A 72,089-nucleotide genomic window follows, 5' to 3' on the forward strand; every position below is an offset into this window, starting at 1 on the left:
AAAACCTCACGTTCCAGAGCAATTTCCTGCTGAGATTATATTCTAGCTGCTGACACAACACGCTGTAGCTGACTGAGACAGAGAAAGCTGTATTCCTGAGAAGTTAATACCTTCACCTGGACACATATAAAAGTTCAAAATCTTATGTATTGTTTTTTTTTTCTCCTTACATTCTTGATGTGAGAAACTCATCACCGTGGTGTTCTGCTTCCACCTCAACCGACCATGTGAATTTTGTCCTTCATCCAAGAGAGATCCTAATGCTCGTGCTTCAGTTCAAAGAAGTCAGGTGTGGAGAAAGCAGCATGCTGGATCTGACAGCAGTGATTGCTGATAGCTGAAACTCTGCAGGGGGTGGGGTGGGGGTTTCAGGTAACAGGCAATACAGTCAGCAAACAGGCAGCATACAAATCTTGATTCTGCACTTTAATTAGAGTTGCCTATATTTCTCTGCTGTGCTTCACACTAATTAGACAGAAGTGGTCTGTCGCGAGATAAACGTTCCCATGTGGCCCGCTCATTTTGACTTTTATCAAAACAACCCACACAAACACACAATGATGGGAAAAAAAACAGCAGCTGTTGTGTGGATCCATGAGTGTGAACACGTGTGAGCAGGACAGACAGCTGCGTACAAGTGTGTACGCAGGAGTAGATGTTAATTATGACGTGCTGCTTTTATAAAAAGCTACAAATGAGAAATAAAATCCACAAGCAGACCTCAATTTCCTGCAGAAGAGGGGATAGTAAAGTGACTTTACAGGTCCTTACAGCAGGGAGGTGTGACACGCCAGGCACATGACGCCAGGCTCGTAAGTCTCACCGCGGCGCTGCCACAGCCGCCAGCCTCAAACCTGTACCTTCCTGCCCACTCCAGCAGCAGCCACAGGACCGCGCCCTGTGCTGCGCCACTGGTTATAGATGGGGAGGTGAGTGGAAAATGTTTCCGTTCTCTCCCCCAATTGTGACTCTCAGCTCGTAAAGCTGTGCGGTGTGGCAAGCGCAACACAGCTCACAGAAATGGAACTGGCACTAAGATTTTATTTGGCCTCAAATTGATGCAAGATGCAAATTCCTCCTTGGTGACAATGCAGATGTGGACTACTGTTGTTCATTAAGAGAGAGTATTAGTTGAGCCCAGAGTGAAGGCACAAAGGATATTAACTTTGGTTTCCTTTTCCGTGGGGTTCTAATCCTCCACCTTCACCCCGTCTTCGCCATTCCATGCAATCTCTTCTCTCTTCTCCTGACCTCTCTGTCTGCCAGCTTCACTTCACTCGACCTCTGCCCCGTCAGGTTTACCAAACCGACCGCAGGGTCCTTGGTGTCAAACGCCGTCTGTGAAAACACTGTTGTTCAGATAAGGTGAGGCCATCACTGGGCCAACACTGAAGACAGGATTCAGATGTAGCAAACCGCAACAGAACTCTAGCAGGGTGCTAATGTGGACGGAGAAAGTGAGATAAGCCCAGTCAAGTGGCAACACTGTGGCTCAACTGATTTAATGTTGGGAAAACACTGCAAGGAGATAAGAGGAAGTACCACACATTACCACTGTGCTTATGTCCGAAGCCACGGATAACAAGATGCTGCTGGTTGGAAGATAAGACGGAGCTTGTTATTGGGCAAACAGGGCTCAAGTCTGTAAATGTAGAACAGCATTCAGAGCAATCAGTGCAACTGTGGGTGGGCCACTTAGGAATCGACATCTTCAGGTTGCGGTTTTAAGATAAGTTTTGACAAATCAACCAATGGGAATATACCAATCAGGTATAACATTATAGGTAAAGAGTGTAACATGGATTATTTCTACCTAATGCCATTTGTTAGTGGGTGGGATATATGGGACAAGATGTTTACATTTTGTGATCAAAGTTTATATTTTTTGAAATAGAAAAACTTAGCAAATATTAAGTAAATTTAAATTGACTCAAGACGACTGCACATTTCTAAAGCTCCTAAACCGGAATAGAGTCAAAGGGAAAGCTGATTTGCTCAGTGAAGATGAAAAAACTGTTACTGACCTTATAGTGTGTCCAATGAATGTTCTGCACATTTTTGCTCCAAACAAACAAGTGGACATCCATAATGCAGCAGTTGTGGCCTGTTTAGGTACAGTAATAGTTGCTGTCTTCTTGTCAAATGGAGTGAATTAAGTGAAAGCTTTACCAGTCATATTCTGGGGTTTGGGGTTGCTCTATTTTTGCTGTGTTTCTATTTACTTTCTTATCTGTGATCAGCCTTGGTGTCTGTCTTTACTTTTGATCAGTCTTTGGTTAATTGTTATTTATTTATTTAGCTTAGATCTGTTGTGTTTAGCTGCTTATTTTATTCCTTCAGATTTCTGTTTCGTCTGTTCCCCAGTTTATTTACTCCTCGTTACTCTTCTTTACCATGTCTCTCTCTCTCTCAGGCCTACCTTTGGCTTTTCCTTTACAGCTGCACCATGTTTGTAATTACCACCAGATCTGCATCTAACAACCAAATTCCAAATATTTAAATACCTCTCTTTCACTCACTCCTAGCTGGTTCCTTTCATTTGCCCCATGTTTCCCGGACTCTATTTTACGGAAGAGGATTAGGGCCACCGAAAATAAAAATAAAAATTCTGAGATTAAAGTCAGAATTCTGAGACTAAAGTCAGAATTCTGAGATTAAAGTCAGAATTCTGAGATTAAAGTCAGAATTCTGAGATTAAAGTCAGAATTCTGAGACTAAAGTCAGAATTCTGAGACTAAAGTCAGAATTCTGAGATTAAAGTCAGAATTCTGAGATTAAAGTCAGAATCCTGAGATTAAAGTCAGAATCCTGAGATTAAAGTCAGAATCCTGAGATTAAAGTCAGAATTCTGAGATTAAAGTCAGAATTCTGAGACTAAAGTCAGAAAAAAACAATTATCACTTTAAAGTCAGAATTCTTTTTTTTTTTTTTAGGTGGCCCTAATCCTCTTCCATACTATTTACTCCATGACTCCCTGGATTTTTTGTAGGTTATTTTACAAAAATGTGTAAATTTATGTACCTTACCTCCTGGATTCCAGCATTGTGCTTCTCCCTCGTACACACAAATCATGATATTACCGCAGTGTTACAATACACCAAAACTGCATTTTTTACAAGGTGTTCAGGTCTCTTGTGATCTCACCTATCAATAGGACCAATGATGAGCTAAAGACAGGGTCATACTGTAGGTCTCCACGGCTCACTGACATATGAAGAGCAAAGGCCAGCCTGTTCCAGGCCAGCAGGCAGACCGCTTACATGAGAGGCTCCATAGATCAGTCATGCTGCAAATTTTAGATGTGTCCCTTTTCCTACACATTTGAATTACATATTGAAACTGCCTCACTAGCATGCAGTCAAGCTCTACAGAGCTATACTAATGAGCTAATAATAGAGCCAGGTGGTCTGAAATAGAGTCACTTAGAGGTTACAGAAGATTTTCCTTTGAGGAATGCACTTGAGGAACACTGACCTGAACATTGTTGCACACCTTCTTCATCCTTTCGTTGAAACCCCATTTCCTGCATTGGGATAATGCACTCTATCAAAATACATAAATAGTTTACGAATTTAGAACCACAATAACAAACACAACAGAATTGAAGTGTTTACATCAAATTCATCTGTGGAACAACTGTAGGACAAACGAGTGCTTTCTATGGAAGCCACCCACACAGCTTACTTAACTGTATTTTTTTTTTTTTTACCAGCGTTCATAAAACAAGGCTGCTCTCCTTATAAAAATAAGCCAATGTGTTGGAAATTCATCTGATGTGGCTTTGCAGGAGTTTCTACTCTTCATAAATATCCATGTTTTCTCTTTGCCTAAATGATCTATTGTGATCTCTCCCTTCTTGACAGGTTGATTATGCTGCAGGACTCTGACAAGCTGCAACAAAATGACAGATATGGAGGCTGAGTGGATAAATATGGAGCATCAAGGGTTGATGGGAGGAAATCCATAAGTCATTTCAAGTTTTGCCCAAAATTATTCCTACCCCTGGCAGATTAAGGTGCATTTTATCTTCTAATTTACCAAAACATGAATCTTCTGACAGAGAGGAAAGTTAACATTTTGGAGCAACCCAGAGAGAATCCTCATTTAAATCTAATAGAGAATTTATGAAGGCAGCTAGAGATTAGAGTGATGGCAAAAAAGGCCTGAGATGATCGATTTCTTGACTTTTAGACAGAAATAGGTTGAATGAAACTTATTTGAAATTTAAACGTTCCAACAGGTAGTTTGGAAATGATGTCAGGAAACTGGCTATTCTGTCCAACCACCACAAACGTAAAGCTGTTTAGTTTGCATAAGCTACTGCATTTTTAACTGGACCTGTGTCTTCATTAATCAGAGGTTGATTTACTAACAACCCAGATGAGTCTGGCATTAAAAAAATAATTGTGTGGTAAAGCAACTTATGACCACAGTGGAGGATGTGTGATACTATGGATTGTTAGTGCACCTTTCCTACATACGTCCCAATTTGCGTGATAGACTGTAGCTGCAAGTGCCACGTGAACCGCCCTGTCTCCACCCATATTTATAAATGCAAATGAATATAAATACAATGTAGGCTTCCACACTTTGTCCCAGTAATCATGGCAAAGGCATAGACATATTGGTGTCTAGGTGGAGGCTAAAAGAAAAATGTAACATTGCAGCCATTCCTCTGGTATTAAGAAATAAAAATAAGTGGCAGAAGGTGGCCTTAACGTGGCAGAATAAAAATTCAGAGCCTTGGCTGACGTCAAGGTGGATGTAAAGAAGAAAGTTGTTGCACACTGACGGAGTGTTTCCGCCACAGGTGGAGGGTTGCCAGAGCTGACTCCACATGAAGAATGAGTTGCTGCTGTAATCAAGGAGACAATGCTCTCTGGCATCCTGCAAGCACAAAGGTGAATTTGACATGCTTGGTATTTAAGATGATATAGACGTTTCAATTAAAATGCTCTAATTACACTATACCTAGACAATTTATTACATTGTGACAGCAGATTGGATACAGAGTTATTTAAGTTGACATTTATTGGCAGAACAAGTGGAAACTAGGGATTGCAGCACCAGAGACACCAAACCTCCTTCTGCACCCAGAAGCCACAGCAGCTGACTATGAGCAACAGGAAGTGCTTGGATCACAGGCAGTGACAGAAACATATCAGTCCAGCCGAGTGCTCACCAATCCTTCCTGCAATCACAGGACAGCAACAAAGATCCATGTTGTGCTAGCTTACACAATGCAACATGCCTTCTGTGTAGTGGGAAGCAGGGTACCACCATTGCTGCTCAGGCAGCGCCATCGGCCTTTGAGCTGCCCCGTGGTGCGTTCAACAACGAACAGGCGTTCAACGAACATCCATATGTAGCAAAACGGAACCCTTAATCCTTGATCAACTGAGGATGATTACATAAAAGGATTGTAATGATACGAATGTGCCTCCCATATTTCTAGTGATGCTATTTCACAAATGAGTTGCACATTTATTGAATAAAATTGCTTTCCATTCAGAAAAGAAAAAATCATTTACAGATGGCTACAAGTGTTTCAACTACTACAAGTGTAATTGAAAAGGTTCGATTACCTTTGGAAATCGGCTCCTTGCTGCAACTTATTATTTGGTGTTTGGAATGAGATTGTCCCAAATGGCTGGCAAGGCACGACTCGGGGATGATTATGAAATACCAGACCCATCAACCAGTTCCTTCTGAACAGCTCCAGTTGCAAGAAACTCCATCATAAAAAGAACTTGAACTGGCTACTCTTCCAACAATGCTGGGGCCAGTTCCGCGCAGAGCTCCAAACGAATTGCCCTGGGCAGTCTAAACCAGCTGATATGCCACTTATCATCATGTATCAGCAGGTCAGTGTGATCTATGAACACACACTCCCTCAAAATTCTTCCAACAGTGCCAAAACTTTCATTGTACTGCAAATGTGCGCAGCTATTCATGTACATGTGGTTGTTTACGCCTTGTCCACTTTAGAAATCACCACACCTGACTTGTTTGGAAACTAATCTGCAGATCTATTGATTTGTCCATGCAGACTCACGTTAAGTCAGAAGTTTGCGTATAATAAACATTTTTGTATATTCTGAACCAACTTGTGTGTGAAACATTGCACCACACAGCGTTTTTCGTGTACATGCTCAGTTTATACATATTCATGGTACCACGACCTCTTTGAAACGCCAAATGTTTTAAGACAAAATTCTAATGACCTCTGATAGACTAATGAAAATAAAGCATAAGTGTTTCTTTTTTTTTATCAGAATAATAATTCAAAACATATGGCCAAATAATACAGACCTAAATCCTATAGAAAACATGTGGAGTGATTATGAGAGACAACATAAAGATTGTGCGAAGAGGAATGTCCCTTTGTCTGGATACTCCAAACTTATGAAAGGCTGCAGAATAATTGCTGTCCTGTTGACAAAAGGGAATTCAACAAAGTATTAACAGCAGGGGTGCCAATAATTAGGGCTCCCTTGAATTTGCAAAAAAATTTCTTAAAGTGAGATTTTTTTTTTCTTCCCAGTTGAACAAATGTACTCAAGTGATTTTTTTCCCCCTTTGAGTTTAAGCTACTCTAACAAAAGAGGAATTTGAAAGGCTTTTAGCACATCTATGTCTGGAGTGGGTCATTAAATGTGGAGTACGGCATAAATTAATCCTCTTTTTTTCACTTATCCAGCAATTTTAATTCCTTTTAGGTAAGTGTTGCCATATTTTACGCCAAAATCAAAGCTGAAGTAGAAATAAATCTTAAAGCTCTGCGTGTATCGACACCATCCACCCCCTCATCCTACCTCCACATGAAGATTTCATTCTAACTAAGTAGCAGTTATCGTATGAATGCTGCTCTAGAATAGGTTATCCTTCAAACTCCCATTACACCAAAAAAAAAAAAAAAGAAATGCAGGAAATGATCTGAGATTCTGGGATGGGCTGAAATGTATTTCTGTATTTATCTACCTAAACTAGCCTCTCTATTCTCAGAAGGAAGACAGGGATTGTCATGGTCCGAGTTTGTCTCTGGTTGTTTCAGTTAATTTAGTCCTTGTGTGTTCTCTCATTTACCTTTATTGTGCCAGCTGTTTCCTGTTCCCTGATTGCCTCCTTGTGTGTATTTCAGTTCACCTGCGCCTCCTATGTGTCGTTAGTTGTTTCTCCCTGGTTGTCTGCTGAGCTTTTCCGAGTTTTTTAGCATGCTGTTTTATAGCTGTAGTTTTGTTCTGACCATTAAAAGGACACATTTTCCAATTCACTTACTTGTCTGCACCATCTTTCTCTCCACCCCAATCCTACCTGACAGGGATGCAAATTCAACACGAGGGTTCAACTTCCTGTTTTAAAAAAGCAAAATGCAGTTTGATATTCACATATGGTGGAATATCAAACATTAAATTATGTTTTGAAATATTTGGAGAAAAAAAAAGCAATCTGAACAAACCTGACCCTGAACCTATTAACTAATTGTCAACTCATACATGCAAAATGTTTCAATTCAGCAAAACAAGGAGCATATTAAAAGAGGAATTTAATCCATGCTTTGACTAGGCCACTCCACAACGTTTATTTAGTTTTTTTAGTCAGTAAGAGAGAAAAAGATAGAAATGTTTTTTTGAGGTTTTAAAAGTTAGAAATGGATTTAAATCATTTTCCACACAGATTGATTTTCACGTGTTCCCGATTTTTTTTTTTTTTTTTAACAATTTGGGACCCAATATGTTGTTTGCATATTTTTAAAATCTACTTCATTGTGTCAGACAGGTTTTAATGAAACTATGTTTTTATTCTACCGGTGACGCAGTCAACTAGCCTGACCCAAAGTTGTGGTACACTAAAGTTAATTCTTTGTTTTCGTGAAACAAAAACGGCTTTTATCGCCATAATAAATGAAAAAAAACTGGGTTGACGATACAAAAGAAACTAAAATAGCAATAAATCTATTAGGTCAAATTGTTTTCACCAAAATGATAAACTTTTTTTTAAACTGATTTATTTAATATTGAAGGCACTCTTTATGAGTTAAAAAAAATCTAACAATTTAGGTTATTTGTCGAACCCTAACCCTCTTTGTGAAAGATTACAGCCCTGACACCATTTCTAACATGATCCTGAATTATTACTCTGTTCCTTCTCTTCTGAAATACTAGCCAAGCTCCTACGCCAACTTGTCTTGAAATTGAAATAAAAATATCCTTCAGAGTTGCCACTGGGGAAAAGAAATAATATCACTGCAAAGAGGAACAAACAGAACGAATCCTGTGTCGTTTTCTCCAGGTTTACAAGCCCATCGTGGCTCCATGCGATCCCCTTTAAAAAGCACAAAAAGAAAAAAAAAGAAAAAGATGTCCCACTCTTTCATTCTGAATAAGGAGGCTCCAACTGGTTTCTGTCACTAGGATGAAAAACCAAAGCCCAGACACTCTGCGCTCTCAAATAGAGAGCCCTTTTAAATCCTCTGACAATGAGCGGGACAGATAAGGGGAGACACGCACAAACAGGAGGAGAGAAGGATAGAAAGGTGCAAAATGTAGAGGATAACGAACGAGTGCGCCACAGAGAGAGAGGGCCTTAATGATGTCGGTGTGATAAGTCTGAAATGAGGGGGAAATTGAAATGAGTGCCGCGACAATGGTGGTCGTCCAGGAGAGCCAATAGGAGCTGCAGCTTTCATTCGCTTGGCTGGAGGAGAGATGAGTAAGAAATGAGGAAGAGAAGAAGTGTGGGAACTTGTAAACAGACCAAATTACTATTAAAAACACACACAGGTGGCAAAGCGGGTGAGGAAGTTTGGAAGTCAAGTTCCACCACTTTAGAGAAAGTAACTGGCTTAAAATTGTGACTTGAAATGACGAGAATCAAAATAGTTTTTATGAGATTTAAAGACTCCTAATTATGAGATCTGAAGTCTAAGGCTGCATTCACACAGCAGGCAAACGCGACCCACATCCAGCTTTTTCACCGCAGTCTGAACGGCCCAATTCGGATCTTTTCACCCACCAAAAAATCCGTTCCGTGCCACTTCCGTATTCAGATACATATCAGAATGTTTTCAAATCATCTGCAGTCTTAACGGTCACGCCGCATTTGATCCAACTTTTATGTCACTGATGTGAGACAGGTGTAACCCAGTGTTTAAAAACACAAGAAAAAAATAATAGATGTTGATTCAATGTCTTATTCTACCAAAATAGCTAAAAGGTAATTACGTAAATCTTCAAAAAATGTGAAATATGCTTTTAGTGTTAGCTTCTATTGACAGATTAGGCAGCCAATGGCTGGCGCGGTCTGGTTTCGTGTCGGCCAATGGGGTTGATCGTCCCGCCCCTTTTTAACAGCTGGCGGTTGTTTCGTTCGGAGCGCGGCAGACAGGCTTGAAAGCTAACAGCTGACGGTTGCTTCGCTCAGAACGCTTGAGAACAGCTGACGGTTGTTTCGCTGCGAACGCTTGAGAGCTAACAGCTGACGGTCGTTTCCGTAAAGAGGTAGAAAGAAATTGACGAATCCGGAAATTGGTAAGGAAAACAATATTAATATAAATTCACTAAATATATAATTCAAAATACTACATTCGGTTTTATTAGATCTCGGAGGGTTTCCCCCGTGAACAGCTGAAGCCCGAAAAATAGCCGTTGACAACTCGGAGCATCGGTGAGTCATCGCACGCACTCGGCAGTTGGTTAAGTAAATTTGGTGAAAATTGGCTAAAATACCTATTAAATTATAAAATTTAATATAAAATAAAATTGATTGTAAGATTTTGTATTGTTATTGTTGTGTATGTTGTATTTGTTTTATGTAATTGCATTTATTTTAAGATTGAATGTATATTATATTCTTTTTTTACCACATATAAGCTAATCTATTTAGTTTTACTAATATGTTGGAAAAATTGTGTTCTGTTAACTTGTTGTTATACAACATGAAAGAAAAAAAAATAAGAAGAACTTGAGAAATGATTAAATAGCATCTTATGTGCTAAAATGTTTTACTTTGGCCTTGTTATAGGTCAGGTTTTTTTTTTGGAGTTTGTACAGTACACTTTTGGCTTGGAGGGCCAAAGATTCCAAGACCCTCTTCTCCTGAAACTGGATGGCGAGCCCCAGCCCAGAGGACCAGGCGCACGGGTAGATAGTGACCTGACTGGTCACCAGCTGAGAGACTTTGAGACTGAAGAATTAATTCATTGGAGACTGAAGTATTCAATTTATTTATTTATTTATTTTTTATAAAAGCGCGCAGTATTTGTTTGTCTGTTTTAAATGTGGATCCACAATTGTTTATTATATTAAATATTTGCTCTTTTCTTGTAGACACTGTGTGTTCTGTTGTTGCTCACACCTGGGTTCCCTAGAATTTAAAATCTTCTGATTAGGCCCAACTTCCTATATATATAGTATAAATTAATTAACCTATTTTTGTGAGTTGCAGGTTACAAAAAATTTGGCGAGCCAGCCAGGAGCCTAGTTGTGTGACAACAGTGGAACAACAATTTGAATTTTATCTGTTAACACATTGGTACTATGGATTTCATTGCAAAATTAGGAATTAAGATACCAAATGCAGTCATTGTCAGCGGTTTAACTGGATCTGAAAAGGATGATGATGTTTTTGACTACTTGCGACAATGTGGTACAATAAGTAGGACACTAACAGTCGATGATAGCTCATCTGAGTTTTACCAGAACTGTGTCGTGGAGTTTAGCTCTGATTTAGCTGTTCAGGAGCTAACACCTGCATTGCCTTACCTGTATCCATCAGCTGAAAATCCAGATGTTAAATACTGTGTCCGCGCCCTAACAGATGTTTACACAAAAACCGTAGGGGGCAGTGTAACTGATACCTACCTCACTGAACTAAAGACCTTAGCTAAGTTAAGTGGGAAGGATTTTGAAGAAGTCTTAAGGGAGGTGATGTCAAAGTTTGAAGAGTCCATGGGATCTGTTGAGGCAGCTGCAAGCCCATGTCCAAATAATGACACAGAGCCTACACAAAGTGTTGGTTTCCCTCCACACCACATTGATAACCCCCACTCTCCTAAGCTTGTTCAGAGCCCTAACCCAAGTTCCTTGAAACTTAATCAGAAACCTCATATATTAAGTCAAACCGATCTAGTCTCACCTGAAGTACAGAGGATTGTGGTTGAACATGTTGTCAAAACTACAGAGAAGACATCTAATGGTCACTCCACCCTTAGGTTGAGAGCTTTTTCTGGAAGAAACCCTAGACCATATCCCGAAGTTGACTATGAAACATGGCGTTCCCATGTTGACTTAATGATGGGAGACACATCTCTTTCTAACTTGGAAAAAACCCGAAAAATTCTTGAAAGCCTTCTCACTCCAGCTTCAGATGTCATTCGGCCTCTTGGGCCTGATGCATCCGTTGATGACTATCTTAGGCTGCTTGAGTCGGCATTTGGCACTGTTGAAGATGGTGAGGAACTGCTTGTGCGATTCATGAACACTTTGCAGGATCCTGGGGAGAAACCATCTGCGTACTTGCATCGCCTACAGGTGGCACTGAGTCTTGCAGTGCGCCGGAGTGGTGTAGACCCCCGAGAAAGAGACAGACAGCTTCTTAAGCAATTTCAAAGAGGCTGTTGGGATGATAACCTGCTGACAGAACTGCAGTTGGAGTTAAAGAAAAATAATCTGCCCACGTTTGCAGAACTATTACTCCTACTCCGTATTGCAGAAAACAGACAAGAAGTTAAAAGCACAAGAATGAGAAAACACTTTAGTGCAACCAAACAAAAAGCAGCGTCACATGAACAAACTGTCACTGAAACAAAAATTGACTTTTCCGAAACAACTTCAAACACTTTAAGTGATCTGAAAAAACAGGTTGCTGATTTAAAAAGCCAATTAGCAGCAGTTATGAAACAAAAGAAACAAACAGTACCTAAGAAGAACCAAACAACAAAACCTGACCATGCAAACCCTGAACCCAACTTACCTTCACACAGCCACCCTAGTTCACGGCCCAAGCCTTGGTACTGCTTTCGCTGTGGGGAGGACGGACATATTGTTGCCAACTGTGAATCTGAGCCAAACCCTGCACTTGTAGAGGCAAAACGTAAAGAACTAAAAGCAAAAAGGCAAATATGGGATAGACAACACAATGGCTCTGCTTCTTTAAACTGAAGTTTGCCTCTGTTGAGGGACAAACAGAGGCTACCACAGAGTCAAACCGTCCCCTTGAACCCAAGCAAAATGTGCCGACTAAAAAACGTGCCATTTTAAAGTCGCATACTAAAACCGGCAGATTCAAACTGCCTCAAGGTTTAATCGGTACTAAAAGTACAGCCCAAGTAAAGATTGACAGCAATACTGTAAACTGCTTACGCGATTCTGGCTCCCAGGTGACCACGGTCCCACAATCATATTATGAACAACATCTGTCCAGTCATCAGATTAAGCCACTTTTTGACCTACTCGAAGTAGAAGGTGCAAACGGCCAATCAGTGCCTTACTTAGGGTATATTGAAATGAACGTCACTTTTCCAAAAGAGTTTCTCGGCATTGAAGCCGATGTGTCAACACTTGCCTTAGTCGTGCCAAACATTCGAGCTGCTTCCCAGTCTTTGGTGTTAATTGGAACTAACACCTTAGATGTGCTTTATGAATTGTATAACGAAGCATGTCCCGGACTGCAGCCTCTCATTTCAGATGGTTATAAGGCAGTGTTAAAAGTGCTAGAGTTAAGACACAAACAGACCAAAGGCAGTAGCCTTGGTCTAGCAACCATGTATAACAAAGGCCCTCAGCTAGTCCCAGCAGGCCAGACAGTTGTCCTGGAAAGCTTGGTAGCAGTGTCAACTAATACCACAGAGAGATCCGTGCTGCTAGAGCACCCATCCTTTTCAACCTTACCTGGGGGTGTCCTAGTAAAGCCAAGTCTCATCAGCTTACCTGAGCGAGCACCCTACCTGATACCAGTTGTTCTCACCAATGAAACTGAACATGATGTGACAATCCCTCAAAAATGTGTGATTGGAGAGATCCACACGTTCCAGAGAGTCCTCTCTCACCAACATTCAGTGGGATCTTCCAAATCTGAAGTCGGTCAAAAACACAATCTGGTTTTTAACTTTGAGTCCTCTCCTATCAGTACTGAGTGGAAAGAGCACATCTTGCATAAGCTCAATAACATGCCAGAGGTTTTTGCACAAAATGACCTTGATTTCGGTCGGACTGATCAAGTCAAGCACAACATTAAACTGTCAGATGAAACTCCATTCAAACACAAAGCACGACCCATACACCCCAATGACCTAGAAGCCGTCCGTAAACATTTACAGGAGCTGCAACAAGCAGGCGTGATTCGAGAATCCACTTCACCGTTCTCTTCGCCCATTGTCGTTGTGCGAAAGAAAAATGGCGACGTCCGTCTCTGCATAGATTACAGAAAACTCAATTTGCAGACTGTAAAAGACGCTTACGCGCTCCCGAACTTGGAGGAAACATTCTCTACATTGACTGGATCTAAATGGTTTTCAGTCCTTGATTTAAAATCTGGCTACTATCAGATTGAAGTAGAGGAAGCTGACAAACCAAAAACTGCGTTTGTATGTCCCAGTGGCTTTTGGGAGTTTAATAGAATGCCTCAAGGCATTACAAATGCTCCCAGCACTTTCCAGCGCCTTATGGAACGATGTATGGGTGACATGAACTTAAAGGAAGTTCTTGTGTTCCTTGACGACATCATTGTCTTTTCCAAGACACTTGAGGAGCATGAAACTCGATTAATGAAGGTTCTAAACCGCCTCAAAGAGTACGGTCTTAAACTGTCTCCTGAAAAATGCAAGTTTTTTCAAACTTCGGTGCGATACCTCGGACACATAGTATCCCACAAAGGGGTGGAGACAGACCCAGAGAAAGTGAAAGCTCTGAGTAGCTGGCCTGTGCCCAGAGACCTTAAACAACTTCGTTCGTTTTTAGGTTTCTCGGGGTACTACAGGCGCTTTATCAAGAACTATTCGAGCCTTGTTAAGCCTCTCACAGATCTAACATCAGGCTATCCACCGCTGCGTAAGAGCACAAAACCCAAAACTAAGCCTGCTGAGTACCATGATCCGAAAAAACCCTTTGGTGAGCGGTGGACTCCCTCTTGTGAGCAAGCTTTCAAAGACATCATTGAGAAGCTCACTTCTGCTCCTATCTTGGCATTTGCAGACCCTAAGCTGCCGTACTCACTTCATACCGACGCCAGCACCACAGGGCTTGGCGCCGCCCTTTATCAGGAACAGAATGGACAAACAAGGGTCATTGCTTATGCCAGCAGGGGGTTATCCAGGAGTGAAGCTCGTTACCCCGCCCACAAGTTAGAGTTTTTGGCCCTAAAGTGGGCTGTAACCGAAAAGTTTGCAGACTATCTTTATGGGAACCAGTTTACTGTCATTACTGACAGTAACCCTCTGACCTATATTCTGACAACAGCTAAGATGGATGCAATGAGCTACCGTTGGTTAGCTTCTCTTTCCACCTTTAACTTTAAGCTCCAATATAGAGCAGGAAAACTCAACTCTGATGCAGACGGTCTTTCAAGGCGACCGCATGGTGAGTTATTAAATGATGCTGTATCACAAAAAGAGCTTGACAGGATACAGCAGTTCACCCAAACTCATTTGGCACAGCAAGACACCAGTTTAAGCCAAGAGGTGGTGTCAGCCATCTGTGAGAGACCCTTATGTTGTAGTTTCTCAGATGAACCTACCCCTCTTGTTCACTCATTAGCCATCTCGGTAAACACCTTACCAGATGACTTTGTCAATGAAGATGATTGTGGTGGTCTTCCAGTAGTGCCTCATCTGTCAGCTGAACAACTCAAACAAGAGCAACGAGCTGACCCTTGCTTGCGCGAGGTCATTATCCAAATTGAGACTGGTAAAAAGGTTCCACCTACAGTCAGAACAGAACTTCCAAATATAAGTCTGTTGCTTCGAGAACTAAATCGTCTTGAGCTGCACAACCAAATATTGTACCGAACACGCCAAGATGATGGCAGTGTCACTCATCAGCTCGTCCTACCCGAGCAGCTCCGTGAGGCAGTTTTTCACAGTCTCCATAATGATATGGGCCATTTAGGTATTGAGCGTACCCTCGATCTCGCCAGAGGAAGGTTTTATTGGCCTCGTATGGCAGCTGACATCGAGAACAGAATCAAAACATGCAACCGCTGTGTGCGGCGAAAGACCCCTCCGGAAAAAGCTGCAGCGCTTGTGAACATAAAGTCTACCAGACCGCTTGAACTGGTTTGCATGGATTTCTTATCCATTGAGCCAGATCAAAGCAACACAAAGGATGTGCTCGTACTAACTGATCACTTCACTAAGTATGCCATAGCCATTCCAACTTCTAACCAAAAAGCCCAAACCGTGGCAAAATGTCTTTGGGATCACTTTATAGTTCCTTATGGCATCCCTGAACGATTACATAGTGATCAAGGGCCAGATTTTGAGTCACACGTAATAAAAGAACTTTGCAAGATCATGGGCATTCACAAGATTCGAACCACTCCTTATCATCCTAGGGGGAATCCTGTGGAACGCTTTAACCGCACCTTGTTAAGTATGCTTGGGACCTTAGAACATAAAGACAAAACGCAGTGGCGCAACTTTGTAAAACCATTGGTCCATGCGTACAATTGTACGAAAAATGACACAACTGGATTTGCACCTTATGAATTAATGTTTGGTCGTCAACCCAGATTACCTGTTGACCTTGCATTCAACCTACCTCTCCAAAACAAAAGTTTTAAGTCCCACTCACAATATGTGGAAAAACTGAGAACAACTCTCCAAGAAAGCTACAAACTAGCAATCCAAAATGCTAACAAAATGGCCGACAGAAATAAAGCCAGATTTGACATGCGTGTAAAACCATCCAAACTAGAACCTGGAGACCGAGTTTTGGTGCGAGCCGTTCGTCTTAGGGGTAAGCATAAACTAGCCGATAGGTGGGAGACAGACATTTATGTTGTGGTAGAACAAGCTGGTGATCTGCCAGTCTACACCATTAAGTCTGAAACTAAAGATGGGTCAGTGCGCACTGTCCATCGTGACCTTCTTCTACCTTGCGGGTTCCTTGCTCCCACAGAAGAAAATCCAACTCCGCCAAATCAGGTCTGCAAACCTAAAACACGGCAGTCCCCTGAGCAAAATGAAGAATTCAATCTTCCTGAACCTGAAAACGAGGAGCTCTATTGGCTTAGAGAACAACCTGTCCCAGAGCCAATCAAATTCACGCGAATTTATGAGATTCCAAAACAGACATGGCCTAAAAACTTACCTGAATGTGACACTGTACCTGGATGTGACAACTTACCTGAATGTGACAACACACCTGAATTCAGCAATGTACCCGATTGTGATGACGTTCCTGGCAGTGACCCGGTAGTTCCTTCTGAAGAGAAGTTTGAAGCAGTAGTAAATACTGAACGGTTGACCCATGGTAGTGATTGTAAAAGTGAACCTAACCTACATAGTGAAGGTGTATGTGACCAAAATGTATCAGAGGACAAACCCAACCACCCAAGTCATGAAACCACAAATCCTGTGAGACGTTCAGAGAGACAAACCACTCAACCAAAGAGGCTCCAGTATAGCCAGTTAGGGAACCCACTCATATCCATTGCCCAGTCCCTATTCCATGGCTTAAGCCTTGCTTTTACTAGTGCCTTGATAGAACCTGAACTTGAAACCACTTTTAAGGGTTCCAGCATTCCTGTCATTTCAAAACAACCCATCCCATGCAAAGGGACTTGCATGTTCCAAGGGGGGACAGTGTAACCCAGTGTTTAAAAACACAAGAAAAAAATAATAGATGTTGATTCAATGTCTTATTCTACCAAAATAGCTAAAAGGTAATTACGTAAATCTTCAAAAAATGTGAAATATGCTTTTAGTGTTAGCTTCTATTGACAGATTAGGCAGCCAATGGCTGGCGCGGTCTGGTTTCGTGTCGGCCAATGGGGTTGATCGTCCCGCCCCTTTTTAACAGCTGACGGTTGTTTCGCTGCGAACGCTTGAGAGCTAACAGCTGACGGTCGTTTCCGTAAAGAGGTAGAAAGAAATTGACGAATCCGGAAATTGGTAAGGAAAACAATATTAATATAAATTCACTAAATATATAATTCAAAATACTACATTCGGTTTTATTAGATCTCGGAGGGTTTCCCCCGTGAACAGCTGAAGCCCGAAAAATAGCCGTTGACAACTCGGAGCATCGGTGAGTCATCGCACGCACTCGGCAGTTGGTTAAGTAAATTTGGTGAAAATTGGCTAAAATACCTATTAAATTATAAAATTTAATATAAAATAAAATTGATTGTAAGATTTTGTATTGTTATTGTTGTGTATGTTGTATTTGTTTTATGTAATTGCATTTATTTTAAGATTGAATGTATATTATATTCTTTTTTTACCACATATAAGCTAATCTATTTAGTTTTACTAATATGTTGGAAAAATTGTGTTCTGTTAACTTGTTGTTATACAACATGAAAGAAAAAAAAATAAGAAGAACTTGAGAAATGATTAAATAGCATCTTATGTGCTAAAATGTTTTACTTTGGCCTTGTTATAGGTCAGGTTTTTTTTTTGGAGTTTGTACAGTACACTTTTGGCTTGGAGGGCCAAAGATTCCAAGACCCTCTTCTCCTGAAACTGGATGGCGAGCCCCAGCCCAGAGGACCAGGCGCACGGGTAGATAGTGACCCGACTGGTCACCAGCTGAGAGACTTTGAGACTGAAGAATTAATTCATTGGAGACTGAAGTATTCAATTTATTTATTTATTTATTTTTTATAAAAGCGCGCAGTATTTGTTTGTCTGTTTTAAATGTGGATCCACAATTGTTTATTATATTAAATATTTGCTCTTTTCTTGTAGACACTGTGTGTTCTGTTGTTGCTCACACCTGGGTTCCCTAGAATTTAAAATCTTCTGATTAGGCCCAACTTCCTATATATATAGTATAAATTAATTAACCTATTTTTGTGAGTTGCAGGTTACACAGGCGTCATAAATCTGCACCAGAAAAAGCCAGACGCGGTAAATCAGGACGGAAACAATGGCTGAAAATGATGATGATGATGATGAACTTATGAAGAAGTCTGTGTCTCTGGAGCGCATCACATCACAAGCCCACAGCCAAACAGACTTCTCTACAGAAGGTGCAGTCAATGCTCCACAAAAGGCCATTGCTATTCAGTTATGATTTCTTTTTACTAGCGTCCATCGTCTTCCTATGATCTTTTGACAATACTGTCAGCTGCAATTGAGGAATATATTTTAAAATCAATCCCATGGATATTTGGGCCGCTTTGGGGATGTTCACACAGAAGTCCCCTGGGGGTTGGGTTTAATTATTAACTGCAATTGTTAATACTAGGAATGTTGTCAATTGCTTTTGATTCAACCTGTATGGTTGGTATGAATTGTCTACATAAATCTAACTGTAAATTTAATGCTCAAGTACCTCAAGGCAGTTGTTGAGAAATAAATCGAGAACAAATTAGTTCAGAATTTCAGGTTTTAAAATTATATTCAAAAACCTGAATATGAATTTGTTTTTCAATATAAAAAATAAACTCATATTTCTATGAGTTTAATTCTATTCACATTTCATGAATAGACTTTCAAAGTCATCATTTTGAGAAGTATCAAATGTGTTTCTAAAAGAAAAACATGATTTTCTCATAATTATTAATTTGGAAGAGCTGAACTTTACCCTGTTGGCTTAATCAATCTGAAACTCGTGTATGACTTTAAATCTCATTCATCTAAATTTGAAAATCACCATTTTAATTTTGAAAGTAAAAATTAAGATTAAAAGTTATAATTATGAGATCTGAAGTCAAACTCATCCTTACATTTATAATCTCTTATTTATGAGATAGAATCAAAATTTAGATTTATTGTCAAAATTAATATTGAAATTCTGATTGCGTTTCAAAGTCATAGTTTTTCATATTCATGATTATTTAAATACATAATTAGGAGATCTATTCTCATAATTGAGTTTTAGATTATATTAATTAGATTCAAAGTGATGACTAAAACATCTAAATTCAAACTTTTGACTTTCAGAATTCTAAATATGAGATTTAAAATCCTACTAACAAGATTTTAATTGATAATAAGGAGATCCAAAGTATTTTTCATTAGTTTCAAAAATAAATCTACATTTCAGATTCAGAATTTTGACTTTCCAAGTTATAAATTTTACATAAGTGAAAATGATGACTTTGAAATTCAGAATTATGTCTCAGGAGAACATAATTAGAATTTAAAACTCAAAATTATGACATTGTGACTTTGTTAAAGTAGAAATTAGGACTATTTATCTTATAATAAGAATATAATAATGTCGACTCATGACTTACAAAGTAAAAGTAATGACATACCAAGTGCCATTTTTAAAGAGGGAAATGGAGCTCTGTATGAAGGAGAGGGAAAAAAGGGGAACGGAAAGAAAAACGGAGACCTTCGGGGCGAGACAAAGGGAGAGCAGGAGCCAAGTTCGAGCCAAAGTCAATTGAACAACTAATGTGAATCGATTTGTTGCCTCTGCTTTTGCTCTTTTGGGAGCGAGTGACATTTTAAAGGCATATTTCACTATTGGGAGGAGGCGGAGCTGTTTGCGGAGCTGTTTGCCTGGCAACCGAGCACGCTGACAGCCTGCTGACAGCCGGACAGAGCCCGCTGAATAGAAGAAATACTGCAAATGGCCTGGATGTGCTCGGGAATCCATTGTGTGTCCGGGCGGGCGAAGTGTGTGCATATGTGCGTCAGATCGCACAAACACGGTGGAAGTTTGGAGGAGTGGACATTTAAAGTCTTGGATAAAGTTCTGTTCTCTAAATGCTGCAAATGACCTTTTGGCCCCCTGCACATGCACATGTAGATTAGATGCAGGATTGGTTTCCAGATGTTTGCTCATTGTGTGTTTGTGCACGGACACGTACGCGAGGGCGAGTAACGGGAATAATTCATGGCAGCAAGTGAGTGAGTGAAATATTGTGGCCATCAACGGCCAGCCTGGAGTTCTGCCAGCATTAATAATTAAAAACTTTTTTACCGGGGAGGATCTTTGCACCTTCCCCTACTAGCTGTTCCCCCTAAAGGAGACATTCGGAACAACACACACTGAAGGTGGTTGTGCTATGGAAAGGTCATCACCGAGCAAGACTGGAAAACATCTATAAAAGTTGTCTTTACGACTTTGTTTCCCCATCCTCGTTTGGTTTATTGGGTAATTTAACTCCTTTATTCTGTCTGTGCAGCAGATCTAAAGTGTTTAGTCTGGTTTCTCCACTGCCAATCATTGTTTCTTTTGGTTTTGGATGATAAAAAGAGAGAAAGCGACGTCTAAAGTATTTAGACTTACTGTAGGACTGAAAGCAGGGTGCCAGGATAAATAATTGAATCAGAGAAGTCTTAAAGGACCTCATCTCTCAGCAGCCTTTGGTCCAAATCCAGAGAGTCTAGTAATCTACTTTTCATGGTATATGTAATCCTTGGAAAAGTCTTTCAAGCGGCGTGCTGTGCAAAGGAGTGGATCAAAACAAACAAAACCAACATAGCTGCTGAGCTGCGTGGCCGTGCTCCAACCCAAAAGAGTCGTCCTTAAGCCCAAATGGCTGGCAAAGTATATCCAGCGGGCCAATCCTTGGTTTATTGGAAACACTGATGACTAGCGAGGGAAATCAGGCCTTAATTGCATCTTACCAGATCTCATCCTCGCACATAATCGTTGTGGCGCATAATGGGTTTGTCATGTTTGGTTTGTGATATGAAGCTAATAAAACCGGGCAACAAAAAAACATATTCATCTTAAAGACATAAATAAACAGCTTTTTTTTTTTTTGTTGTTGTTGCCTTGCTTCTCTGGTTTAGCAAGCTTCCAGACATAAATAAGACGATGGAGTCTGACATAATTCTATCTGGAAATAATGTCAGAGCAGTTTTATTTCTTGGTTTTATTGGTTTGTGCTCACACTTCAATCTCTGCTGTTTATAAAATGTTCTCTAGTTAGCCTTCCTGAAAAATTCATTGAATTATTCATTTATTATAGTGTGCAGGTGCATTTCAGCAAATTGGAATATCATTTAAAAGTTAATTTATTTCAGTAATTCAATTTGAAAAGTAGGCTCATATGTTATATTAGATTATGACTCTCTGTGATATATTTCAAGTGTTTATTTCTGTTTGATGATTATGGCTTACAGCTAATGAAAATCAAAAATCAAGTTTCTAAGAAAATTAGAAAAATACAAGTATTTTTGAAAGGGATCCACATCTAGTTGAGCATGTTGACCAAAATATGTTGTAAGCATAGCATTAACCTAAACGTTATTGTTTGGGATATGTAAAAACTCATAAATACTTTTAAAATATATATATATCTTTATTGTATTTTTCCCCTACGGGGTTCACATTTTTTTCATCTCTGCAATGTATGTTGGGCCATGACACAGGTAAGCTATGATGCACTGGATCCTTTAAAAAAAATATATGAAACATATCAAGGTTGTGAAGGCTGACGAAAGCAGCCCACAAAACATGTATTTTTGGGAAACTGCCTCAAAGGTTTTACGTGCCGCTGAAACGAACAAATGTAATCGGCTGTTTACCAGATTAGCTAGAGCTAATACTATTAGCAGAAGCTAACGCGAGATAAAAACAGATAGGAAGATAATGAAAGGATGTTTAAACTGACTGTGAGTGAAGCAACTTTTAAGTCTTTGGAACACACCATTCTAATCTGAGAAAATGTTTTGATAACGATGCTTACCGTAAACAGCTTGAGTTAGAAACCGTAGCTCTTTGCAGCATACGATGTACTTTCAGGAAGCTGAAGTTGGCTTCCGGTTGTAACTCCCAATATGGGAAGTGGCTATATAATGATTCCATTACATTTTTCACTATGTTGAATATCTATAATGCTCTCTACAATAAAAACTGAAATATTTAGTTACTTAAAGCTTGTTCTAGATCATTCTGCAGTAATTTGCACCTAGATGTAGTGTGTCGTTCTGTTTACCTGTTTTTAACCATTCAGAAGCCAACTTCAGATTTGAGTTAGCATTTCCAAGCAGCAGCTACAGTAAACATGAGCTTTTTGGGTGACTCATTTTCATTTTTGCATTTCCTTCAACACATACTACTGTGACTTTCAGTTTAGCATGAATTAGTTCAGTGACAATGAGCTAAGAATGAGCCCCTTTTTGACAGACACAATAAAAAAAGTAATTCTCAATTGTGGCTTAATATAAACCCAGTTTTCTTGGTGTTTTACCAGTGATTTTTGATAGGGGGAATCGAAGCTGGATACCTGGATTAAGGCTTTTTCTCCCAACAACTACAGCCCAACTCTCACCTTTTACCACAGGATATATTTGTCCATATGTGGTTCCAAACAAAAACCTAGCTGGTTATTCCAGCTAAAAATGACTGAATTAAACTTTGCCTTGGTGATGAGTTCTACCACATAGGGATTTGTATTTGTGGTGAGTCTTTAGGCCCCGTAGAGTAAAAAAAAAAAATAGTCCAAGTGAACAAGAAATCTGAAGTGGACTTCATAATTCTTGATGCTTCAAGGGGTTTTCAACACATCCTTGTGGAAGACAACCCTGGGTCAGGATTGCTTTTCCTTACTGGTCTTGGAATGTGTTGAGATCCCTTGGGACATCCTGGAGAGTGTCCTTGGAGAAAACTGCCTCGGTTTCTCTTTTTGACCTGCTGCTTCTCTGACCCGACCTCAGATAAGAACTTGAAATGAGATTGATGAATCAAATTCCAGCTCTGTTCTTCACCAGGTGGTTGTTTGTATTTTAAATTTGTCTGCCTACATCATTAAGAGATTTTTGAGTTTTTATATAAATTAAGAGAAACATCAAGGAGTCGCTGAAGCTTTATCAACTTTGTGGAGCAAAACAATGTCTAGGAAATTCAGTGGTCAATCCACTATAAAAGAAGATCAATTTATTAGACTTTATTAATGTACATGAGATTTTTTTGTAAGATATTATGATTTACATAAGTTGAAAGTTATCAAAATGTGGAGTTCAGCTTGCTGCCAGCAATGCATGCTTTACCACTCGAACAGACAGAAACATGATTCCCTTCAGATTTTCTTTTTATGTGATCCGACTGTTTATCCAAGAAATACAAATAGTAAATGGAAAAAGAAAGTTTCTATAAATGTCAATGATGTCTGAGAAATAACTAAGTAGACTTCATAATTCTATAATTTGTAGAAGCAAATCTTTAGAGATCATAACTTAGTTTCTGTTTGACTTTATGAGCCCTTCCGACATTTGCTGCCCACTTTGCTTATAGAGATGTTTGCAGACAGTTGTGTTTATGCACAGCATTTTAATCAAGGTGAAATCAGAACTTTGACTGGGCCATTGAATAATTTTCATTCTTTTCTTTTTCAGCTGTTCCATTGTAGGTTCACTGTGGTTTCTGGGATCATTGGCATGTTGATGACCAACTTTAGCCAAAATTCAGCTGTCAGACCGATGACCTCACATTTGATGCTACAATAATTTGGTTTACAAAGGATTTTAAGATCGACTCAATGGATGGATGCAAGACTCCTAAGTGCTGTGGCTCCAAAGGAAGCCCAGATCACCTCACTATCACTTTGCCTAAAGGTTGGTAGATTTTCTTTTGCTTTGTTTCCTCCAAACATGACACTATATCTTATGTATAAGGTATTTGGTTTCATGAATTTCAATTTTATTGTTCTAGGTGTTTTGTTGACCACAACCTTGTTGGGTTTTCCACTGGATCGCCTTTTAACCTTCTATAGTTTTGTGTTGTCATGACCCCTTAGCCTGCTAGCTTAAAGAGTCTGAGTTGGAACTCTCAGGTTTTTTGCAATTTCTCAGCCCTTATAAACTTTTGAGTAAAATTTCTGGGACGTGGAGTCCTGGAAGGCTGGCATTTGTCATGAATGTTTTCCATCTGTCTGACTATGGACTATGAACTCCAAAATATTTGTATAATAGTATTAATCTATTCCAATTGTGTTGACACAACAAATCATCTTAAAATGTCCCAACTTAGATTAATGTGTGCTTATAAATGCATGATAATTATTGGCTTAAAAGCCCTGAGATGGTATAAAATTTATTGACCGCTCATTCTTTCAGCAATTATGTCCAATTATTGGCTCTATGCTTTATGCTGTCTGTCTTGCTTTGGCAGGTGGCTAATGCAAACTGTGCCAAAAATGACTCAGAACTTAAACTGCATGAAACTGATTACTGACTTATTTGTTATATAGCAGCATCTAATACAGCAGGTCATTTCAACAAACCAGTCATAAGTCAGAAAGAATATTAATCCTTTTTAGATCATATGGTAAAATCTCAACTTTGAGTATTCAAATAAATATATTTTAAGGGAACTGTCATTTTGAGAGTTATTTTTATTTACATTTTATACAACAAAAATACTAACTACAATTATATCGCGATACAAACCATCAGGTGTTTCAGATTTAAGTTATTATTAACTTAAAATTGATTAAATTAAAAATGATGAAGTCATCAATATAAATAGTAAAGCTGGATTAATATTTAAACTGTATATAATTGTTTTAGCAAGTTGTACGTTTCATTTGTGTTTAGTCTTGTAACTCAATAGTTTTATTCATATTTACTCAATGTGAATAAAATAAATGTTTGAAAGAAATATCAAAGGAAAGCTGAGTAGAAGGCAGCTAAAAAAATCAGCTCAAAAGTTGGTAATGTTAGATTTTTAATAACAAACTATGGGATAACACAATGCCCACCCAAGGCAACATTAGTAGTCACAAAACTCCACATCTTTTAGTTCATAATGTGAAGGTTTATATGGTAATTTGTTCAGTAAGGAGGATGAAAAAGACATGAGAAATATTGAGACATGAGAGCAGCGACCTAAGGCCTTAAAAACAGGAACCGTACCCAAGAATTTAAGAGGGTTCTTTTGTGAGCGGAGTCTGTTTGCAATTCACCACAGCGGTAAAGGATAGCTTTCAATAAAAACTTCAACTCAAAACTTGGCAGGTTTGGCAGGATTCAGAAGAAAAGTTTCTACTGCTCCAGCTCTGACCAGCCTTGTTACTCTGATGTGCACAGACATGTGTTATCACATTCCAGCCAACATCTGTATCACCAGAATACTCTGCTTTATATCAGCGAGCCATGGAGCGGTTGTGCAAGTCTCACTTTGCTCCACAGAACCAGTCCAAGTCTTACTCAGAAGGTTGTTAATTGTCCAAAAGTTGCTGTCAAACTGGTATTCAGAGGACACTGTCTGTCACACTTCATACGCCATTAAATCTGTTGACAGTTTTCTCACAACAGCATGTATCTTGGCCTTAATTGTAACTTCAAGCTAAAGCTAAACATGTGCCAGACGTAGGCTAAATTAAAATACTGGTATTTAGTTAAAAAATATTGTGTCTGAACATGGATGATGGGCATTTGAAGAGTTAACACGATCAGCAGAGATCAGCCATCATTTTATACTGGCAAAGGAAACAAAAACTAAAAACAGCTCAAGACAACAAAACATTTGACATATTTCAGTCAGAAAAAGTATTTTATGAACAATTAAACAGTCCTATTTGCAACATTACTTAATAATCAGATGCTAGTCATCGTCCTTATATGGTCCTCATTTCCTACTTTTAAGAGTGATGCTTTCAAATGCTTTTTTTGTTGCCATCAAGTACTTTCGAAGTGATTTATCTGCTACGGAAAACGACAGAAAGGCAGAGTACAATTTGTTCCTGCTTTATATTTTTAGTATTTTATGCCTCTAAAATTTGACGATATTTTCCCTTCAATTCTCTGAAGATATGAGTTTTTTTTTATTTGTTCTTCACATGGATGTAAAACTGTAGATCAACTTCTTATTTGGCTGCAGATTCTGAAGCTATTTAACTTTTTTGTTTAAAGCTATTCAGGCAGTAAAGAGCCTCTGTGTCAGTACCAGGAAGGAACACACGATGAAACAGTAAGCAGGAGTTCTGTACTGAGGTTCAGGAAAATTTCTCTCAAACATGACCTCAGGGGGTTCAGCAGAAAAAGTCAGAAATAATGTTGGACGTCGCAGTTTTCTTACCAACCAGCCTCATTTGCACAAATATGCTTCTGTGTCTGGGAGATAAAATATAAAAAAAGACTTAGATGGAGAGCAGAAATTGACTTTAGTTTTCTCTGTTTTTATGCAGTCAACACAAGGCCTGATTAAGCTGTTACAGCTTTATAGTCGGTAACAGTTGTGGACATTACATACTTAAGTGAGGTGGACGGTTTTAAGGTTTAGTCATTAAAATTATTTGATGCTTGCTGGGTGTTCATTTCAGGCTTGGCACGGAACCATCACCTCTGTCACAGAGAAGACATGTTTCCGCTCTCGGCTCAGCAGGTTACAGCCCTTCAACTGAGTGGATGTGTTTACATTTCTATACAGCCCGCGTCGATTGTTTTAAAGAGAATGTTTGCTTTCTTCTTTCCCATGCTGCCCACACTGTTCTTAGCAATTGTGATCTGAAAATTGCTAAGAACCACCTCTGTTTCTATTTCATACATTGAAAGTTGAAACAGCATTGTGCAAATGAAGGAATATCTTATTTCATCTCATTCAGTGTTGTTCAAATCTTCTGTAATCTTCTGAAAATCATCAATGATTTGATGATTTTCACCAAATCATCATCAGGGTGAAAGAACCTGCATGCCAAAAAGTTGGATTAAATCAAATATATTGTTGTCCTGAAAGATATAAAAGAAAACAAGTATCCATTAGATTGATGTGCATCTTTCCTGACGTTGTGTACTAGGGCTGCACAAAAACATTTAGAGGGCTGCAAATGTTCCCCAAGCCACACTTTGACACATTAACCGACCTACTTTGACGTCAGAGCTAAAAGAAATTGTTTAGTCGAGGTGAATTGATTTTAATTATGTACAGTGCATAAAAGCAATTTATTATAAATAAGCATCCCAGACAGGTTACTTTCTGTCCAGTTGTATAGAATCTGAGTTGGTTAATTTTCTTTCAGTTCAGTCCAGTTTATTCCCATGCTATTCCATATAACTCAGTTGACATTTGATTAGACATGACCAATAAGCAAAAACTCGCCAGTGCAATCAGAACCCTCGATTTAATTTAAAAATAAAAACATGGCTCTTGTACTGCTTCATTCTGATCAGACCTTGGACCACTTTGGAGTGAGATGTGTTGACTAACGGCTCATTTAAGGCTCATTAAATTTACTTGACTCTGGAGTGTTCCTACAGGTTTAAATTACAGTGAATCACCAAAAAATACCGTTTCCTTTACCTTCCATGTTACCTTGTTAGCTGCTCCACTTGACATGCTGTTAAGGTCTTTGAGGTGAAATGTAGGACATGTATTTAGGGTCAAATTGACTGGCAGTAATCGACGCATCAATAAACCATACTAACATTGTACTGACACCAACATCAGGGCTCCATGTAATGACTGTCAATGTTTCTGGAATGTATCTGTTCAATAAAAGGCTCAGATGTTTGTCAAATGTGGATCTCAGGGAAAGAAAAATAACTGTAACAAATATGCAAACACGTCAGTGTTCAGGAGAATGTGATTTAAAAAAAAAAAAAAGAAAGCTTGAAAATGAATCCCTACCGTTTTTCAAACACACACATATGTAAAACTAAAACCCCACCCACATCCATTACCCGCCGCCCAAGCCTCCCTCCCCCTGTTCTCGTGGGTGTCGGAGTGAGAAATTAAATTTTTCTGATGAGAAACTTTTTCCTGCCCCCACTCCTCTCCTCCCATTTTCTCCTCCCATCAGTTTTTTTTTTAATTTATTTGCTTATTTATGAACTATTAATATATTCAGTCTGAGAGAAACAGCTGTGCAGTGAAGTGTTCAGGTTGCTGCCGCGCTCACAATAGATGATCATCACGGACAGACTGATATGAGTAGCAGAAAGGCAAGAGAGGTGATGCATATCAATTGGCACTGAAATAACTGTCCATCAGGTCTGTGACAGAGACAATAAACTTCAATTTGGCGTTAATTGTTACTTTCAGTCGTGAGCGCGGTCTGAGAACAAGAGGTGTGAGGAGTATTTAGTGTGAGGAATATTAAGTAAATTAACTGCCTCTTCATGGATCTGTTCAATTCTGCTGACAGTTCTCTCACTAACGCCACTCCTTGCAGGGGAGTGAAACGGAAACCAGTCTGCCAACATTTGGGGATTTAGAAAACATTGAGAGTTGAGTTTACTGGGGTTTTAAATTCAAGCTTTCAGACTTTGTTGTTATTTTTCAAAGCAGTCTTGTCTTGTTTTCTGAGGCTTTTTATGAGGACTTAGGGAGCTTTGCTGCTTATTGTCTATCAAGTCCCTGCATCTACCCATGAAGGCATCACAGAAAAGGAGGAAATGTGAGAACAAATAAAAGACAAAAGAATGAGTCAAAACTATTGAAACTGAGATTCTGAAAGTTAAATCTTTAAACAAATATGGGAACAATCCATTGAAGACCTGAAAGCTGCAACATCCTTAAGTTTTTCAGCAACTTTAGCACAACACTGTTTCATTCCATTTGAGTCTGTGAGGTCTTATAGGGTGGAGATAAGTAGTTTAACAAACAACTGCCCTGAAAATGAGTGAGAAAGCAGTCAAAGTCCAAAGAAATTGTAAAGATAATCAGAAACCCTAAAAATCTGCTTACTATACTTTAAAACAATGATCCTCAAATTGTCATCAATTTGTTACTTTACCCTACTACTCTCCGGTTATGCTTTATCTTCAGTTGGTGCAATTAACTTTATGCTCTCTCCGTTTCTTTCTCTTCATAGAAGTAACATCTGGCCTGGTGTAGGGGCAGGAATATCTTTAAACATCTCTAACCTCTGTGTGAGAGAATAACCCCGCCCCCAGACAATTTTTTTTGAAACGTTCCACCAAAGTGGGCGGAGCCAAAAGACACTGAGGTTTGTGGGCAAGTGTGGGGATGTTTGGAAGGAGTTAAATGGGCTGTAGTCAGGATGAGAAAAGCACTGTTTGCAGTAATTGTCCTGACTAAGAGCCCCTTCTGCATCCTAATCACCGCAGGAAGTCTCAGACACTCGAGCACATTGTAGACGAATCGTACAGTGAAAGCTGAGAAACGCCATCGATCATTACTCGCCATGGTCACTGTTCCAGCTCCTGACTTGCCTCGGGGTCGTGTGTCTGAGTGATATGCTTTTATACCCAAATGCACGACGTCAACCAAGCTGTATCGTTTTAACCAATAGGAAAATTCGACTGCAGTATCCGACGTTCAACCCACAGAGGGCAGCACTAAGACGGTTTTACACCACATATTGCAGAATTTAAAAAAAATTAAATGCGAGCTATATAAACAAACTGAACTGAAGTTGAATTAGAAACACTGGGTTTAATTTTGTGCACCTTTCCCTGCTGGGATGAATAAAGTAATTCTTCTTCTTCTTCTTCTTCTTCTTTAGGTAATAATTGCTGATAAGATTCAGTTGTTTTCAATGATTATAAATGTTCACTACTAAACTAACAAGAGTAAAAAAAAATCAACATTTTGCATTTAACAGTTACATGCTGGCAGGTATTTAAAAAAATTACACATATACTGTTAATATACATAGCAGTGCATTTTGCTTTGACTGCTGCCAGATTTGTTTCCTGTTGCAGGAATCTCAGGAACACATGAATAGGTGTCTAAATTCATCACAATGTTCCGTACAATAGAGAGACCTATAAACACATTCAAATATTTTTGTTTTTACGTTCTCCGGCCAAGTCTTTCACACCTATAGCACCGTCCGTTCCTTCACAGCCTGTAATCACATTTCACTTAAAGATCCCACGCAGTCCCAGCAGGCGACATGTTCATCCAGTCAATCATCTGGTCTGTAATGCAGTCAGTCAGTCTCTTAGGTGGAGCAGTCCATCAGGCTGTCTGCGTGGGCAGCAAGAACCAACACATGAACCAATTGGACCTTTTTTTCTGAAAGAGAGCAGGGAACAAGAGAGCAGAACCTGATTTAACCCCCGGCAGCCTTATTAGCAGGTTAACTGGCACAAGTAGGCGGGCGATTATTGTGTTTCTGTGCGCGTGGGAGGAAAGAGCTGATGGGCGGAGCTCTGGGAGGGTGACAGCGGCGTGGGCGGCGGGCTGTGTCCCTGAGCGCCCCAAGGGAAGGTGACAATGCTGGTTTAGGCACGTGTTACTGGTGTAAAGTGGAGTGTGGGGGGGGGTCACTGCAGCTGTCGAGGTGTCTACAAGGTTGTCGGCAAAAACAAAATCTGCTGGTGGGTGGACAGGCTGTTTGTCGAACACTCTGTTTCTATTTGGCTCATACAAGTAAACGAGGCAGGGAGTGGAAATGGCTGTTAGGAATGACTGACCCCTCTGTGACACACTCCAGCCCGAGGTCAGCTTCTGATTTGAAGAACCGCCATCTTTCACTCGGCTTTTAGAGGCTGTGGATGTGACAGAGCTGGGATTGACTTAGTTGAAATAATCTGGAAAATAACACAGTACTAGTTTCTAGATTTCTTAATAGTTATGTCTGAAGACCTTCCATTAGATTTAGTCAAACGTGTTTATCCTCTGCAAACTTTGATTATTTCATGTGACAGACTAACATAAAGCAGCACAGTTGTTAAGTGCAAGTAAATTTACAATTACATTTTTTTTAAAGATGAAAATGCTAAAATATGAGGCATGCATTTGCAGTTCATTGGGGTCAACTATTTTTCATTGCAATTCCAGCTGCAAGTCTCCTGTGGTGTGCCTGTACCAGCTTTGCACGTCTAAACATCACCTGTTTTCTCCATCCATCTTTGAACAAAAGCTCAAGCTGAGTTAGACAAGAATTAGAAAAACATCTGAAAAAGAGTCAACATCACTTTCTGAATTGAATCTGATTTGGATTTGTGTGGGCTTTGCTTGGACCATTTAAACTGAAAAATGTGCTTTGATCAAATCCATTCCATTGCAACTCTGGGTGTGAGTTTACTGTTGCCATTCTGGTATCTGAACGTTGTCTTTTCCTTCCACAATCCAGAACATGACTGTTAGGTTAACTGGTTTCCCCAAGTTGTTCTTAGGTGTGTGTGTGGGCGTGGGCGTGTGTTTGTATGGTTGTTTCTACTGTGTGTCTCTGTGTTGCCCTGTGATGGACTGGCAACCTGTACAGGGTGGAACCCTCCACTCACCCAATGACAGCTGGAGATAGGAACCAGACCCCCAATAGCTAGATGGAAAAAAATTGTATCTCAGCCAAAAAAGTAAATTGTTGGTGTTGTCTACCCAGAGCAACTTCTTCCACATGTTTGCTATGTCCTCTTTAAGCTAATGGAAAATGCAAACATGACTTTTTCTGTCCATTATAGGCTCTCCCATACTTTAAACCGAAGCCAAATAGATGATGTGCAATCACATGGTTGCACATACCATGTGGACAATATGCACAATGACTTTCTGTTCAAGTAATGCAGCAAACTTCTGACCATCCACACAGCACTTTGCACAGAGCTTTGTGTGACCCAGGCCAGATGTAGAGAAAGGGAGGTCGAAACTTTACTGCAATGTCATGTGACCACATCAATCAGAGCCGATTTCAGATGGACGCTTTGGATGGGATGAGAGCCTTAAGGCTTTCTGTTCCTGAAAGAAAAACATAAAGAGAACACTATTAACAGTCAACAGAGATTTTTGAAGGCAATTTGTTGCTTAGGGTTTTATTAAAACAACATTTTTTGAGAGTACTTTAAATGAAAGAAACAAGAGATGACTCAAAACTTTTGCACACCTATATGACAAACTTAGTTTTGAATAGCTGTTATTACTATATTTTGTTAGACTAACTTTTAACCCCACATATAACTTGTGAGGCTGTTAAAGCACCAGCCTTCGTTGTATTTATTTAAACATGCGCTGCATAAAAAGCTTGTCCTTTCTGCACATTATAAAGCTGCAGGTGGTTGCACTAATGGTTCTTTTGTTCCAGCCGCTCCAATTACTGGACCACATGGGAAAATTTGGATGATAAAATGCTTCCCTTCCTTGCTAATGTCAGCATGCCCTTCAGCACGGCGGTTAACCTAATATTCAGCAGTGCGGGTTTATGGTTGTATGAGTAGTGACATTGTCCAGCATGAGACTATTTGCGATGATTGACCTACAAGTAAAATATGCTTGTTTTCTTGTGGCCAGTGCCAAAAAGTCTGATTTAGGGGTTATTGATGGTGATACAGCAGGCCATATTGGAGTTATTGGCAGGGATAATGGAGAACATGAACTAATTGATCCTCGTACGCATCACAGATGGACGGGGCAGACAAGCAATACCTCATCCTCACAAAAGTAACGCAAAAGCTTAACCCCCCCTCTTTGCATCTCGGAGTCGTTTGTCCAGACTGTCTGTGGTGTGATGATTGACGGCTTGGTCTAAATGAACTGCAGCAGAGCTTGGAGCATGATGGAGGTTTTTTTCTTGGTGTGTGGAGAGCTGAACGGTTGGGGGAGCTCCCAACATCAGCTATTGATCTACAGAGTCCCCTTAAGGCAACTAATCAAATGAGGAGGACACTGAGGGGACACATGAGGCACTTGAAAGTTTCTCAAGTTTCACAGGCAGACGCACACACACAATCTGTCAATCGGTTGTTCAGTTTGCCTCTTTGTGGGGGCGTGTGTGTGTGTGTGAGTGCATGCATGTCTCCTAAGAATCCCTCACTCTGTCTGGAGCGATCCATCACCCGCAAAGAGACTGCTGGAGTTCACTTCTGCAGGTCCAGATCCACAGATGGACTTTTCTCTGCCACTGAAACCCAGAGGGAGTGTTGGTCAGTGGGCACGGCCCCTCAAAGAGGCTGGGAGTCTGGACAGATGCCCTGGAGCTCAGGGGACGACGATGGGAATAAATTATAAACTAATCATTTTTAGGCAAGTAGAAATGTTTATTTTAAATTTGTTTTCAATATTAGTTTGTCTGTGTGTGTGTCCATCTGTCAGATCCATCTATTCACCCATCCATTGACCTTGAGATCCATCATTCCATTGACCAGTTGATCAATCCCTTCATCCACCCATCCATTTACCAATAGTAGAGTTTGCAGCAACTTAAGAGAAACAATATTTTTTTTCCAGAGGAGCATCATTACAATCAGTGAACTAGATTTATGCAAGCTCTAAAATTAGCCAAGTTTCTAAATGTTGCTAATTACGATAATGCATGGCAGTTTAGTCAGGATGTAAGTACAGAAGAATGGCTGGATTGGCAATAAAAGAGCCAAACAAAGAGCCAGAAAGAGCCGGAGGGGAAAAAGAAAACTGAGGGAGGGAACTATGGACTCTGGGGGGTCATGACATTCTCCAGACAATTTCTGCTTTCAAAAGCATCAGTCCCTAATTACTAATGGATGAATAAATGAGCCACGACATCAGCTAAAAGACAGCTCTAGTAAATTCAAAGTAATGGCTCAGTTTCATTTTATTTCTCCAAACCTCTCAGCTAAAGAATAAAAAAATAGAGATTTGCAATAATCTCCAGATAGAATAGCAAATTGCACCCATTTAGAAAAGACTACCCAGTGTGTTGCAAGATGCCAAAGTGCAGGCCTTACAATACGGCCCAATCACTCCTCCCCCATCTGTTGCCCGGGTTAATCAATGACTATACAGTGGTGGCGAATAGGCTGCTGATTCCATATGCCCGGAAAAGAATAGACAATCATTGACTAATCAGAATTTTTTTACAGGAGGCACATAGGATGACGACCAGCTGCTGTGCCCAGTGAGCTAAACTGTAATTACATTATATTATTGATCCTCTAAATCGAGGATTAGAGGTTCTTGTTTTTCCACCGAGAGTGAGAACATTGAACAACGTCATTGGTTTAAGATAATTACAGTCTTTGGCCTGTGTAGCTACCTTTTAGAAGAAGTGCTTTATGTCCATAACCATTATATAACAACCACAAACTTTCAATGTATTTTATTTGGATTTTATGTAGACCAAACACAAAGGAGGTTATAACTTTGAAGTCGAAAGAAAATAATACATGGATCGCCTTCGTATGTACAAATAAAAATCAATGATGTGAGATTAATTTGTTTTCTGAGCCACTGAGTACATGGAAACGCCTGCTGCAATTACGTGTGCAAGTCTTTTGAGCGACACCTGTAGGTTTTTTTTTTATCCATTCTTATTTTAAAAAATAAACTAAGCTCAAGAAAGTTGGTAAGAAATAATCTGTGAACATGAATTTTCAAGTATTTCCACAGATTTACAATTAGATTTAAACTTTTCTAACATAGAAATGTTTTAAACCATTTGACAGTCGTATGATTGGGGTTGCTGTTCTGCTGAACGGTGAAGCTCTTCTTCAGACTAAAATTTTTTGCAACCTCTAATAGGTTGTCTTCCAGAATTGTCTGAGTCCAGATTTAAACTCTTCCAGAGGGATGGATGCATCAGGAAGAGAGGCAGATCAGGTGACTACAGTACAGGATTGTCAGGGCCAGATTCAGCAACATTATGAAGTCAGCTGACTTCCTGAATACACGGAATGACCAGGTTCATTGGTCTCATATAGTGAACGAGAGGTCCAAGGAGCACGAGGCATCGTTTTCACAAATGAATCGGCCACCAAAGAGTCCAGAGCCCATTGAGAATCTTTATGATGTGATGGAGAAAGCTTTGCTCGATGGATGAAAATAGTCTAGTGACACCGGAGAAGATCGTCAAACTCTTGACACACTATAATTTATACTTGTGTAAAAATTTAAAAATCAAGTAGCATTTTCATTCCAGTTTCCAATTACACAACACTTTGTGTTTTTAAATCCATACTTTTATTGGAAAAAAAAAAGATGAACAACAAAGTTAGCGTCGAACGCACACAAAGTTTGCTCTAGGATTTTCGTGCTGCTGCTTCAGGCAGCAGTTGCAAACTGTCCGCGCTGCACTGCGGAGATATTGATGTCTTAATACAATAAAAAGCAAAATAAACATTATTATCCTGATCGTTATAATTATCTTCAGCCCAGAGGCTCAAACTGAATTATTCATAGAGCGCCTAATTAAATGGGTAGACCAGGCTGTGTGTGTAGATACGTGCGCTTGGCAGTATGTGAATCTGCCGCCTGTCGTCTTTTGGACAGTAGCATTAAATGAGAGTAAATATTCAATCAGTGCGAGACTCAAAGAGGAAGAGATGATGCTATGACAGAAACAGACGGGGAGAGGGAGAGCGGATTACGCACGCTTCTCCGTTTGCCCTTCACTGTGGGTCCCTGTCAAAGAGAAGAAAGACAGGCAGCTGTTTAGTGTTGCAGAACCACCGCTTTTTTTTTTTTTTTTTACTGCACGCTTCTTACATTTAACAGCTGGCATAATGGGCAACTAGTCACTGCACTTCACAGAGCATCTCATAAGAACCTACAGCAAGATACACACACACACTATCACACAGAAGACACAAGTGCTTATTACGAAGCAGAGCGTAATAAATCTAACAAAGTCGGTAGCGAAGTCAAGGCTGCTGTAGTTAAGCGATGCCAAGGCTGACAGATATTACTTCTCGCTCACTGTGATCACTGCATCAATGACTGAACTGAATGGAAGCACTCCTTTTGCTTTTTGCCACTGATATGAGAATAAACTGTAGATAAACTCGCAGTAAAAATACCCACATTCATAGGTAAACAGGAGTCAGTTGCGTTTTGAATCCTGCCATTAAAAGCTTGTCGACGCAACGGCTAGCCTAACCTAGCGGCCTCGCAGCATGATATCGGGTACTGGAAGAACCAGGAAAGGCCTCTGCATGGGCTTTGAATGTTCTCAATCTGATTGCGAGGATTCTTCATCCTACTGATAAAAATATGCATTTTAGGTTTTTCTAAATTGCCCTGCCCTGATGGACCTGCGACCTGACATTATCTCCAGTTTCTTTGAACTGGAGATAATGTTAACGTTTTGTAGCAGCTCAGCCAGACCTGAGTTGAATCTGATGGAGAATCTGTGGTTAGAGCTGCATAATACCAGTGGAAATATTATGTTTCTTACCTATTTATAGATACTCGTCTCATTTTCTATCAGAAACAAACTTCTTGGTTGAATAAAAGTAAATTTCACATCTAAATCTGTCAGGGTTATGAATAATTTTTGATTTAATTTATTTAAATCATATCCCTTTAATCACCCCAAAGGGGCAATAATATCTGATTAGATAACATTTATGTTATCTCATTTATTTAATCAACTCGGTTAAAAAAATTTTAATTATCTAGCTCAATGTCAGGACAGCAGAGATGATAGTTCACAATAACATGTTTTGGATGACACCATCAGCTGTTAGCAACACTGCTAATCCACCACGTTTGCTTTTGCCGCTTCTCATTAAATCTACGTCTTATCATTCGGTTAGAAAGCCAAGCAGAGAGGGACGTTGGAGTCGAGGATATGACTCTCGTCCATTATGATCGACGGAAGCGATGGTATTTGCTCTATTTTCTAGTTATTTGTTGTTTCAGTTATGATTGTGTAATTTACAGAGGGATACATTAAAGTTTTAATCATTGCTAACAATGTACAAACAAGGATTGAGCCGGAGAAGCTGGAACATGTACATTCCTATTCCGGTCACACACACAGTAACGTAACTACAACCACCGGGGTCTGTACCTATTTTCAACATCCTCCTCAGTGTTTCTTTTCTTTCTCCCTTCATGTTGGCAAACTGTCCACTCTGCGTCTGCTCCAGTCATCTATTTTCCTCCAACATTTGATGAAGAGCCGCATATGTTCTCTGACCAGCGAAGTGCCGACATGCCAACAGGCGTAGTCTGCATACTGTGGTAATGTAACGGCCTATTTGCTTTATTATGCATTAGTAGCAGGACTGCTTTTTCATTATGTTCTAATGACATTTGGTAGGGTCCACTAATCAGCCTCAGGGGACCCCTGCTGACTCACCGAACCTATTACACAGACACAAACACACACTGCTCATTCGGGAATATTTATGTATTGCTTCCCAGACAAATATGGATTTCAATGTGGGCTGCTGGGATAAAAACACATTTTTATGCAAATAAATACAAAGCAGAATGAAGTATATTTAATGTGAAATGTAAATATTCTCTAAAGAAAAGTGTAGAGTTCCTGTAGAGGCTGTGCTTACATTGGACTTGATTCAAATTTAGCACCTTCTATTTAATAACTTTTCCTTATGAGAAATATGATTCAAATGCCACTAAAGGTTTGACGTAAGCAGAGCGTCTGAGCAGACCTCAGCAGCCAGACGGAAGAATGTAAAACAGCGAGCGACGAACAAAGAGGAAGAGATTGCATAAGACTGACTGTTATGTAGCACATAACAACAATGCACATGATTAATTGATCCCTCTGCAGAGTCTGACGAACTCACACAGCATCTGACAGTAAACAGCAGTCCTTCAAGCACGCCGGCTCGCAGATGAAAAGACAAAGCAACGGAGCAAAGAGTGTGTGGAATCAGAATAATAAACTCCTCAGAAGATGATCCCAAGTCTCCTGACTGCCACGGTATATGAAGGCAGCATAACATGGCCCAGATATGCGATAATTCAGATTACGTTGAAAAAAGGAAAGGAAGTCCTTATTGATTTATGCCGTTGATGTGGTGAGAACTGCTTTTATCTGTCATATCCCTTGTATATCCTTCTTATTCTCAGCTTTTTATTCCTATAATGCTACCCGCGTTCTGCTGTAATGTTTCCTTTCATCCCCAATGATGATGACTGCCAGTTACATCATTCAGTGACACCTGCAACATTGATCTTCATGCTCATTTTTCCTCTCCGCTTGTCTTTATATCGCACCGCAAACCTGGATGAGGTTCATTGGCTGGAAAGTGAATTTACAAACCCCCATCGCCTTGAATAATATTTTACTTCAGTCTTTGAAGAATTATACTAATTTTGTTTTTTAATGCACTGCATTACAAATTGATTTAAGAAAATGTCAGTACTTTGCACCACTATTTCTCTTGCTGTCTTCAAGTTCACACAGTTTCTTGTTCATTTAATCGAAAGGCAGTTGTGCTGTAATAGGAAATCTATTTTTCAGAAACCAGCCTTTCTTTTAAATTAGACTTTGATACATGGCGCATTGAGCTGTACTGTAGTTGGTTGGTTGGTAGGACTGTTGCAGCAACAGTGTTCTGAGGTCAAATCCTGACCTGGGGTCTTTCTGCACAGTGGGACCATGAATGCACCAGGCATGTGGGATCTCTACGATGCTAGAAATATACGTAGAGTTGTTTACTCTGAGGGTACTTCTCCGTTCACTCAATGATTGGTGCAGATGAATGGATGGATCTGGGATGGGCAGGCTGGATCTAGAACAAAAAGGGAAAAGCCTCAAATAATTTAAGACAACTAAGAACAAAAATAAAAGAGAAAACTAAATACAAAGGAATGATTACATATGGCAAGACCTTTAAAGCAATACTAGTAAAACTAAGTGTGGCAAGACCACACTTAGTGGTCTTGCTAAGTGAGAACTTGAGCATAAACAACAATGAAGTGATCAAAGCACAAATGCAAATGAAACTCGAAACTAAAACACTCTTGGGTCATGACACATTGTTTTACTTTAGCATAGAAATGGAGCAACTATTCTTAGTGTAATATAATAATGTTAGACTAAAACTAAATGCAGTTTTAATTTTGAATTATATTGAAAATAAAGTTATTTAAATGAAAAAAAAACTTTGTCATTCTTGTTAAAGTTTTTTTTGGGGGGTTAAATTTTACATGACAAAAAATACCCAGTAATGAATACAGCTTACTTTATAGAACTACATATATAGATCAGAAGAACCTGTCTGATAACATGGAATAGGAAGAAAGATCTCAAACAGCAAAACACCTATCAGTGTTGAAAGTGCTACTAAACGTTTTCCAGGATTTTAACGAACCAAATGGAGAAAACTTTGGAGAACCTTACAAAGAGCAGCCGACCAAAACTATTCCAAGAGCGCAGTGACGACAAACGTATCCAGTGCAACATCTAATTCAATAATAGCAGTGATTTGGTCTGGAGCGGCATCGCTGCTCCAGGATCTGGTCAGCTGCCCTTAATGTATCAAACAATGGATTCTGCTCTCTACTGGACAATGCTGAAGGAGAATATCAGTGATGCAGAACAATGAGCCAAAACTCATCAGCTATTACGCCTCTGAATGGCTAAAATTCAACAAATTACAGCGTTTCAGAGAGACCGAGTCAAAGTCTGGCTCTAGATCAATTTACGATGACCATAAACAGATCATTTGTGCTAAATTAAATCAATTTTGCAAATTTGAGTGGTTGACATAAAAGACTCAATAGGGCCGGTTCACTTGTCTGTATTAAAATTTTAACATCATCCAAGACTTATTTCCGTTTTTAACTTTTACACCATTTCAAAATTCCTTTTCATAATTTCAGTATATTACAAGAAATATCAGGTCAGAAATTTGAGTTAGTGGCTTGTAAAATGGAAAAAAAACACCCATAATGAAGACAAAAAGGAGGACGTCAAAATAAATTACTAAGGCAAAAACTGTCGGGAGCCTTATAACACAAAAAGCATGAAAAGGCCTTTTATTTTTAGGTCACTGTGGAAGGGCTTTGAAAAATGAGCTGCAATAAGATAAATCTTTCTGACTTATTATCATTATTATCCTGATCAAATTCAAACTTTACAGCCCATTATGTGATCCACTCATTCGTAATTTTTTTTTTCTCATTGAATCATAATGGGTAAGAATGACCACAGAGTAATTATTTTTACATTTGAATATATTCCATCCTCGTTTCTGCTGCATCCTGCGGCAGCTTTTATCAAAAGAAGAGGCACGTTCATTATTTTAACACTTTAGCAGTTTACTTTGTGGCTGCTGCACAAATCTTCACAAAAGAGTGGGAGATTGGAAAAAACAAAAAACAAAAACACATGCACAGCCACAGCATACGCAGAGACAGAAGGAAAAGAGAATCTGCTTGTATACAAACATCCCCACAAACACCCCCGAGGTAGAACGGTGTGGAGAAATTAGGCTGCTTGAATGCAGAAGCGTTGAATCCACAGAGACCCTGTGATTAGGTTTACAGTTTCAACCTTGGGGCGAAGGAAGGTGTGGAGCGGAGCGGTGAAAGTTTGCGTGGGGCGCCCGAGGCCACCGGCTTTATTGTTCCAGGGCCGGGTGTATTGTTTCGACCTCTGAGTGTTCCCGAACACAGCGATCCAGTGACCCCTACGTGAATGCTCGAGAAAATTGTTTCCATAGTAGAAGCTTTGGTGCATCGTTCTGTTTTCACTTAGAGAGAAAATGTCATTGTGAGGACAGTTTCAGACACGGAGCAGCAAGGACACCGCGTTTATTCAACTTTTTCAAGGTTTCATTTGTTCTATGATTATTAAGTTTATTCCTAAAACTCATTGGAAGAGTGACACTGTAATTTGGTCTGCATTTGGCAACGTGTTATGCATTTGTTAATCCAATATTAATATGAATTATACCTAGTATTGATTTGTGAGATGGATAGATGTTCAAAAAATTACTATACCATGTCAGAATCCTCCTCATCAGGCTCCAAGCTGAAGCACTAAAGTTAAATATCACAGTCATGAGTAAATTTATTGTATCTGCTAGGATTATTCTCAGCAGATGAAGTTCCCTCTTTTATATGCCCAGCATAGACCTACATATAGAAAAATTAGCATATTGTTTTTATTTTTCACCATTCATCTGTTGCTTCCCTCAAGCCATAAGTGAATATTCGTCAGAATATACAAACCACGGATTTACCATTTTCTGTTCTGCTATTTACAATCAACTGATTCTTTGTATAGTGTGTGATGGTGTGCTTCATTCCAAATTATGCGCAATCAACTGAATTTATCACAACCGGACTCTAAGCAAGTTGAAGAAACGTCTTCAGGATTATGAACGGAAATCAGCAGTGAAGGTTTTCTTTTTTTCTTAGAAAAGGGCCAAAGGGCAGTTGCCCAGGGTGTCATCAGAAGGATGCACCGACTAAAAAAAAACATTTAAAATGACAGTTTTCTATTGCTTTAATCCATAACCAGTCAATGGGAAGTTGGTAAAAATGTTCTGATGAGAACAGGAGACTATTTTGCATTCTCTGTGTGCTGCATTTTGTTAAACCCTAAAAATGTGATTGTCTCATTGATTACATGTTGTCGTATTGACTTAAAGAAAACTCTCTAAAATCTACTTCTTAACATGCCTGTATAATGTAGAAAAAAATGGAGGAAAGTGAGAACTTTCTGATGTTTTTATTCAAGTTAATACCTGTTCAGTCAGTAAGGGTTTGCTGGTGTAGTTTTAGATTGGATTTTAAACTTCTTTGAAACATTATCCTTATACTATCATAAGTAAGTTCTGCATTTCATACTGCAGATTAGAGTCCTTGTTTCACATCTGGAGCATTGTGTGGACATTAAAAGCGCAGCTCTGGCCTGGTTTCAATCTTATCTGCAAGACATCTGGTATAGGTGATTTCATGCTTTACTCGGTACGATTTTTTATGGCATGGCCTCTTTTATTTTCATCCTTTGAGCTTAACTCATAGGAAACATTGGATTTCCATTAAAACCTATTTAGATGACTGACGGTATTTATCTTTAATGGGGAATACATCTTACGAATGTTGTATATTATGGAACTTCTGAAGCATTTGCAAAAAGAAAACTGGGCATCCCGTTGGTATGACAGGAAGGACTTTCATTCTTGCAAAAAACAAGCTGGAAATGGTTGTTTGAAGTTGCTACACCCATACCATAAAAAACCTGCTGCTAGATATTGTAGAGTCTACGATTTATACTTTTACTGTATATTTATTTTAAAATCTCTTTGTTTTCAGCCACTGTGGGATCCTTGGTATTACTTATATGCAAGTAACCATAATTCAATTCAATTCAGATTTATTTACATAGCGCCAATTCACAACAAATGTTGTCTGGAGGCACTTTTACAAAAAACATACAAAGAACAGTGCATCATTCAGTAAACCACCTAAGCCCCTCTTAATTTCATTTTTCTTAACCCAGAGCATTTCCTGCCCACTTCACAGATCATTGGTTGTCTAAGTCATGATTTAAATGTTTCATCTCAGCACGTACATTGAGTATAATGGTAGGTATGATGAAAAAGAAGCAAATAAATATACATTATAACAGCTGCAGTAAATTATCAGAGTGAGTTTATGGCTAAAGATGTTTTGCCAAAAAGCACCAGGGATATTGTAGGTCCAGTGTGATTTTATGATCATAAACTTTAATTTTTTGCACAGCAATTCGCCTTATTTTTTAGTAAATTCACCTCTCTTAATGCCCTTTTTTTAACATTTCAGAACAAAGTATAAACTTGGGCTTTGGATCCAAATAAGGGTCTGGAAAGTCAAGAAAATCTCTCCTTTATCCACTCCAAAATGACCCTTTTTTTTGCTCACAAAGTCATACAGAGCTAATCTAATATTAGTTCTGCTCAATGGAGGTAGATGACCTTTGAGTCAAGGTACTTTTAAATGTGCCACGGCCTGAACAACTAATCGTGTGTGTGAGGTCTAAGCAGTGGGCTCAGAGAGCCTCATTGGCTACTTAATGGGGGCTGTTTTATTGAATTTGCTCCCCACTCGCTTAATTCCTTTTTGTCAAGAAGAAGAATCTCCACATGCGCACTAGATAACATGGAGTCAGAGCACGTTTGGGAGGTCTAAAAAGAGGTGAAAAGACAATGGTGTTTGCTCCTGGCTTGCTCACCAACACAAACATGCTGTATGCACCGCGAGGGGCGAGAGAAAAGACTCCCCAGCTGGGAGCCGGTGACAGGACTCGCCAATGCCCAGGTGGTGCAGGAAACCCTGGAGCTGCGCCCAGACTGGCACTGTAGAGAAGGTGCGCCTGCACAACTTTAAAAAAACCCCGTTTAGATCCGCACGTATAGAAACGCATTCATCGGCGGAGATTTGCACACACCTTTCAGAGCTCATGTTCCCACAGACCGACACGCTTGCACAAAAGGCACGCTCGCTCTCACTCCCCACCTTCTCACAATTAACACTGCTCCCATTGCTGCAGGCGCAGAGGAAATGAGGTTTTTTTGGGGGGGGAGTTTTTTGTAACCATGTGAATGTGTGAGGGAGGCAAAGAGAGTTGTAAGAGGGATTAAGAAGGAGGTGGGTGGAAGGTTATGGTTGGTGGAAGAAATATAATGTGTGGCATGGAGCTGTGTACTCAGGGCAACGGTGTAATGGCTGCACATAGATATGTGCGCATCCTATCCCTTTTCCCTCTCCGAGTATCATGTTTGGAGGCTGCAGTTCATTCCTGTCTGTCTGATTGTGTTGTTGTGCAGTCATGGCTAATTACCCTGATAGTCTGTTGACAGCACTGAGACAATTAAACAGCCAAATGGAAAACAGGAGGGGGAACTTGTCTGAAATGTCCTCTTCGAGAGTCGAACGAAGGGAACGATTCATCTCCAACATGTGTTTGTAATAGGAAATCATTTGCAGGCGAAAGGGATGGAGTTTGTTTAGCTAATCGTAAGATGCCTGCTCTGATGTTGGCCGTGGAGTTTGAAGCAATTAGGAGGTTTTGTTTGTTTTTTTGCCATTAAGACATCTCCATGTATACACATTAGGAGGGAAAGAGAGACAATAATGACAACATAATGGTGAACCTCTGGAAGGTCTACTTCTGGAGACTGCGGCCAAGATTCATCGACTCCAACCTTTTAAACACAACAACAGTCAGAAAACAGAATAATTGATTCTGTGGATGTAAAAAAAAAAAAACAGGAGGAGTTCCAACAAACAAATTTGATTATTTGGCTGCGTTTGTGTTGAACATCATAGCAAAAATGTGGAATAATTTGAAAAATATATTGTTTTACTGCATTAGCATCATCTCACACCATTTTTTCCTGCCACACATTTCACAAGGTTAGAACAGAAGGAGAATTGGATTGAAATATTTCTATGTGAACATGGCCAGATGTTTGGATCATTATCGTGCAGACACAGTGACATCCAATTCTACCAGACTTGGATGTTTTCCCCACTCTCGCAAGATTTCTCCAGCTCTCAGAATAAAAACAACCCCACAAGATGAGTTTCGTTGCCATTTTTAAAACTTGAAAGAGCTGGTAGAGTCATTTATGTGATTTTTTTTTAAATGCAAAAAGCCACCAGCAAGGTTTATAGGACCACTAAAAATACTGGGTGAATACTCAGTATTCGTATTCACCCATTCTTACCATCAGTGTACATATCAATCTGTACGTTAAGGCTAAGTGCCTTTCCATTAACATGTGACAAGACAAGAGATGTAATCAAACGTGAAAACTTTTCAGTAGCAGGACAACTACTCTACCATTGTGCCACAGTCACAGTTGCTGATATCTAAGACTGATAATAATGTAATTTAAACTCAGTGGTCTTAGAACTGGGGCTATGATTCTGAAACTCGATTTCACTTTAGTTACATTTTGGAAAAGCAGACCAATTTTTGAGTTTGGATGCTAATAATTTATTTTTGAAATATTGCAATTTTTTTTAAGGAGACTTGCGTTACTGTGAGTAATTTACTTCACAACCAAATATCCATTTTTATCAACCTCATTTATATTTTATGCTACAGCTAATTGGTAAATCCTGCTACGGTAGCATGCTGTCACATACAGAACATTAGTTTTTGAAGGTCTTAAATTAGCTTCAACAAAACTGAAACAAGGTCCTATGGGTTATAAGCAGTGCAGTAGAATTATAATAATAGAAACACATTTTCCTATATTTATGCAATTATTTTAAAAATGCCCAAGATAAACTTTGTTTTTAATAGCTTTAGGTCAATGGTGAAACGGGCCAACTTCAAACCAAGTCACTGAGCAAGGCTCCCAAACCCCAAGTTCTCAAAATGCAATTTGTATTTGACTGAAGAGAAACAAAAGTGCTGCACTTTGTGGAAAGAGTGAATGAGAAACAGCTGAAAGTAGATTGTAGATCCTTAACAAGATTTATATACACTATATGTCTGTGGATAATATACTGTATATCTTTTCTGTAGTATTTTTTATTTCCAAGATGCTTTCTAAATATAAATAACCCCCCAGGTTACAGAGCATCTCCTCCGTAATCACATTTAGAAGCCTAATATTTCTGAAATAACACAAAAACTAAAATCACATTTCTTACATCTGCAGCTTGCATATATAATCTTTCTAAGCTTGTTCTGCTCTAGAGAATCCTGCATAAATATATGGCCTGTCCCACAGATGATAGCATCATCCATTATGTACCCATGCTACATACAAATGAAATTAGCATAAACATGATTAGGGCATTAAAAGGGTTGGGGGTTACTGTTATTTGTGGGCGGTGAGGTTAAGCTGGGAAGAAGTAGGTTTTTGCTGATGAATTATGGGATTCTAAACAAGGAAATTTTAAAGTATGATTATAACAGATACACAGCACACAAAACTAAAGATGGCAGGCAGCAGCTGTAAGCAGTGTGTACTGTCTGCCTAAACATTATTTCACCCTTGAGAGTGAATAAATTGCTGGTATTCACACAAAAGAGCTTATGCTTTCTCATGAAAAACAATCTCTTCACAGCCCACTCCTCCGAGCAGTACACAGAATCCAGACTGATTTAGCGCCAGTGTTTCAGATGAATACAAATATTCTCAAATAACTCAACAGTTTCAAAATGTACTAAACCCTCCCTGTGATGTGCTCTCGGTCGATCCTTAAGGGTTGGGACTGTGGACGGACTACAGAGCAGGACTTTAGGGGGGTTTGGTAGAGGGTTGGGTTGTGACATGGTGGATGTAAAGTTGGCAGAGTGGTTCGGTACCTCAAGGCCAGGCTGGAGGGTGGATGCTGGCAGAACCCCAGTCTGACACCACCAGCAGGTCTCCTCTGGATATCCTTCACAACACCATCCTTGTTTCTTCCCTGAAGACAGCTGCTCTTCTGACCCAATGTCCCCTACGTCCTTTCCTTCTCTTTCTAACCCAACATTTCTCAAATTATGCATTATCTCTTTTTGTAATACAACACTCGCTATGCACTCCTGGTGGACAATGTTGCTATTACACATACTCCATTACAGTCACATTCATGAAAATTCAACCTTTTCTCACAATTATCTGTGCCATGATTACTTATCCACCTGCAGTTAATGTTTTATAAAACACCTTGTTGCTAATAAGACGTCTGTAACATTTCAAAAGTTTGAAGTAAAGAAGAAAAGATCTTTGAATGTTGCTCTTTGCGTAGCTTTTCTGATCATCCAAAATACATTTCTTTGTTTAATTTGACAAGATGTTTAGGATTACAATGGGCCCCCGAGGTTTGTGGGTGTTTTGTGGCCCCCAGATATTTATTTGAAATGATCTGATATGTAGCCTAGCAATGTTCTCTCTGCCTTTGGAAGAGAAATAGGCCCACAGCATAACAGATCCTCCACTGTACCTCAATGTGATTGTTTTTCACTTTTCATCGATTGTTTCACTGCAAACCCACCTGGAGCATCAGATAATAAAAATCTTTAGTTTACACCTCATTAATACCATTTCTGTCTGCACACCCTGATGATGATGCTTAAGCCAATAGTGCAAATCCCCTTTTTTTTTTATTCTCCATGTGTTGTGAAAGAGGTGCTCACAACAAGAACAGCAGAAGAAAAGGAATGATGTTACAAAAACTAAAAATAAAACCTATAAGTAAGACTCTCTTCTGGTAGCGTTGTATATTAGCTTTATGTGTTTTACTGCTACTGTCCCCTGTTGAATATAGGAAGGTTTTCTCTGCAGCAATGTCTACTGTTTAAAATGATTTGTGCAATAACTGACATGTGCCTTGAGAGAAGGGAGAGACTTCAAAGGGGACATTTTGATGTCAGATTTCTCTCAACTCATCTTTCAAGCTGAGGTATACTCAGCCCTTTAATCCCATCTGACCAAAGTACAGAGCTTAGAAGATAACTTGGTTCTCCATCAGCCTGGTTTGTCACAGTTCCAGCTGTTTTAAACTTTTCGGTTATTGCTCTAACTGCAGCTTTGGGCAAGTTCAGGAAAGCAGCAGTTCTTTTAATACCATTTCTTAACTACAAAAGATTTAATTGCATTTCCCTTTATTTATCTTAAAAGAAAACAAAATGTTACAACTCATATCTACGTAACTTCAAGGAGTCATTGTGGATGGTGATGCTGTGGGTAGGAAGGATCTCCGATAGCAGTCAGTCTTGCAAAGAATCTGTAGAGGCCTCTGACTGAAGACTGTTGCTACAATACAGTATAATGACTGTCATGAAATGTTAACAGCTCCATATCCAGACAGCAGAGACGATATTCCACAGTAACATGTCCTGGATGACAGCATCAGTTGAAGGCAAGCACTGCTAATCCACCTCATTTGCTTTTGCCACTCCTCTTTAAATCTCTGTCTGGCTGTACTGAAAGCCTTCATTGCGAATATACTGAAACAGTACAACAACATTTGGAGTGCAGCTCACTGGTACGAGGCAAGACGTTAAAATGAATTGAAAGCTACATAATTAAAACTCACACCAGATAAAATACATTTACTCAAGATAAAATGACCAAGTAAATCAATGGTTATTTACTACAGATATGGCAAATGGAAAAAAGCTCAGAGGATCAAGAAGTCCTAGATTTGATGATGCCTGCCAAAAGGTGTCAGTACAGTCAGGAAACAGCCAGGATGGGTAATATCCTTGATGATGTTTGAGGCGCCTCTTGGCAATATTTTGCAGGAAAAGGAGGGGACACCAATGATTTTTTTCTGCCGTCTCGTCTGCAGCCATGCATCCAGCATACCGCATAAATACAGTGTGCCATAATACCCCCAACTGTCAAACTATAAATGGAAATCAGCAGTCTTTGACTAAGTTGATTTTTCCTCAGGATTTTTAAAAAGTGGAATGAACAAAGTGGATAGGAAGCAGGTCAGAGAGACACTGGAGCCATGGTGATCGATGGGAAAGATGGTTTGAATTTCTTCTCTCTGCATCCATGAAGCCTCCGTTTCAACTCCTTTGAGATTTGGGATCGTACTTCAGGTATCATTTCAGCTTTGGGGACGTTAATCAACTGCTCCCAGTTGTAAACTCGACACCTCGTTGCTATGACTACGCATCATAAGTGTCCGAAAGTAAAATAAGTAAGAGTAAAAATCCATATTTGGACGAATAGTTGTCCAAATATGTAATACCTCAACCCAAACAAATATGAATAAAGTTAAGTGTAAGTTAGAAATGTTCTTCAGTTACATGAAATTCAGAGGAAATGTTTTCAGGACCGTAATAAACGCTGCACTAGTGATTTTTGTATGAGACAAAAATCCTCCACTGAATAAATTGAATTAAGTTAGAGGTTGGACTGAGGTTCAGTGTGAGATTATGCTACTGTAATAAAAGTTGAAGTTATTTGAATTATTTCTACACATCTTTGCCATGGGCTGCCAGTAGGTGTGAAGGGTGTTTATGTATGTATGAATTTTGAAAGCCCAGTCTTCATATCCAGAGCCCAGCGATGTCACTTGTCAATATCCTGTGTGGTTCTGGCTCGCATTTGAAACCACAACAATAATCCACAAATAAACTATAACTGAGCTGTAAAATTATGAAACACAGCCGGCGCATAAAATAAAACTTCACTGCAAAATTTACAGGCTGTTTTCACGCAGCTGCGGTTTGAGAGGAACAGCCAATATATTGGCAGCTTATGACAATATATAATAAAAAAATGCAATAATGTCACCACAGATCATATATGTTCCTAAATATAACCAGATATTGGCAACATGTGTATCTTGTTTGTGGTGGTTTCTGTTTGCCTGCATGCAAAGTTTCTATGAAAACTCGACTGATTTAATTACAACTGTAATAGTTTCTTAAATGGCTCTGTGAGCATTCTCTTCTGGAAGTACAGAATTATTTGAAATACCATTGAACATGTTTTTTTAAACTGTTTTGTCTTCATTTCTAAAGCATTGCAAATTTACAGCTACACTACAGTTTCTAGAAAACTGTGCAGTTATTACATACATTTTATTACAACTGTGAATATGCACTGCGGTGGAAAAACATGTTTCAGATCATCAAACAAATTGCAAGATCAGACAAAGATAACTTACAAAGGCAGATTACTAAATTATTATTTTTTTCATAAGGAAAAAAAAATACTTTCCACCTATACTTTTTATCCTAATTGATTATTACATTATAATCAATTAGGGTATAATGGGAGCTTTAACTCCCATCTCCGGCAAAACTTCGAACACGTCCCGGGGGAGGTGGGGGACATGGAGTCTGAGTGGACCGTGTTCCGTGCCTCCATTGTCGAGGCGGCCGATCGGAGCTGTGGCCGCAAGGTTGTCGGTGCCTGTCGCGGCGGCAACCCTCGAACCCGTTGGTGGACACCTTCGGTGAGGGATGCCGTCAGGCTGAAGAAGGAGTCCTATCGAGCCTTTTTGGCCTGTGGGACTCCGGAAGCAGCTGATGGGTACCGGCGGGCGAAGCGGCATGCGGCTCGGGCGGTTGCTGAGGCAAAAACTCGGGTGTGGGAGGAGTTTGGAGAGGCCATGGAGAAAGACTTCCGCACGGCTTCGAGGCGATTCTGGTCCACCATCCGGCGTCTCAGGGGGGGGAAGCGGTGCAGCACCAACACTGTTTATAGTGGGGATGGTGTGCTGCTGACCTCTACTCGGGACGTTGTGGGCCGGTGGGCAGAGTACTTCGAAGACCTCCTCAATCCCACCAACATGCCTTCCACTGAGGAAGCGGAGCCTGGGGACTCTGGGTTGGGCTCTCCAATCTCTGGGGGCGAGGTCGCCGAGGTGGTTAAAAAGCTCCTCGGTGGCAAGGCCCCGGGGGTGGATGAGATCCGCCCGGAGTTCCTTAAGGCTCTGGATGTTGTAGGGTTGTGTTGGTTGACGCGACTCTGCAATATCGCATGGACATCGGGGGCAGTTCCCCTGGATTGGCAGACTGGGGTGGTGGTCCCCCTGTTCAAAAAGGGGGACCGGAGGGTGTGCTCCAATTATAGAGGGGTCACACTCTTAAGCCTCCCTGGCAAGGTCTATTCAGGGGTCCTGGAGAGGAGGGTCCGTCGGATAGTCGAACCTCGGATTCAGGAAGAGCAGTGTGGTTTTCGTCCTGGTCGTGGAACACTGGACCAGCTCTACACCCTCAGCAGGGTCCTGGAGGGTGCATGGGAGTTCGCCCAACCAGTCTACATGTGTTTTGTGGACTTGGAGAAGGCGTTCGACCGTGTCCCTCGGGGAGCCCTGTGGGGGGTTCTCCGGGAGTATGGGGTACCGGGCCCTTTGATACGGGCTGTCAGGTCCCTGTATGACCGGTGTCAGAGTCTGGTCCGCATTGCCGGCAGTAAGTCGGGCTCGTTTCCGGTGAGAGTTGGACTCCGCCAGGGCTGCCCTTTGTCACCGATTCTGTTCATCACTTTCATGGACAGAATTTCTAGGCGCAGCCAAGGTGTTGAGGGGATCCGATTTGGTGGCCTCAGGATCTCATCTCTGCTTTTCGCAGACGATGTGGTCCTTTTGGCTTCATCAGATCGTGATCTGCAGCTCTCGCTGGATCGGTTCGCAGCCGAGTGTGAAGCGGCCGGGATGGGGATCAGTGCCTCCAAATCCGAGGCCATGGTCTTGAGCCGGAAAAGGGTAGAGTGCCTTCTCCGGGTCAGGGGGGGTGTCCTGCCCCAAGTGGAGGAGTTTAAGTATCTCGGGATCTTGTTCACGAATGGGGGAAGAAGGGAGCGGGAGATCGACAGGCGGATTGGCGCAGCGTCTGCTGTCAAGCGGGCGCTATACCGGTCCGTCGTGGTGAAGAGAGAGCTGAGCCAAAAAGCGAAGCTCTCGATTTACCGGTCGATCTACGTTCCCACCCTCATCTATGGTCATGAGCTTTGGGTCATGACCGAAAGAACGAGATCGCGGATACAAGCGGCCGAAATGGGTTTTCTCCGTAGGGTGGCTGGGCTCTCCCTTAGAGATAGGGTGAGAAGCTCAGTCATCCGGGAGGGACTCAGAGTAGAGCCGCTGCTCCTTCACATCGAGAGGAGCCAGTTGAGGTGGCTTGGGCATCTGGTCAGGATGCCTCCTGGACGCCTCCCTGGTGAGGTGTTCCGGGCACGTCCCACCGGGAGGAGGCCCCGGGGAAGACCCAGGACACGCTGGAGGGACTATGTCTCTCGGCTGGCCTGGGAACGCCTCGGGATTCCCCCGGAGGAGCTGGAAGAAGTGGCTGGGGAGAGGGAAGTCTGGGCCTCCCTTCTGAAGCTGCTACCCCCGCGACCCGACCTCGGATAAGCGGAAGAAGATGGATGGATGGATGGATGGATTATTACATTTATTTCCTTTGGCACCTTATGCTTTGCTTTCTGCTATCTTTTGGTCTACTTTATGTTGTCACACAGGTTATTAGGTGATTTTTTATTTTCTTTTTTTATCTACAGATGCCACTCTGACAAGAAGAAATATTTTACAAAGTGTCAAAATAGATGTCATCAGTAGAAGAAGGTATGTTTCAGTGTGAAGATATTTTCTGTGCCCACATATTTACTTGTCTTGAATAGAGTGGCTTGGAGGAAAGTTTTATGTAATGTTTATAAATCAAGGTAACAAAAGTTTAAAAATTATATATAGAATAAACTGTTAACAAATTTCTCATGAATATGTTTGAAGGTAAACCATGTTTTCCCTTTGGGAAATTAAAAACAGAAAGTTGAGAAGTAGAAAAGCACTGTCTGTTGAGTTTCTCATGTCTTGCGTTTCCAGACAGTATGTCCTATATACGCCCAGCCTCTCCAACTGAATGCTTTTTTCCCCCTGCCTCTGGGAGGTGTGAGTTTCTGTTGTAATGCTAAAGGGGAAAAAAACGGGCATTAGACAGAGGAAGAATAGAAGAGAGAGCTTTAAAAGCCAGTAAAAGCTTCTCCAGCTCCACATCTGTAAGTAAAAAATTTACCGTGAAGACACGTTCTTTTCTTTCGCTCTGTTTTCTCCCAGGTTGCTGCTGTGCGCTCCAACCCCTCCTCCCCCGTCTTTATTCACTCATGTATGAGCCCCTGAAAATCCAGCCTCTCCCTCTGCTCCGTCGCCTCCCTCTGCGCCTCTCTGTGGCAGATGGGCACTGTGTGTGACAGCAGGGTCATTGGGTCACATCCACATGGGGTAGGGGTCTCCTTTTGTCTGCTGGTGTGTTGAAGAGTGTAATTTGACCTCTTGCACACAGACACATTTATTTGAGCTGTTGTCTTACTGTTTGCAGAGTATTTGCATTTTGTGTACAGGTAAACATGCTTCTTGTGCGTCCGCTTGTTTACGCGCTCTGATAAAGGAGCAAATTGTCCTGCATGCCTGCGTCTCTGCATCGAGTGTGTTTATGCATTAAAAAAAAACTTACACCACAATAAGTCAGGTGGAAAAAGAGGGAAATGGTTTGTAACCTTTAGCATCTCCGTTTAGCCTTATCCACCCACACACACACATATACATATATATGTGGGCACACACACTTCCCCCTGCTGTGCCTCTAGTCTCAGACATGACATGCATGACCGTGTCTGTGAGGCAGTCACGCATGTTTCCAGGAGTGTCTGAGCTTGTGTACGTCTGAGAGTGCGCGTGTGGGGTGTGTGTGTGTTGGGGGTCGGCGGGAAGAGAGAAACGATTGCAAAGGATGAGAGTATTTATTTGCGTGATGGTGTGTGACGCAGATTCTGTATGGGTGTGTGTGTGTGTGTGTGAAACAGAAGCCTCAGGCCATGCTCATCAGCAGAGAGACCGAGATTTGCATAATGAAATCCTCTCTATCGCACCGCCGCAGAGGACAAAATAAAACAAGACCCTTAACCAACTCTTCAGAATCACAGGTGAACAAAACAAAGAACAGACCCACTCTGTTATCCTGCAGTCTTCCATTGTTGGGCTTTTTCAGGGTTAGAAGAACTGGGTGGCTCTGATGTGTGTGTATATATATATATATATATATATATATATATATATAGGTTTACTTTATTGCTGCTGTACATGAATGATGTGTTCTTGTTGCAATGTGGTCGTCAGTCATTGCAGCCAAGTAACTAGCTGTATTTCCATTGGCCAAATAATTGCGCATTTTGAATTTCGAAAATAAATTTGCTTAAAGGAAATGTGCCAATTTGAAAAAACAGTTTGTTTGTTTTTTTTAATAAAAAGTTTTGGATAGATCAAAATTGCTTTATTTCGCACAACTGCAATAGAAACTTTTTTTCACATCACAACAACCGGATGTTGCTACTGTCGAAAAAAAGGTAGTGGTACAGGAAGTGGTAGGAGGTTTATTCTTATTTTTATTGATTTTTAATTGTGTTTCTTATTTAATGGAAACACTGCAATTGTGAAATTGTATTTTTTCGACATTAGTGGAATATTGACATAGTTTAGTGTACATTTGTAATGGAAACGCAGCTACTGATACTGATGGGGATGTGACATGCATACACAACACAAGAACCAGCTAACATATTAACAATGTTTTAACATGGCTAACAGTTCCTTTTTTGTTCTACTTTCATAAATTCATCTTATCTGATCTAATTCATCAAAATTAATTCAGTTCTGCAGTGCTTTCAAATCTGCTTTTCCCAAATAGAAGAAATATTCAGCGTAGCTTAAACACTGTTTGAAAGAAACTGTTATAAAATAAAATTGTTCAAGTCTGAGCAATAAGAGAATCTGGGCTACGATAAAAAACAGTGTCAAATAAAACCTTAGTTTTAATAAACCGTTGTTCCGTGTCGAATCATCCACTCTGAGTATTCTGGATTTTAAACTTCAAGTATCAAATTCAGTCTGAGTTAAAAAAAAATCGTTTTTGTACTTTAGCGCCTGATCACTAGGAGCTGTACACACTTTGCCAGGTCATATGGCAGTGAACATCCCTTGTCAAATTCAGTCACAAATTCCCTATGGGATTTAAGTCTGGGCTTTGACTAGGCCACTCCAGTCAAAACAATCGCAACAAGATGCACTTGTTGTCTTCAGACCCTTTCTGTGTAGCTTTAGCTGGATGTTGGATGAACCTCTGTTTTATTAGATCATTAGGTCATTATGCACTTATTCAATGTTTTTATTTAATTATCATTCTGTTGAAATTTGAGTCTGGGAAAGTATGGAATAGATACTGAAAATATTTAGTCTGCTGTTGATTAACCCAATCATAGCAGTTATCAATTTAGTTGCAGGTTACAGAGAAGCCCAGTTTTGCATATCATAGTCGGATCCATGTACCTGTCAGATGAGGTGAAAGGAGGCGCATTCAGATTTGCATGACTGCCAGACAAGAAATCCACCACCTCTGCTGTTATCTGGCTGAGTAAAACGTGCTGCACATTTCAGCAGCAGAAGAGAGGAGTCAGCAGCAATGACAGGGGGATGTGGGGGTGGATGTTAACTGGCCGCTATAGGAGGCTTGAAGAGGGGACAGAAGTGGTGAAATTCAGACAGAACTACAGAGAGGGAGAGATCAGTTGTTCTTGAAGTGCATCATTTTTCTTTGGAAAGAGACCAGCAGCTGTTGTGCGTAATTAGGTTGGAGGGTAGGAGGATAAGGTGTACAGAAAGAGATTTTATTGAAGTATTGGGGAAGAAAAACCTCCTGTAGGTGAGCTTGTGACGAGTGGATATAAGTGCACGTGTGTTTAGGTTGTGCACAGACACCACCTGTTTCATCACAGGGAAAAAACAACCCAAGAAAAAAATCCTGAGGATGTCGACAAACAAGGGCAGAAGCAGCGGAGGATTTCACAGGTCTTAAGGATGTTTCTCCTCTGTGTGCTTCTAGGACTCATGCTGACAGCAGGTCGGCTCCACGAAGCCTTTCCATATGCACTCATTTGGCATTCTCCAGCTTCTAAAGCGGCTCTTCAGCAGCATAATCTCCACATGGGAATGGTTTACGGTGCCGTGTGGGTGATGGAAACAAAGCTTTTTTCTGACACTGATTAGGTACTTCTGTGTAGCAGCTGTGCTAAGGTGTCTGTCGGCTGCGATTGTCTCCGTGATTGCTGATTTTGTGTATCGAGAAAAGACAATCACAAGGTTTCTGCGCAAGAACACGGAAACCACCATCAGTACGTCTTCAAAACATACAAGCAAGAAACGTACAACCCACTTATTTATTTGAACAAGCGTGAGTGCAATCATCTGTAGGGAGGGGGGAAAAAAGAGAAAAACAGATGCTACCTAGACGAGCAAATAAAAAGAAAACTCCTGCAGCTCAAATAGATGGCAGCTAAAGTATTACAGATTTCGGTGGCTCACCAGGTAATTATATGCACAACAAACAAGAATGAAACGTCTCAATTTGGAAACCGTGCCAGAAAAAATATGACAATTTCGTTAACTTAATAAGAGGAAGTTTCAAAATCTGACAAATTTTAAAGCAAAAAAAAAAAAAGGATTTAAAAAAAGCTACACCAAACTGTTAACTAACCAGGATTTGAGGGTAATATGGTATTAAAGCATACAAAAATATCCAACAACATCATTAAAACTGTCGATATATTTGCTGTCATTTGCCCAGAGAATTGTTTAAGTTGTTTATGGTGTTTTTTGTGTCTTCCTTTAAAAATAAAACAGGTAAGTCAAGTTTATTTGAGTGGCACATTTTGGCAACGAACAATTCAAAGTGCTTTACATGATTAAAATACTTTAAAAATAGGAGGGCCTCCAAAGTTGAACCTTGGGGTTCAACTCTGTTGTTGCGCAACACCCCCCCCCTCCTTTCTGTCTCTACTCTCTCACTCTCGTACTTCCTCTTCTGAGAGGGGAGATGTGCTACCAGCTCTCCGTCTAACGGGTACGTTGAGTTTCCTAAATCTGCTGGGATTTACCCTGTCCAGAACTGAAGTAAACTCTGTTTAAGCTGGTTTCGAGAAACGATTCGCCTGGTTATCTGACGGCCTCCATCCAGGTGTCCCACCCTTCTTCCCCCTGTGAATTAGCCAGACTGAGCAGCCTACAGCCAACTAGTTTCACAGAGCACACCTGTTAACGGTCGCTCGTTCTCTATTTTACAACTTGCATTTGTTATTGAACCAGGTAGGTTTTAGTGACTCGGTCGAGTCCCAAGGATGAGGTTTTAAATATGGGCTACCAGCAACCTAAAAACATTTTCCACCTCTTCCTCTCCAGAATCAAACATCACAGCTATTTTACAACCATCAAAGAACTTTAAGGGGACTCATTAACTGAATGTCCACAACATCTTTTAGATTTTCTTTATGCTAAATATTTTATTAGTAAGGCATTTTTGCAAGGGTCAGTACAGCTTAATTCAGTAGCAGAAATAATCAAATAAGTAAAATCAATCATCTAGTCTCTTTCCCTACTGCTGATACTGAGTACTAAAAAAGGAACCTTAGAGCGAGACGGACGGAGTTTGGCGTTTCGAACCCCAGACCTGGCTTGATGATGAAGAAGGTGTGGCAGCAGGAGGAAGATGTTGATCGGCGAAGGCCAGGATCTCCGCAGGTCCGATGAGCTTCTTCTCCGCATGGATGCTGAGGTCACACAGGACTTGGTGCTGGCAGGAAAAAAGGCACCAGTTCTTCTTCCTTGTCTTTGTCTTCATCTTTGTCTTTGGGGTCTGAACCCAGCCGATGAGAGAAGTGCGATTCGAAGCCACAGATTGTGGGCCAGACGGGTTGGTCTCCATGTGCAGGACAGTCTCCGGCTCCGTGGCCCCGGCTCTTCTTCAGCTGCAGAGTTCTTTGTCCATCTCGAGCTTGGCTCGAAGCTGCCCGGAGGATCCAACAAAAGGTTCCTCTTTTGCACCCACCTTATATAGGGTTTATCTGTCTGCTTAGACAGATGATCTCATATCCGTCACTGTCTTAAGAGACATCATGTCATGATGTCTGTGCCAATGTCTCAGGGCTGCTCAACCTCCTGTTTCCATATAAGGTGCTGATCATCTCTGCTCTCCTGTTAGTTCCCCTTTTTCCCTTCCTGTCACCTTTCACCTACCATCTACCTCCAACATATCAGTGATGTTTAATTGCAGTTTTACAACCTTTTACACCATTTCAAGTTCAATGTCAAAATCACATTTATATCACATTTATTTTCTTTAGCTTCTCTGATTTAGCATTCATTTATAATTTTATAACTATAACTTATTAATTATATTTATTATAATCTTAATGTGAGTTATTACAGATGTTTTTCTGAAAAGAAACCAAGAATAATCCATGATTCTAATTATATAATACCAAAGTTACAGTTACTTGTTTTTCTTGTAAGTGTTCTCACAAATGTAAGTGTAAGTATTATTACAATTAAACCAATATTAATATAAGTATTTTACTTTGAATCTTATCCAATTACTAATAATGTTTAGATTTCATTCTTTAAAACTTTACCTTTAAACTAAGGAATAGTCTCAGCTATTTTTATAAATCTGCAGGCTGGAAACTTCCTCTTTTTCCAGGAAACCTGCTTTTCCTGTTTAATGACTCTCTCTGACTGACTATGATTTCTTATGATTAGATAGAAAAAAGTAGAATTAAAGCAAAGTTTGCATGAGACAAAAACAACACACACAACTAGATTTATTTTATTGACACTTAAGTCTAATGTTGGGCCTTGATGTCACTTGAGTGATTCATTTTAAAGATAACTTTATTTATTATTACTGTTAAACTAACTTTATTGACACTTAAGTCTACTGCTGGGCCTTGATGTCACTTGAGTGATTCATTTTAAAGATAACTTTATTTATTATTACTGTTAAACTAAAATCTCCAGCATGGGGAAGTGGGATGAGCTCGGATTTTCTTGACACTAGTCAGAGTTAACCTCTGCTTTACCAAACTGAAAATGTTGATCGATTTATCTCCTGCAGGTAATATTTTGATGCCTTATATTCTCCTAACATAATCCCAGCTCTAGAAAAATCTAATTTATCCGGTTAAATGACAGACTTCAGACTTTTTGCTTCAGATAAAACTAAACAGTGATCTAAGTCCAGTTGAATGTTCTAATTTTAAGTTGAAAGAAGCCAGAAAGGTGCAGAAAAACTGGTCTTCCTCAGATGACCTCCTCAGGCTACAGGTAGTAATTGCTGATGAATTCCTTGAACATTGGAAAAGCAGGATGGAGCCAAATCTACATTGGAGTTGAGCTTTGGCCAGTTTTTTATAGACAAAAAAAAGCTGATAAACTAGAAGCTGATAAGAAAATATAGCACTTCTTATAATAGATTTTCACACCACAGCAACATGTCCTCTTGAAGAGGTAAAAGGTAAAAGTACCATGTGCTGAAATATTTTTATTCAAATATGAACCCACACTTGTAGAGATAAACAGTTTATTTCTTCTGCAGTCTTGGCTGATTTTGCACCAGGCATGCCATGTTGGACTGTGAGATTGGTGTGTTGGTGAGAAATCAGACTTGCAAAGCAAAGTAAAGTTGCTTGACAGCAGTTTATTTACACCAGAAATCTATGTTAAAGCAAATTCGACATTTTTAAATGGCATTTAAAAAGGCGCTCTATAGACTAATGGGTGACGGGAAAACCTGTGATTTATATTCACTTAAAAGCACATGTCGATATCTTGGTAATTGTTTTTTTTTGTTGTTGTTTTTTTCCAGGAATGGTGCTGGATTATTACTTGATACCTTCTGAGCATATCTGTTCACCTCAGACTACGTCTTTCACTATCAAGTCTTCAGACACAGAACTGTCTACATGCAGCATTTACAGACAAATTTGCATAATTCTGTGAGCACTTAAGTAACTGTGTAATGTGTTCATGTTTCTGCATAATGTATTTTATAGCATAACAGCATAATGTTCCATTACTTCTGGGAAGCAGTTCACGTGTGGATTTTCACTTAAACGTGTCTGGATCATCAAATTGTACTTTTATGTGTTTCTCTTGCTTCAGTATAGGAACTGTGTGGAAGCTTGTGTGTCTAAATGAGCATGTTTCTGCGTGTTGGTGCACAATATGGTAGGTAGCTCAAAAAGGTTATGTCATACGTAAACCACAAACTCAGCTACAGTAAGACCGATTCAGTAAAAATATTTATAGTCACTGGAGGTACGCTGCAAAACTCTGACGTGTATAAATCTACTGCAAGTGTTGGTTTCAAATTCTTTGTTGAGAAGAAGAAAGAATTGGTTTGTCTTCTGCCTGAATGCAGTAATTTTGCTTATTTTTATTTATTTTTTTACTCTATTTGTATTTTGTTCCTTAAAATATTAGAATTTGAGCATAACTTTAGATTTTTATCTACATCACTTGCATTGAACGGTTGCAGCAAGAAGGTCCTGCGTTTATATTCCTCCTGTGTGGAGTTTGCATGTTCTACTCATGCTAGGCTTTCTCTGGTTACTCCAGCTTCCTCCCACAGTCCAAAAACAAAACTGTTAGGTTAGATGAATAATCTAAAGGTGTAAGTGAGTGTGTGGATCGGAGTTTGTCCTGTGCATCACAAAGCATTACATAAAAAATATATGTTACTTATAACTCAGATGAACAGTTAAGCAAATTTTCAATTCCTTTTAAAATTATGCAATCAGTGGGCAGCCAGTTCAGAATAGTCTTAGGTTATGTGCTTTGTATTTTATTCCGTATCAGAATCTCAGATGAGGCACTAAATTTCCATCCCATCTGACTGAGCTAGAGTGGTTTTGCAAAAATCTGCTTCTGGATGTGCATAGTACATCCAGAAGCCATGCTACTATGTTCCCATAGCAGCAACATACCTCAAAAGGCTTGCAGCTGTGATTGCTAATTTCGATTAGTAAATTTAATTCCAAAAACGTCCATCCACTTCAATACTATGCTCTGTTTTATGCTGGTCTGTCACATAAAAATCCTTTCAAAATACATTTAAATTAGAGATTACTTGATGACAAAATGGGCTATGGTGCTGTATTCCTCCCAAAATGTCAAGCATTTTATATTTTGAGTGACAAAAAAGTCACACAGAGAAGTAATTTGTTTGTTTGTGTAAGAAAATGGGCCTTTGTAGATGGTTTTTGTTAGTGGTTTTAGTCATTTTCACACCTCTCTTTCCCATTAGAGCCACTGGAGTGTTTTTTGACCTCCATCCATCTCGTCTCATCAAACCTAACCCCAAACCAGAGATAAAAAGTCTATCCAGCAGCCAAACTTCTTAACCTGCACCACTTCACAACACTCTCCTCCCGCTATTACCAACCACTTACCACACCTCACACACCAGTTAGAAAATCAATACGTTTACCATCCCTGAGTGGGTGTTCGTGTGTGTGTGAGAGAGAGAGAGGCCCCAGCTCCTAGCTTTCAAAGCAAAACTCCCCACTCCCTGCTCACCACTCATGAACCCTGTGCCGTCCCGCAGCTTCTCAAGCCCGCATGTTTGAAACAAAGTCCGGGGCGCACCTTTGTCTGCAGCCAGCTGCAGCGTGAATGCATTCACGGTGACACAGTCACACAGATAAACCTAATGAAGGTTTGCTGAATGTGAAGCCCTAACCCTTACTGATGGTAGTGGTACAGTGTGGAGCACCCCCCGTTCTCCCTTTGGTATGCTGACCACACACACACACATACACACCCGCATGTCCCGATTCTGGGCCTTGTTTTCTGTTTCCTTTAGCAACGGAAGTTCAGCATTTCAGAAAGCTGCTAGACAAAACAAATATCCGTCCAAACTCCTCTGCCTCCCTTAATTCTCTCTTTTACTCTCAAACCTTCTCTCCTGCATGTCTTTCTTTCCCATCACCCTCTTTAGTTCTCTCATCAAATTTCAATCTGAGTCATTTGTCTTTTGCTCTTTTCTTTTCTTCCTTTCTGTTGGCTACCTCTCCCCCCTTCCGTATGCCCGCTCAGGGCCCGGTTCGCACACTAACACGGCTCAGTGCCTCCCTGAACACACACCATTCTCCATGCTTTATTGTTCACCCTGACAGCTTTTGTACTTCGGGAGAAAAAGCAACCTCTAGCCTCCTCACTCCTCCCTCCCTTCATCCATCCAAACTCACCGACTCCCCCGTCCTCTTCTCCCTGCCTTCACACTTGTACTCCCCCTTACCATCAGCCCTCATGACCAGTGGTCCACACACACACGCACGCCGACAGACACACACATTCCACGTTCATAAAGGTCAAAGGGTGCAGCTGCCTCAATAAAGAGATTGGGTGTGTAAGGGGGAGAGGAGGCGGGTGACTCATTCACTTTCTTCTCTTTCTGCAGAATAAAAACTTGGAGCATTAAGGGGTCTGGGTTGGATATTTTGAAGGTTTAGTCGAGGTGCTGTTGGGAAGCCTGGGGGTTTACCTCTGTCTCCAACTCTGTTTACTCTCTTTTGGCTGCAGCCAATGTAAACAGGAACAGTTGGTTACCGCTGTTTACCAGAGAGGATCCTTGGCGTTGTTGCCGTCTTTGTGCCGATGATGACCAACAAGCCGGGTCTTCTGTTTGCTAACAAAGAAAGCTCTCCACTGCTGGTCTGATACAGTTTTATTGGCCAGTCGTCTGATACTAACAGGATAAAGATTTCTACCTGACTGCAACAGTTTAAAGTATAAAGTTCTGCTCTTGTATTCTCGAAGATTCTCAGAGTGTTCCCATCTTAGCCTAAAAATCTCTGCCAGGGGGCGTGCTGTGGTGGCGCAGGGGGTTAGGACGCCCCACGTTTGGAGGCCTTAGTCCTCGACGCGGACGTCGCGGGACGTCTTCCCCCCTCTCCCCGCCCTCTTTCCTGTCTGCCTACTGTCAGAAAAAAATACGAGCCACTAGCGCCATAAAAACTCTTCAGAGAAAAAAATGGAAAAAAATAAAAAATCTCTGCCAAGGAGAAGTGATTCAGTCAGCTGATGAGAGTGACTGAGCGAGGAGATGACAGAAATTCCCATCTTAGTGAGGAGGTTTGGTTGACCCCGTTGCTAGGGGTGATGCTATCTTCTTGGGACTGTGATTGGCTCTTTTTTGTCTTTCACTTCTTGTTTAATTGCGGTTGCCAAACAACTTAATGGAGCATTACAACCACCAACTGATACGTACTAAATGTGAACTAAATGTCACCAAGATAAAAAACAAACTCTTATCCTATCACAGAAAGTACACAACCTGGTAGCTTTTACTTCATGATTCTTTTTGGAGAAAAAAAAAATCAATAAGGTACAGCTTAGTCTGTGATTGTAGGTAAATTAAACAGAAGAAGACACAAAAACAGAAAATGTGCCCACGGGAGTCAGTTGATAGATATTAACCAATCACTGAATCTAGACTGGATTAGGAAATTAAATTATTTGCCACATAGCATCAACATGTTTGATTGCACCTTACGTACATCATCATTATTTTGATTCGTCATGGTTTTTCACCATGCTGGTCATTTTACTTCATCGTCTATTTGATAGTTTGGATGTTCAGCTGTCTGCAATTCACTTCATTAACTACTGGCATAAAGTTGTATACAAGTGGTTCTTCCTCCATCTTCCCTGATTAAGAAACTCTTATTCTCACTAAAGGTCCTCACTACTAACATTTTGTCACATTACAAGCTCTCTGAAGGTTTAAGATGCTATGTGAATAACTGTCATCTTATCAAGGAAAAATTCAAAGAAAAATGTTAGAGTTCCAGAAACAATTTTAACAATTTTCCTAAGTTGAGATCACAAGGAGCTACTTTCAGTATTCTTTGAGAATAAGGACCCAGAAGCTTTCAGACACTGACGGTTCTTATCCTGATAAGATGGTAGCTCTCCACCTTCAGCGTGTGAATGTGTGTGTGAATGACTGAATGTAGTGTGAAGCACTTTAGGGTCCAATGAACTTGATAAAGCACTGTAAAAGTGCAGGCCATTTAAAATTCAAAGGCCAATGTTATACATAAAAGCTAAAATATATGCATACAAGGACATAAACCCTTAAAAAAAACTGGTGGTATTTAAAATTGTTTAACTTCACAAGGCCAAGACCTATTTGCTTTTTTATGATTATGATTGATTAAAGTTTGTAGATTTTCTTTGGTTGCATGGAAAGTATTTGTTTTGACAGTAATCATTTGAATGACCAATACTAGGAGCAACAGGAAAGTTCAACAAACTTGAATTACACAACTTGCAAAAGTATTTTGAAGCTCTTTGTAAACAACTGTAGATCCCAAGTGTATCAAGTTATTCATAACTGTTCCCACTCTGTGAGATCTAAATGACGGAAAGGTCAGGATGTTCTCAATCAGCTGCAGCAATTGCTCAAACCTGAGCTAAATGCCTTACCGTCAGACAATACAAACATCACAAGATGAGCACAAGGAGACAGACCCGTAACGACAGAACGATCTGACGAGCTGAGAAATATTTAAGCTGGATATTTGATTATTGAACAATGAGCAGGTGTTTGATTAGAAACCTGGTGCAGCTGTGAAGGAAGGCAAGAAACTGAAGTTAAACTGAAGAAATGGGTGAAAATGGATGACAGAACAGAGGAAACAAAGAAACAGAAGATGAATTCCAAAACGAAGCACACCAAACAAAAAGGTCCCAAAGATCATGACAAATGAAACCATGGAGCAGATCTGAATATCATGGAACCACAATGGAATCATAATGGAGCTACAACGGAACCAAAATGAAACCCTGGAAGAAATATAATTTAATATTAGAACCATAGTGGAACCAGAATGGAGCCATGATGGAAATACAAATGAACTATGATTGAACCACGATGTAAATTATGATGGAAGATGGACGAAAACGCAATGAAACCACAAGGAAACATGGTGAACCTGAGATGAAAACATAATGGAGTCACATTAGAACCTCAATGCAACTGGAATTATGGAAAACATTCTGTGTGGGAATCAAATGGAAACAGACTGAAATCTTCTTGGAAGCACAATGGAACCGAGATGGAAAGATAATGAACGATAATGGAAACTTAATGGAACCACAAAAGCATCATGTACATAAAACGGACACTCATTTAGTGTGTATCCATTTGGGTCGCATGGTGGCACAGTTAGAAGCACCATTGCCATGCAGCCAGATGGTCCTTGGTTTGAATCCCAGCCTGGGGTCTCTGCATGAATTGTGCATGTTCTCCGTATACATGTGTGAGTTCTCTCTGGGTACTCTGGCTTCCTCCCACAGTCCAAACACACAACTGGGTTAGGAAAACATCATAAACATATTAGAAACCTTTGGAAATTGGTTTACTTTATAAAAATAATTTTTGCTTCATGATGACGATGTTTGAATAAACTTCACTGGACTTTCATCAGGTCTACTGCACTCTCTGTTTCCCAGTTTCATCGCCTTTAATCTTTCTTTGCAGTGAAACTCAGACTTCTTGTGTGGTTTCCTCTCAACAGCAGCAGCAGCACTTTCTTTCACCTCCTTCAAATCCCCTGAATTTGTTCAGTGCACCTTTGATGAAACAAAAACAGGAAAGTGTTCTTTCTCGCTAATACCTCTGTCTGCTGAGTATCATTTAGAATCGTTTTAATTATTCCCAACATCTCGCAAGGATCATTTTTATTCACTTAAAAGTGCTGTATCATTTCTAAAAAAGGGACACAGAGTGCCCCGGGTCATCTGGAAAGGACGTATTAACCTCTGTAAAAGTGCCACAAACTGTCACAAAATGATTTATCACTTTAATATCACAACACAGTGGGACGTTACAGAAGGTAAAAGATGTTAGATTTAATATCCTGCAATAACACCTGTCCTCTGGAAGGTCTAAAATCGGAGAACAAGCCAGAGGTCTGCGAGATGTGGAGCTTTGACTCACATCAGCTTCCACCTCCAAAAGCTACCGGAGAGCGACTGGTGTGAAATCCTTCTTGATGGGCTGAAAAGTGTCTTTAAGGATACCAAGGCTCTCCTTCTCAAGTATGTCAGAGGGTGTAGCGCTAACCAGGATGACTTTGGCATGATCACACTTAGACTCGGCTGAGGGAAATTTAAATCAGATTCCCCTTTGAACGGGATTTGCTTTGAACTCTGCCTGGGCATCGTTTATATAAAAAAAGAAAAAAAGGAGGGGTCTCATGACACAATTTAATTGTGGAAATATGTGCAGGTGGTAATCCACCTCCCTTTGGTATTTCCTAAACTTTGAACTTGACATTAGAAACTTCCCAGCTTTTTTCATCCCTGCCTTTTTGTTATGAACACGCTTCCTCCCGGTGGTGGTGATGCATTAAATGTTTGAAAAAGGTGTGACACGCACAAATTGGCATGATGAAAACCCTGCTGTGTCTTGCGTGTTGCGCTCTCTCCGCTTTGCAAAAACAGAACGTGTCTTTCATTGTTAATTAGTGTGGCTGCGCGGCACAAAAAGATCCAGGACATTCCTATCAAATTCCAGGGATGCTTGCGCTGAAATAAAGTTGAAGATACATCAGCCTAGAGGCAAAGGAAGGTTTGGATTCCGTGTTTGTTACAAACACGACAGTAAAGAGTTAGAAGCTCGTCTTGCTGTCTAATAACAATCTTCAGCAGCGTGCGGTTTAGTGGTAGAGGCTCCTAGTCTTTGACACAACCGTCTGGGGTTCAATTCTCGACTCGGAGACGTTTATTGTATGTCTCCCCCCGTCCCTCTCTGCCATTTTCCTGTTCCAAATACTCTAAAATAAAGGCAACTAGTGCAAACTTTAAAAACCTTTAAAAAATGAATGCATTTGGTTGCAATAGAGCACAGTTGTGAAGAAGGAAAATTATATAGTTTTGTTTTCTCAAATTCAAATCTGAAAATTGTGCATTTGTATTCAGCCACCTGAAGACAACTCTAAAACCAAGACATGGCCGTCCATCTAAACCAGGGGTGTCAAATATATTTTTGTTTTGGGCCAAATCAATATCATGAAAGCTCTTAAAGGGCTGGTTGAGGGCCAGACACCTCACACATCTGGCATTTACGGAAAAATATCAGGAAAAAGTGCTATACTTTCTAGACTAAAAGTTATACTGTTAGTTTGGCTGTTCCTGTGACTTATAGCTAAGTGTTAGTTCAATGTATATAATCTTCTTTATGCCATATTTTTTCATTTATAGTCGAGAATATACCTCATTGTATTGTAAGGACTATAAGAAGTCTACTTTCCCACAAGGCATGTAGGAAACATGTAGAAGAAGGTCTTCTGGTCAGGTGAGGCAAAACTCGACTCACATGCATAACTGCATGCATTATGAAAGTTAACACACTAAAAATGTAATAGAAAACACAGTGGTGGCAGTATCCTGAAGGCTGCAAGAGACATGAGACTGGGACGGACTCTCCAATCACCCCAAACATTCAACCAGAACGACAACGGAATGGTTTTCATCAAAACGTATTCACAAGTTAAAATGGTTTAGTCAAAGTCAAGATCTAACCTCAAATGAGAATCCCATCTGCTTGAGCTTGAGGGGTTGTGCAAAAAAATTTAAAAAATGGACACGAAACTCAGTTTGTGGACGGTCAAAGCTGGTGGAGACGGGCCCTAAATGACTTGCAGCTGAAGTGAAAGATGTGTCTAAAAAGTGTTCACTCAGAGGTACGACTACAAATGCATGCAAAACTTGTGTTTTATTTGCTGGGTGTCTCTTTCTGTAGGTCTTAAACATCACTAAAAATCCCACCAAAAAGAAGCTTGTGGTCAGGTGACAAAATGTGGAAAATTTTAAGAATCACAAACAAGACAAACTCTGCTCATCCAGAAACCACCAGCCCTCCTCGTCTCCATCACTAACTGTAAAACCAAATTGCGTGCTGTAGCTAAGATTAATCCTGCGAGCCTGGCACCCGTATACACCCTAAAGCCTTTTTCGTAACTGCAGCTTTTTCCTGATCTGATTTGAGATTCTGCAATGAAAAAAAACCTTTTTCCTCCTGCTACCCGGCTGTCGCTGATGGAGGTTTTAACGCCGATAAGAGCCGCTCTTTGTGATTAGAGTTGCCATTTAGGGGAAAAATATAGAAGCGGCATGAACCAAATAAATAAAAACGTATTCGTCCTTCTCATATTGTTACGATTTAGTGTCGTATTTAATTGATTAGCTGACGCTTTCATAAATAAAACTAAGAAGGGGCAGCTGAGAACAGTTGCAGCTGCATGTCAGTCAGATTAATGTTGCCTTTACAGGCATTTTTTTATTATTTTTTATTAGGCTGATTTTTTCATTAGCCTGTTTATAGTAATGAGCTCCTCGTAAAACAAATGTTTATTTTGATCCATTAAATCTTTTACTGTGCTCATTCTACAGCGATTGTTTCATCATATCATGACTGACAGTGCCTGTGGGCAACACGTCCCTCCATATGAATTTCCTCCTCCTCTTAAGAGAGCGCGAGTGGAGTGAAGCTGGAGAACCTCTCACAAGTCCCTGCAATAGCCGTGCAACACTTTGAAAGAACCGAACCTTCAACTCTCACACTGGTAACTCCGCATTCTCCGTTTAAGGCCCTCCAGGCTCCAGTGTCTTGCTCGAGGAAACTTCAACAGAGAAGGCGCTGGGGAACAAAGAGGCTGAAATCCTTCCCCAAACCACAAGACCACCCCGGCCGCCATGAAAGCCGCTCCTTTTGTCGGGGCGAGGGCATTCTTTCGCTTTAACAATGAACTTGATATTCAAGCACATGAACGAGCCTCCTGATGAACGGGCACATGAAAACAATGGACGGGGTGTTTTGGAAATAAACTTTTTAATCATGACAAACTGGTGCGCACTGGGGGAGATTTGTTTTTGTGGGCTGGGCTGGAATTTTCTCTGAGAGCGCGGTTTATTTAACGTCTGATCGGGTTTGTTTATGAGTCCCGAGTGTCTGTGTGTGTACTTTATGTTGTCGTGACGCAGCTGTTTATTGGTCTTGAGTGAGCCTGTGTGTGCATAGGAGCGTTTTAATGACACCTTAAGGAGAACATTCATATAACTGTGGTAAATCAAAAGGAAAGAAAAGCAGCGATGTGATTTTGATGAGATGAAACCAGATTGGATGGTTATTGTTTTGAACTCTAGGCTAATCATTCCTCTTCAAGTCGTTTCACATTTTGTCTCTTATTGGTATTTTTTTTTTGGTGATAGACCAACCAACACAAAATAGTGTGTCAATGTGAAGTTTAAGGGTTTTTAACATGTAAACATTTGAAAAGTGTGGTGTTTATTTGTAATTACTCCCCTTAGTAAGGATTTTATAGAACTGTGGCATCACATTTGTGCCAAAAATTCCTGAGCAGCTTATTGAGCTATCACAACAACGCATTTATTAATCGAGTGGGGGATGTGACATGGAGTTAAAGCACAGAAGAAGAGGACAAGAAGGCGGAGGAGTAATACGACAAGAGAAAGGAAAGTCAGTTGATTTTTCCTTGGTTTTTTCTTTCATTTCTACTCTTCGTCCTCCTCAGCTCCTTTTTCTTCTTCTTTTGTTAGGCCAAGTCCAGTGCTGGATTGGATCTCAAAATCTGGCCAATCAGATTAATCAAGAGTTTCTTTTCCTATCTGACCAGTGTGCCCACTAAGCATAGAGAGCGTCCACATCGAAGGCGTCCAAATTTAAAGACTCCTCCAAATTGTGTCCCACAAATGCGTCCTCGTTTTCTCCAGATTTTAAGATCTAGTTTGTCCTTTACAACCCGCCCCATCCCAAGATTCACTGCAGGCCGAACGGGAGATTTTTGCTCTCGTAACAACGGCGGACGAAGCAGGAAACATTAATATTCATCTGTGAAAAGAGCGGAAATTTAAATATAAGTATACTACAATGTGGTAAAAATAAACTAAAAACTTAAAGCAGTAGTGTTGTTTGCCTTTTGTAATATGCACAGACTTGTTTTTAATATAATTTTTGTAAGAAAATTATTTATATAAGAGATTAAATAAATTGATTAAAAGGAATTCATAAAAAGATTTCAAGTTCCATTTTTGCCACTTTGTGGTAGTGCTGTCACGGTTGCTAAGCGACAAGATGCAAGGGTGGGAAAATATTTGAAGGCTAGTCGGTCCAATTTTACAGGTGCTCACAGCTGGTCTTTGTGGTCGGTTGACGTAGGCCGGGTCCTTTGAAGGACGCAGTCTCTGAATTTGGACTTCTTCTTCTCCGCTTCATAATTAAGTTCTACTTGTGTGGCCGTTAATTACAAGAAACACAACGACAATACAGTAAACTTTGCGGTTGCCAAGTGACAGAATGCAGAAACGTTTATGGGGTATGACTGCTTTTGCAAGACGCTGTACATCTCTAATCCTACTGCTGGTAAAACCTTAACGCTGCAGAAAAGATGCAACACACACACAAAAAAAAACCTCTTGAATGTGCAACGTAGTGGTACGCTTGAGTCAGACGCTCGTTGTTCTGAGCTGATGATTCACACTGAAGATGTGGAAATAATTAGCACTCATTTTTTGTTATAACTGAGAAAGTCAGGAAAAACACCAACCAGACTGGATATTCTCTTCTCGCTTAATCCCGTTTTTTGTACGTTGAGCTCGTCATTGGGAAAGCGTGCTCGAACACGACGAGCCGAGCCGAGCGCACTCACTGGCTGGATTAAAGGTTTCTTAATATCGTCCTTTCTTTCTTCTTTCACAACAGAAAAATTCCTCAGCGACGAGGCAAAACTCATACAGCTGCAGAATGTTAAAGGAATAGTTCTGATTGTTGCAAAAGTGCTTTCACTGATCATTTTTTCTGGTTTTAAAATTAGTTTGGTGGTTCGAAACATTTAAATGCAACATGTAATCAAAAAGGGAAGAAATCTCCAAGGTCACTGCACATGTAAAGGGGTTTAAAATAGCTCTGAAAAGAACATTTAGCCTCGGAAGTAGCAGTGATCCTGAATATTGCAAATATTTCGTGTGAAGTTCCGCAGCTTGTTATAAGAGCGGCCATAGAAACAGCAATCATTGTATTTCCATGAACGGAGAAGAATTAAGAAAGCTCTTAATATTGTGAAACATTGTACAGTATGTGGTGAAGTTGTGCAAGTTCTATCAAATCAAAATGCCATTATTTCCTCCGACGTCTCGAAGACGGATGAATGAAAAGAAAAAGCACAATTGATCATTTTTATTTTGATTGAGTTGTTTTCTCCGTACGCCTCCATGCACACCAGAGAAATCCGAAGCTTGACAAGCCTGCCATGCCTGGTTACTGTAAATTATGATTGGACAATTACTGCTCATGCAAGGAGTTTACCAAACTGTCAGTCTGATGCCAGTGCATTCTCCAGCCAAACATTGTGCTTGTTTCTACAGCTCGGGCTGTTTACGAGAACAGATAACAAGTTAAAAGTAGTCAGATATCTTATTTTAGCTGCTGGGGTTCAGAAGCCTCATTAACTGAACACAACCTGCTTTGTGTTTTCCTGCAGGGCTCCGATGCATATGGTACATCGGTGCAGGCTGGTGGGGGGCGTCAGGGGAGCGTTTTGCTTGACAAAACTTTGGCTGCGGCGACTTGATCCACTCGAGAACATTTACAAGTTAATCATGTGAAATGAACGCTCCTGTATCCCCTGGCTAAACAAACAGAGCAGCGCCAACCTGCTGCCGCGTTCCCTCCAACCAACACTCCCACCGCGCAGCAGAACCGGCTCCTAACCGTCCCTCTCCCGCTCCGGATCACTGTCAGCTCCGCTTTAGCAGATCACTGCAGCGCTTGTCATCGGCTCTTTTATTAACAGTTTCTCACTCAGGGTAAAGGAAGTGAGGGATTTTTTGGCGGGGAGAGGAGGAGTGGAAAAAAAAAAAAAAAAAAAAACAGGCGTAAAGAGTGAGGAGCACATTTACCGTCGCTAAGCTCCAAACTTTTTCACGCTTAAAAAAAAAAACAAAAATCCTGTGTGTTTCTTGTATGGTTTTTACATTTCTAAGTGTGAAGAGAACCACTGGGTGCAGTGGTTAAACTGGGCGCTATGGTGGCTGTGAGTTGTGGTTTTGATTCCAGCTTCATCCTGCCAGATGTTCCGCTCTGCAAACCGGCGCATGTTTCTGGTGAATTCATGACTTGTAGTGGGAAAAACACTGATTTGGTCAGTGAGTCAAAAACACCTCATGTAGGAACTACAAGTTTACCTGGGTCAATATGACAAAACAACTTATGATGCCTTTCAAAATTCAGTTCTGGAGGTTTTTCACATTTTTCTTTGTGTTCAAAAATGCACTCAATACTTAATGTGATGTTTTAAAAAATAATAATAATAATAAAACTATTTTCTATTCCACGTCTATCCAACCACCCACCAATTCTAACCTTTATCATTAAATTATTGCTTTAACAGCTGATATTGTTTTGCGTCTGCATGACAACTAAGGGGTTAATGGTTTTCACATTGTGGTAAAACCAAAGACAAAATGTCCTAATTTGTGGGGTTTTTTTTTTTCTTCTCTCAGTCTCAAACGGTTTCCCTACACAGAGCTGGGAATAGCAGAGAAAGGAATCTGGAGACTCACAGACATAGCTGCCAGCATCAATCTTGTGAAATCGTGGATTTTCGTCTGATAATTCCTGATCCACTGAGGTTTAATTACTCTCCCTCGGAGCTGTCTGTGCTCCTCCGCACAGATAAAGCTTTCTGCATACAATCGAGCAGCTTGACCTTTTAACCCTTCACTCTTCTTCCTCCGGTTGTGACGTGACATTTCAGGTCTGTCAGGTGCAGGCCGTCCCTGAGCCCCGCCAGGCCTCCCTCCTCCGGGTGTGAAGGCGGTGGGCGGTACGGTAATCACAGCTACGTTAGCCTGATTCAACAGCTCATTCCTGGGGATTCTGCTTTGATTTCCAGCCTCTCTCCCTCTCCCTCTCCCCCCAGCTCTTCCTCCCATCCTTGACCTTCGCTCGTACCCCCCTCGGATAAACGCGCCTTACTCGTCGGTGAGTCAAGTAGGCCTCTGCTTTGGTTTCAAGTTGTGCTTCGCCAGCAAAGCTTTTCAAAATCTAATTTAGGGGATTATCTCTATTGATTT

General features: G+C 40.3%; 1 protein-coding gene and 1 long non-coding RNA gene across 2 annotated transcripts; both read left to right on the top strand.

Annotated features, from left to right (window-relative positions):
* The first annotated feature begins 15,284 nt into the window (after positions 1-15,284).
* On the top strand, positions 15,285-17,864 carry LOC114158071 (uncharacterized). The gene is made up of 2 exons (XM_028039385.1): positions 15,285-17,246; positions 17,604-17,864. Exon 1 carries the CDS (start codon positions 15,509-15,511, stop codon positions 16,805-16,807), a length of 1,299 nt encoding a protein of 432 aa, XP_027895186.1. The 5' UTR covers positions 15,285-15,508; the 3' UTR covers positions 16,808-17,246; positions 17,604-17,864.
* Positions 17,865-23,467: 5,603 nt separating this feature from the next.
* LOC114158073 (uncharacterized) lies at positions 23,468-59,077 on the top strand. The gene is made up of 4 exons (XR_003598326.1): positions 23,468-23,683; positions 51,608-51,671; positions 52,161-52,325; positions 58,792-59,077. It is a non-coding gene; the product is annotated as an uncharacterized LOC114158073 (long non-coding RNA).
* The last annotated feature ends 13,012 nt before the right edge of the window (positions 59,078-72,089 follow it).

The sequence above is a fragment of the Xiphophorus couchianus genome, chromosome 14 (assembly GCF_001444195.1).
Source record: "Xiphophorus couchianus chromosome 14, X_couchianus-1.0, whole genome shotgun sequence".
Classification (NCBI taxonomy): domain Eukaryota; kingdom Metazoa; phylum Chordata; class Actinopteri; order Cyprinodontiformes; family Poeciliidae; genus Xiphophorus; species Xiphophorus couchianus.

Coding starts and splice junctions, on each gene's coding strand:
- LOC114158071 (XM_028039385.1), top strand. CDS start 15,509: ATGGGCATTCACAAGATTCGAACCACTCCTTATCATCCTAGGGGGAAT.